The 59,976-nt window shown below is 39.0% G+C and overlaps 2 protein-coding genes across 3 annotated transcripts; both read left to right on the top strand.

Annotated features, from left to right (window-relative positions):
• Positions 1-1,626: 1,626 nt before the first annotated feature.
• On the top strand, positions 1,627-34,884 carry ube2j1 (ubiquitin-conjugating enzyme E2, J1). Its single transcript, XM_084952237.1, has 9 exons — positions 1,627-1,719; positions 1,806-2,006; positions 7,386-7,459; positions 9,686-9,817; positions 12,676-12,760; positions 17,931-18,036; positions 25,445-25,574; positions 26,124-26,234; positions 32,018-34,884. The coding sequence occupies exons 2-9, from the start codon at positions 1,976-1,978 to the stop codon at positions 32,291-32,293; spliced, it is 945 nt and encodes a 314-aa protein (XP_084808363.1). The 5' UTR covers positions 1,627-1,719; positions 1,806-1,975; the 3' UTR covers positions 32,294-34,884.
• Positions 34,885-34,991: 107 nt separating this feature from the next.
• LOC146372427 (gamma-aminobutyric acid receptor subunit rho-2-like) lies at positions 34,992-58,733 on the top strand. Of its 2 annotated transcripts, none has more exons than XM_084952235.1 (10): positions 34,992-37,238; positions 39,319-39,387; positions 40,338-40,444; positions 48,796-48,863; positions 53,642-53,865; positions 53,949-54,031; positions 55,153-55,293; positions 57,502-57,654; positions 57,829-58,037; positions 58,123-58,733. In XM_084952235.1, the coding sequence occupies exons 1-10, from the start codon at positions 37,117-37,119 to the stop codon at positions 58,435-58,437; spliced, it is 1,491 nt and encodes a 496-aa protein (XP_084808361.1). In that variant the 5' UTR covers positions 34,992-37,116; the 3' UTR covers positions 58,438-58,733. The 2 variants fall into 2 exon arrangements, with proteins under 2 accessions (XP_084808361.1, XP_084808362.1); XM_084952236.1 differs by having other exon boundaries at positions 57,829-58,025.
• Positions 58,734-59,976: the final 1,243 nt, after the last annotated feature.

A 59,976-nucleotide genomic window follows, 5' to 3' on the forward strand; every position in this document is an offset into this window, starting at 1 on the left:
ATTTCTCGAAATTACCCTGAGTACTTGGTTTTCTTATCTCACCACCTAATAAGCCCTTTCTCTTAAGATAACCCTGGTGGAAAGTCATAACACTTCTATTACTTGCTTGCAAAATGTAAAGAAACTCAAATGGTAAATGGACTGGTTCTTATCAGTGTTGGGCAAGTTACTTTGAAGAAGTAATTAATTATAATTACTAGTTACTTCTTCAAAAAAGTAACTGAGTTAGTAACTGAGTTACAAGATTCTAAAAGTAATTAATTACTTGAAAAGTAACTATTGCTTATGTTATGGCCCTAGCTGGGCCTCCTGAAACTGCCCTTGTGTGGGTGTGGTTTTTCTCTCCACCTCTTCCTCTCTTGCTACACCCCTCTGTCTCTCTCTCACTCTCCCCAGGACACAGCTGCTCTTGATTAACCTCGTTGGCCACCTGAATCCAGTCAGTAATCACCTCTGAGGCTATTTAAGCTGGGGATGAGCTGTGAGCAGGGTGGTTTTTCTCTGGTGTTCCCACATTGGGTGTCGAAGGTGTCGGGAGAGATCCTATAGTGTGGAAGCAGTGTAACTACTTCACGTGAGTAGTGTGGGCTTGTGGGCCTCGGCAGCAGTAAAGCTAGCTGCTGCTAGTGACAGGGTGAGCTTGTGGGCCCCTGGAAGTGCCTCCTCGTGGTGTGGAGTTTTTTTGTTTGGTTGTTGTGTTCCGTGTTGTTGCAACCTTTTTCCTTTTTCCAAGTGTTATTGGTAAAACGGCGTTGCCGGCTCTTTATGTTAAGATTATCTATAATAAAGACTATTTTATTTACTAAAAACACCTGTCTGTTTTCCTTTTCATTCTGTTTCCGGACCCATTTGTTACTGGTCCCCTCACTCGCACGCCTAGACCCCTTCGGGGGGGACGTAACAACTTAACTTTAAAAAATATGTTTAAAATACACAAAAGGAATATAATCTTGACACAGTGACTTCATATTATGGTAGGTTCTGCAAATCACGTACTGAATTGTTCTAAATTTATAAACAGCGAAACACTATTCTACTGAAACTGCCATCTGAAATGTCTTATAGAAGTTATAGTATATTATCTATAAACGTACCTGTCCGCTTGTTAATTACATAATCACGTGGAGGCAAGGACCTCGCAGCACAAGCATACTCCCAACCTATTGTAAGATTGTGCTGTACATTGTTATATATATAGTGTATTTTTTATTAGTAAATAACAACAAGAAGTCACAAGCAAAAGGAGAAGACACCATGGCACATGTTTAAACAAGGAAAGTTTATTCATCTAATAAAATAGACATAACATTATTTTTTTCACCCAAAAAACACATATTCAAAGCACCATATCAGCCCGATATCACACAGTACTGTCACATGAAACAGAAGCTCTGCAGAGCGGCCAATCATAATGAAGCAGGTCATTATTTGTTCTTGATTTAAGCTGTTCTTCATATTTCTAGCCACCAGATCTCGCTAAAGAGGACAGTTTTGAAAAGCTTCGAGAAGCTTCAGTACTTCGGAACGCTTCATTTGGCCATCACCAGTATTATATCTAAATATTTCACTTTCCTGTTGCTAATAAAATTCTAATTCTTTGGTAATGATTTGCTTCCAGACTAATGCCATTACCGTTTCTAACAGTGATGTGCGCACTCCTTGCGTAGCCTCAGATTTCACTTCCTGTTTACGTTCCGTAAATGACGTCACGCCGATAAGGTTAGAGAAACCGTTTCAAAACCTAAACAGCAGAGAAGTTGAAAAATATACCATCATTACTGAAACACGTTCTGTCTCACTTGCAGACTGGAGCACCGGTGCGAGAGCGGGACCTTCGGTTTGAACTGTATCGCTCAGATTTAAGAACGAAGCAAGCTACCCGGGCTGCTAAGCGAAGCTAACGCTAATATTTGAAAGCTAGGTATTTGAAAACGAAAACAATACAACTTCAAGACAGTGCCCAGTTTCTTTAAGGATGGAGAGCAAATACAACCTTAAGAGTCCAGGTAAGCCTGATCCCAAAACAACTTCTACAGATTTCAGAACCCTAGGATAAATCCTACAGCTAAAATCCAACACTTTAATGTTTCTTAATTAGCTTAACTGTTATTAGCCTCCGCCCCAATCTAAATGTTTACACTGGCACCTTTATTTGGTATTTTTTCTGAGTTCTTCCTGTTGTGTGGGATGCTTTATTTATTTTTTTTAAACTCTTCGGTATTCAGAGCAAACCATCTGTCTGTTGAAACTGTACCGGCTGGCTCTGTCCCTGCACTTTTCGTGTTGCGGAGTTCTTTGACGTTACACACGTAATTAAGGACACGTCTGCGTGTTCAGCGTTGTCGTTAGCTGCTTGTGTAATATTAGTGATCAAGGGGACGATTTAATCGGCTGATTTTGAAGGTTGACTTTAAGAAACATAGGAAGCATGCTGGTGGTGTGCAACCCACAGCAATAATACGTAATGTTTATTTAAAAAAAAGTTTTAAAACAGTATATGTATTTTTTATGACTTTCACTTTCGTAAGAAGAAGATTTAAATGAGTCACGGAAATGGGAATGAAAAATATTGTGCAGTTTGCAGTATATTGCACAAAGTCTTTAACGCCGAATATAAATCATGTCTTATGTCTGTTGTGATTATGATAGTTGCATTTTGCGTGCATGGCTCAAAGCTGTTCTGGCAGGGTCAAAACTTGGCCAGCTGTCCAAAACCTTTTCACTGATCCCTGATAATGAGTGTTTAGAGCTGAGCCTTACTTATAGTTTCTCAGTTTTCACTGGGACAGAAATGAACTGAAATCAGAAACATCTTTATTTGTGCCCACAAACAAGGAATTGGACTCCAGTGTTCCAGGTTAACTGGTTTTTACGTTAACTCTCTATGTTCCGCAGATCAAATGGTCTTCTCACTTTGCCAGTGTGTCTTGCGGTTTCACAAGATTAAAGACCTTGGCAAGAAAGGGCAACATCTCCAGCTCGTACAAATGCCTATGTGTCTCAACATTAGCTTCAGGCAACAATTAAATTATCTCAATTTTTTAAAAAAAAGAAAGAAAGTCTGCCGCTATTCTTTTTCCTCTATCTTTCTGTAACATAAATAACAAGCTGACATTTTCCTTATGACACCACCGATCAGCTTGAAGGACCCTCAGTCATGCATGCATCCTGTTCACCTGTCAGCTGTCTAACGTCTGCTGCTGATGTAGGAAACATGCCCACATTAACTGGTGTTAGACACAGTTTAGTGGGCAGCTGCGTCTTCAACATAATGTAATGTCATCACAATGGCTTGTTTCCTGAGCGCAGAGCTGCTGGAGATTGTGTTTCCCCTCAGAGTGACTGATCTGGGTTAAAAATGACAAATGAGATTTAAAACGAGGAGCGATGAACACTGAGATAACTACAGAGCACTTCATAAGCGAACTTGTTGCTTTAATGAGAATTTGTTCTGCCACCGATTTGATCAAATTGACTAAATAGCATGTGAGTATGTTCAGGAAACTCACCCAGGTTTCCTAATAGACACATAGGTAATAGGTAATAGACACAGGCAATTGATGGTTATTTTGAAAAAGAAACCCTCTTTAAATGAACAATCCCAGGTGTATCAAACATCTCCACAATGCTGAGTAAGTGTATTTGTAATGTTTTAATACATCAGCAGGTTGTGGCATGAAGTGCTAAATGCACTTATAAATGACCATTTCTGTGAAACTTTGGTTATTATGTTGATGGGTTTTCATGAATGGTAGGATGATCCATTGCAATGAATTATGGGACAGCATTGTTTCGTCTCCCTTCACAACAGATGACTGTAGAAAAGATGCATGACCTGGCTGCACTTCCTCCCATAGTACAAAGTCAAAATTTCCCACTTGTGGGAGCTGCCATATTGCACGTTTGGAGTCAAGAGTCTGTGCAGTAGTGACTCGAGGTGGAATAGCTGTGTCACCTGCTGGACGTGACCGTGAACACGCCCCCCTTCACTTTTTACGTAGCCCATCTTCTCCAGGTTATCTGCTGATGGGTTTACTGCGACTAACGACTCATTAAATTAAGGTAAATACAACCACAAAGTTTTGTTAGTATAAGCTCTAATGAAGTGTTATTTTTAGCTGGTGAACTGGTGACTCACTGGACTGACAAGCTTGAGTCAAACGCACTGTTTATATATGTACTTTTTCCTCCCTCGTCTCCTCATCGGCCGGTTATACAGAGCGATGCAGTCAACTTGCAAAGCAGTCCACGAGATGCAATCAGCTGTATTTTATGCAATAAAATGGTGTCGTCTTTGTCCCAAGCACACCCAAACAGTTTAAAACATGTGGTTGCTCCATCACACCGCAAACATAACCGGGTTTCTCACTATAGAACGATCAGGAATCCTGACATCCATCAGCGTGTACATAGAAACAAAAATCTCCACATCAGTCTTGTTTGCTTACATTTCTGTACCGTCATAAGATGGTGCTAAACATGCTCTAAATCTTTTAAACAATTAGAGCGTTAAACCTTTGACATTTTTTGAGAGCAGGTCTTTATACCTGTAGCGCTTTAGGTCTCCTTTTTTAGCTAAATGCTATAATAGTAGTGATAGCGGCAGACGAGCAATAAAAAGTGCGCACAGTCTGGAGATGCTTTTTCTTTTCATTCTCTTGTCTATGCCTTTCACGTCTTTGGTGTTAGCTTGTTATTATGTAACAGTGTCTCTTTTTATCCCTTTGGACCTGGTGTGAGTCATTCCTAGTGGCAAATAGTCAACATTTGTGTTGCATAAGATGATTTGGCATATAAGGATTATCACCTTGGGCCTGTTACTGGACTTCTGCAGAGACAGTTGTGTGGGAAAGGCTTTTCTTGTCATCTCTTCCTACTATGGGGGTAGTTGCAGTTCTGGAGGTAGAGCAGGTTATTTACTAAACGGAAGGTTGGTGGTTCAATCCCTGGCTGCTCCATTGTGCATGCCAAATCTGCTTGGGGCAAGATACTAACCCCATGTTGCTCTCTGATGCATCTATTGGAGTATGGGTCTGAATGTTGGATAGAAAGCACTTTGAGTGTTCAGTTTGAGGAGAAAAGCATCTTACAAGAACCAGTTTATTTACCATTTAAGACAGAGCCAAAAATGGAAAATGAATATGAAACTCAGCAGGCAATAAGGAGCAGTGTAGTTCCTGTCAGTGTCTCCAGGCACAGATACAACGTTAAATGAGAGAATGTCATAATGAAATCCAAGAAAAACCATGTTAATTTCACTATCATTTTCGTTGTCATTGCATTGTCAAATCTAACTATCACCACCTTTGAATTCTATCTTATCTTATCTTCCCGTCTTTAGCTTGCATGTAACAGAGCTTTATTTTTATTTATTTTTTTTTTGGGAAGAAAAATTTGAGAAAAGATAATTTTCCAGAAATTGTGTGGCGACATATCTGAATGAATGCAGTAGTAACTATAAATATAGCACTATGTTTTATGCTTTGTAGTGTTTTGGACTCAACGATATTGGCAAAAATGAAATCATCATTGATCACAATTTCTTTGAGTGCCAATGCAATGGTAGTGCAAGAGGATTTTGTTGTTGGTCAGTTATTTAAGACCCGAGCAAATGTGGAATTTATATTATAGTATTGGCCAAAAAAAAAAAAAAAGTCGCCACCAAAAAAAGGTCACACACTCTAATATTTCATTAGACCACCTTTAGCTTTGATTGCGACACGCATTCTCTGTGGCATTGTTTCAATAAGCTTCTGCAATGTCACAAGATTTATTTCTATCTAGTGCCCATCACTCTGGAACAAGGTAAATCTGGACTCACCAGACCACATGACCTTCTTCCATTGCTCCAGAGTCCAATCTTTATGCTCCCTAGCAAATTGAAGCCTTTTTTTCCGGGTTGCATCACTGATTAGTGGTTTTCTTACGGCTACACAGCGGTTCAGTCCCAATCCCTTGAGTTCCCTTTGCATTGTGTGTGTGGAAATGCTCTTACTTTCACTATTATGAGTTCTACTATTGTTTTTCTTTGATTTGATTTCACCAAATGTTTAAGTGATCGCCAATCACAATCATTCAGAATTTTTTTTCAGGCCACATTTCTTCCTCAAAGACGATGGGTCACCGCTATCCTTCCACTTTTTAATAATGCATTGGACAGTTGTTAACCCAATTTTAGTAGTTTCTGCAATCCCCTTAGATGTTTACTGTGCTTGAAGCATGACAACGATTTGACCCTTCTCAAACACACTAATATCTTTTCCACGACCCTGGGATTTGTCTTTCGACATGGTTGTTTATGAAATGAGAATCAACTCCTTGCACCAGATGGGGTCAAATAACTTGTTGTCAGCTGAAAGATAATCGCCCATGCAGTAATTCTCCAATAGGAGGCTCGTACCTATTTGCTTAGCCAGGTGGCCACATATGGGAATATATATATGTTATTGATATGTTGAACTGAGTAACGATATCCAATGATACTTAGCAAAAAATCAAGCAAGTCTATGCTTCTGGGGTTAAACACCATTTTATACATCACACCAACTGCCTTGCTTGCTATCTGGTAATGTGATAGTGTCGTTACCATTACAGTATTTGCATGCTACAGTGTTAAATAATAATGTTATACTTTTACTGGTTATAAATGAAAGTTTCTTATTTGTTTACCGTAACTACCATGTTAATAAGTAATTTCATTACAGCCAGAGTAAAAATGCTAAGCTAAAACATTATATTGCCAAAATTATTTACTCATCTGCCTTCAAACATGAACTTGAGCTGCATCCCAGTAGTAATCCAGGATTTAATACAATGTCGGTTCACCCTTTGTGGCTCTAACTGCTTCAACTCTTCTTTGGCAAATGTTTAGCTGGCTTAAGCACATTTACTCAGGGCCTTATTGATGTAATATTCTTCTGCTGCCACGGCTGTGTGTCTGTGAAAAAGGCGTTTGCTCTGTGTTGTGGTGTCCTGATGACACACAATTTCACGAGACTCAAACCTTAAATACTGATTCATAGACATTGTCCCCCATTAATGATGGACATTTCTAAGTCTAAGTCTAAGAAAACTAGCTTGTTATTTTTCATATTCTCCGCAAGTCAAAGTAAACAGTTTTTAAAGGTGAAATATAAAAGTAAAATCAGATGTAGTCATTTATACATTTGACTCCAGACAGCTGATAAATTTGCAAGAAAGAAAGATTAGGTCATTGTGTGTAGAGTTTTGAGGTGAAAAATGAATTGAATCGGTTTAGGAATAAGGGTGTAACATGACAAAACATGGTACAAGTGAAGTGGTGTAAATGCTTTCCAGATGTCCTGTAGCTTTCCATGCAGGTGGTAACCTTTTTTTCCTTTTTCTTTGTTTCTTTTGATGGGAAGCGGTGAAGAGGCTGATGAAGGAGGCTGCTGAACTGAGGGATCCCACAGAGCACTATCATGCCCAACCACTAGAAGTAAGTTTGGCATTTTTATGCTATTACTTTACTCTATAGTCTAACAATGCATGACAATGAAAATATAAGAAGGCAATGCAGCTACTTTTACGCTACTTTTACACTACTAGGTACTACTAGTTTTGATAGCCTTCAAGTTACAGTGTGTAAAATTTTCACCTATAGATATCAGTTGCAGTTTGTAGTGAGCTTGACTGCAGGTTCAGAGGTCAAAATTGGTGTGAAATCAAAGACGTGACCTGGGATTTTCAAACTGATAGAATATGGTTATCTATTAAAGTTCTCCGAATTCTCTTTGAATTTTGTGACCTCAAGGTCAGAAGTCAAGTTTTCTGAAAATCTTTTATATAAGATAACCCATACTTTTAGGCCTTTTAGATCTCACTATATATCCCTGTCTTGTCTCAGCTGGGGTCCTCATTTAGTGTCACAATCCTCAAGCTAATACAAACACAAACACACTCCAGTAAGTTCATTGGATTTAATACTTAGTTTCACTTTCATAAGTGATAGATATACGCTGGCTATGACTTCTGAAAATATTTGTCTAGTGGTCAATAGAGATGTTTAGCTCTGCAAGTCACTTTTTATTTCTTAGCATATTTTTTTCTTATTTCAAATCAGCTGATAATATCAGATAATCAGCTGTATAAAGCCCTCTTGTTCCACAGTTGCGATAGGGACCATGTCTTTAGTGATATAATAGGCTACTGTGGCTTTAAGGTGGTTTGTTTCGGGGCAGGAGGCTGGGAAGACGTCGCGGTCTGGGATACAGCACGCAGGTTCGAGCACTGTGGCGCTGTTGTAAATGGTGAAAATGATTGGTAGAGCTCGAACCTTTTGTCGGGACGCTTTTTCGTCATTCTCTACAGAATACATTATTCTGCTGCTCATCTGACACTTTGAATCCAAACCATCTCCAAATATTTGAGCCGTTGTTTTTCTTTTTACCAACCAGCTACTCTGCGATAGCTACTGTGTCCATCTGGTCGCTGCCTGCAGGTGAAGCGATGGGCAAGGGGGAGTTGTGTTCAGTGAGAAATAGAGGCGGGGCAGAGTGACGTGTAGAGACAAGCCTGGACGAGAGAGAGTGGCTCCACAAGTATAATTATAGCGAACGTAGACTATATCGATATAAACGATATTGTCACATCTTATATGTCGTATCAAAGTATATGGATTTTTTTTTTTAAAAACTTGATATTTCGCCCAGTCCTACCTTCTGTTGTCTTCTCAGACAGAAATATGTTCTTAAAATTAGGGCTGGGCCATATCATACCATTCACGGTAATACCGGTATAATGTTGGGCAATGATAAGAAAATGAAATATCGTGATAGAATATGGGTAAAACGCACATGCGCAGTGCCTTTGTTTTCATACGCACATGGCGGAAAAAGCATGGCGGCAACGGAGAATGAGAAGGGCGAAAGCGGATCGTTGAATGAAACGGATGAACCAGAATTGGTTTGTAAAAGTGCTGCAACTTCAGTGGTGTGGAACTGGTTTAGCTTTCGTCCGTCAGATACACAACAAAGCACTATTTTTGCTAGAGCATGCTAGCAGGCCGTCGTTATTACCGTGTTATTTGGAAAATACGGCACACTTAAAATCAATCCTTTGATTTTTCTGAAAATCGACAGTGCCCCTTATGATCCCGTGTGCCTTATGTATGAATTCTGGTTGTGTTTACTGACCTCAAAACGATTGTATGTGGTACACGGCGCTCGAAAATCTGTCAAACGTTTCAGTACAACTTTGCTAAGCTACGAAGCCGCACCGCTTGATGGATTGTCAGAGCATTACGGCTATCGTAGGCAGGAGCCTCGCGGAGTGATACGTACGGTGCTTCAACATAATATTACCGTCTTGTGTGTGTATAACCTCTTTTTAAGTTTTGTGGATATTATACATGGTTATGCTGAGGATATGTCGGCCAGTTTCAACTGGAAATGCCTTTTGGTTAAAATCGGCAAGGAATTTGCATTTGCACTGTTAATTTTTTATATAACTTTAATGCACATAAAAAACAGCTGCTTGTTTAAGTGAAAATACATTGATGATTTTTTCTGCACTAATAAAGTTGTGGATTTGTAAAGTATTTTGTCTAGTGTCAATTATATCGTCAGTTATGTCGTTATCGCAAATTTTCAAATATATATCGTGATAAATATTTTTGGTCATATTGCCCTGCTCTACTTAAAATGATATTTCCTTCTTTCTGCAGGACAATCTCTTTGAGTGGCACTTTTCTGTTCGTGGTCCTCCAGACTCTGATTTTGATGGTGGGGTTTACCACGGCAGGATCATACTTCCCCCAGAATACCCCATGAAACCTCCCAGCATCATCCTACTCACAGTAAGATGCAGATGAAGATCACATCTTAGCTGCATTTGATTATTCTCCTGATGCAGCAGATAATCAAAAAGCTGAAAAAGCAATTTTTAAGAACAGACAACTTTCCCAGGTCCAAGCAAAGTAACCTTATACACTGACCATGTTTGGCTTCACACATAACTGCAAGGCACATTCTCTAAAATGAACATTATCAAAAATAAATATCGTTCTAGGCTTACCAGTGAGCATATGTATGGCCCTGATTCCATTCAAGCCCAGGCTTACACTCCTGGAGGAACAAGCTAGAGCTCAATTTTCTTTTGAAACAGTCAGGGAGTTGAACGTAATAGGGGAAGAAAGTGAGCTTCCAGAACAGTTCAGGTGTTAAGATTAAGGATGTTCCTGGCCAGAAAAAAATGAGACTGACTGACTAGTCTAAAACTATGAAGTTAAATTTTAAAATCGTTTCATGGAAAATTTCAAAAACTAATAACAAAGGCATTGTAAACAATTTACCCCATTCCTCAATAATGAATCATGCCGCTTAACTTTTCGTTTCGTGCGTTATCAACATTACACGTACATTATATTCAGCATTATACAACATTATACTTTAAACAGTTAAAACAAACCTGCTGCAACAGGGAAACCCAAACCTCCCTCTCGCTGCCTCCTCCAGCTTATCCGAGGAAACTTCAAGCCTTTCCCGGGCCGGCCGATAGATGTCGTAAGATCTAGAAATTTTTAACAATTAGATTCAATTGCTAGTAAGTAAGGTTGGGTGACTGGACGAATATATTGACCATCGATGATAGACTGAGCCTTTCACCAATCGTTTTTACAAGACCAATTTATTTATTTGCCCGTGAGTAAGTTTGCTGATAATGTTGACTGAAGCTAGGGAGAAGCAGTCAACAGAAAAAATAATAGCGCCCATCAAAAAGTCTGCGCCTGCGCGAGTATATTGACTTTTGTCGGTTATTGGACTGGGGAATGTCAGTTGGAAAATTTTTACATATCGCCCAACCTTAGTAGTAAGTCTGGTACCGACTAGTGACAACAGCGACCATTAATCAGCTAGTCAACTAGTCACGCACATCTCTAGACATGTTGTGTAGCTGAAACATTAGTAGAGTCAAGATGTAAAAGGGAACGAGGGACATTCAAGCTTCTCCCTTTATTGTGTTTTTAACTTTAATGAAAACATTGAATGCATAACATTTAACATTTCATTTTTTTCTCTTATTTTGAAATCCAGCTCTAATTTTACTTATAAAACAGGGGGAATCGATTAACTCGCACACACAGTGGGGGAAATTTAATATTATCCCATGCTGAATTCCCCTCATACAAAAAAAGAATAGTTTCATATTTTAATGGTAATTTCATTTTAATGTTGAGAGATGGAATGTCAGTAAAAAAAAAAAAAAAAAAAAAAATTATAAAAAAGTTGAAAATGGAATTGATTGTCATTGAGTAAAATAAGTATTTGACCACCAACCAGAATCCTCACGTTGGTAGCAAGTCCTGTGGTCAGGAAACCCAAATCAAGGCTGGACTAGGCTGCACGACCATAAGGAAGGCGCTTATTGAAAACAGATCAAATATTTATTTCAGTCAGTTATAGATCTTTATGTAATGTGTGGATTTTTGTTTGACATTCTGTTTATTTATATGAAACAACCACAAAAATGAGACTGTCCAAATTTAAAAATTCATAAGATCAAATCATTCCTTTTCCAACTATATTCAGGCAGCTGTGCGGTACATGTTTTAATGACTGATAAAAGTTAGAATTTGTTGTGAGAAAACTGTGTTCACATGTTTTCACTGACACCAGCTACTATTTTATTGGTTCTTTATTGAACCAAATTTTTAATTTCGGAACTGAGGACGCCATCATCTACCTGCTCAATCGTGTCTACACCCATCTGGACCAGCCGGCGAGCACTGTGAGGGTCATGTTTTTTGACTTTTCTAGTGCTTTCAATACCATCAGGCTGACCCTCCTGGGTGATAAGTTAGCAGCGATGCAGGTGGATGCTTCTCTGGTGTCCTGGATTGTTGATTACCTTACAGGAAGACCACAATATGTACGTCTCCCACAGTGTGTGTCTGACAAGGCGATCCTCTATGCTGTTGCATGCTGGGGGAGCAGGCTGAGGGTAGCAGATGCCAACAGACTCAATAAACTAATCCGTAAGGCCAGTAATGTTGTGGGGATGGAGCTGGACTCCCTCAAGGTGGTGTCGGAGAGGCGGATGCTGTCCAAGATAAAGACAATGTTGGATAACACCTCCCACCCACTCCATGACATGCTGGTCAGTCACAGGAGCACGTTCAGTGAGAGACTGAGATTACCGAAAAGCACCACTGAACGACACACACATATACATATATACATACATACGTACATATATATATACGTACATATATATATATATATATATATGTATATGTGTATATATATGTATGTGTGTGTGTGTATATATGTGTGTGTATATATGTGTGTGTATATATATATGTGTGTGTATATATGTGTGTGTATATATATATGTGTGTGTATATATATATGTGTATATTGTACTATTCTTAGTTAGCGTATTGTCTGTCTTGTTAATGTTGGTTTATGTTGGTTTATAATGGAGCACTGTAACAAAAAAATAATTTCCCCCAGGGATCAATAAAGTATTCTGATTCTGATTAATTTGATGTTTGTTTGAAAGCTCTGAGATTTGCACAGTAGTAGCCTCATTTTTATTTGTTAATACTGCTCGAAACTTTTGTCAGTTTGTGTTCATAGGTTTTGAGAAATATGTGCTGTGCCTCTGTTTTCCCATACATACCAATACCACTTTCTTTTTATTCCCTTCCATTAGCCAAATGGGAGATTTGAAGTTGGGAAGAAGATTTGTCTGAGCATCTCTGGCCACCATCCCGAGACCTGGCAGCCCTCTTGGAGTAGTAAGTATAGGAGACGAGCCCAGTTCTCCATATGTATCTTATTCCCTGAGGTAATCTAAGTATTTGGAGGTTGCATTTGGAAATAAGCTCCACAAAAGAATTTGTAGAGCTGTAAAATGAGATGTGTAGGAAAAGTGCTGAAATGATCATCACTAATTAATAGCACTGATGTCTTGCATGCAATACCATCCAGGTAAGCACTGATGCACTAATGCTGTTAATTGGTACAGAAGTATTCCTGATTTCCTATTTTTGTTGTATGTTTGTCACACTTCAAAGTTTCAGATCATCAACCAATTTTAAATGTTAGACAAAGATGACACGAGTAAACACACCATGCAGTTTCTAAATGAAGGTGTTTATTATTAAGGAGGAAACAATCCAAACCTACATGGCCCTGTGTGAGAAAGTGATTACCCGCTAAACCTAATAACTGTTTGTGCCACTTTTAGCAGCAACATCTGCAATCAAGCGTTTTCAGTAACTGGCAATGATTCTTTTACAGCTCTGCCCACTCATCTTTGCTGAATTGTCATAGTTCAGCCACATTGGTTGTTTTTTTGAAAATACACCTTCTTTTTAAGGTCATGCAACAGCTCCTCAGTCAGATTCAGGTCAAAACTTTGAATGGGCCACTCCAAGGTCTTCACTGTGTCATTAAGTCATTCAGAGATGGACTAGCTGGTCTGTTTTGGATCATTGCCTTGCTGCAGAACCCAGTTGCGCTTCAGTATTTTCTCAAAGTCATCAAGGCCGAGTTACATGAACAAATTGGAGTCTAGTAGATAGATATGATAGAAACCACCACAGTGCAGTACCTGTAAAACCTACAGCATGTTCTAATCACCCTAAGAGAATATTATGGTCTACAGCACAGGTGTCGGACTCCAGGCCTCGAGGCCGGTGTCCTGCAGGTTTTAGATGTTTCCTTGATCTAACACAGCTGATTCAAATGGCTAAATTTCCTCCTCATCATGTCCTGAAGTTCTCCAGAGACCTGGTATTGAACTAATCATTTGATTGTGTTGACCCAGGGTGAGATCTAAAACCTGCAGGACACCGGCCCTCGAGGCCTGGAGTTTGACACCCCTGGTCTACAGTATCTAATGCTGCACTGAGGTCTAGCAGGACAAGCACAGAGACAAGTCCACTGTCAGAGGCCATAAGAAGATCATTTGTAACCTTCACTAAAGCTGTTTCTGTGCTGTGATGAGCTCTGACACCTGACTGAAACTCTTCAAATAAGCCATTCCTCTGCAGATGATCAGTTAGCTGTTTGACAACTACTCTTTCAAGAATTTTTGATATGAATGGAAGGTTAGAGATTGGCCTATAATTAGCTAAGACTACTGGGTCTAGAGATGGCTTTGATTGTGGCCAGTTTATGGTGAAATTATGTTCTTTCCACTTTCAGATTTTGGCCCTAACAGTGCTCACTTGAACCATCAGTAGTGCAACCAATGCCATCAGCATGTTTTAATTGAGAAAGAGCTCATTGGCTTTACTCATCATGAGACACCTTTTTGAGACAGTTGGAACTGAACCAGCTGATATTAATTTGCACTAAGTGCCAGGATTGCTTTCTAATAACTGATTGATTTTGGCTGGTGCCATGACTTTCCATGCCTTTTTGTACCTCCCTTTCTTTATGTGTTCAATACTTATTTGCCTGTGTCATTTCTCATTGTTACACATAACCTAATTTATGAACATAGCTGGTTTGATTTCATTGCAAATGTGGGTTGGATGGGTTATTACAACCTTTGGTGAGAATTTCATGTCAGTAGCACCTTTAGAAAATCTTGGAAAATTGGTGATGTGTTCACTGTTTATTTTACCCGGTGTATTTATGTATGTGTGCATATATATATATATATAGTGTACAATAAAAGTATGACTATGTTGAGTTAACCTCAAATATAATGGATGGAATTTGATAGTACGGCCCTTCTTCCCTTCCCTTATGATGATACATGTATTTGGTTTTGCTGCTGGCGGCTGCAGTTTGTCCTGATGTGGTGTAGTGCGGTGTAGTTTTTGTGTGTGTCGGTGGCATGTTGACGGCCGCTCTTATCTATCCGATCTTCACTGACGGGTCAAGATACCTCATTCTCCTGTTTCAGCGTTTACCACCAGTTCCCCTGTCATTCAGCAAAAGTCAGACATTTTTCTTCGTTTGAACTACAGCTGATTAGAGTCAGGTATAAGACTCTTTTTTTTTTTTTTTTATAGTCCTGTGGTGTATCGTCCATTTTTAAAGGCATTCAGTGACTTCTTATCCTCCACTATAAAGCTGCCCAGACTCCTTATAGTTGGAGATTTTAACATTAACATAGACGACAACTCTGACCTCTTTGCCAGAAGCTTTACTGCCATCATGGATTCCTTTCATTTCACTCAGTTTGTGTCTAGTCCCACACATACCAAAGGACACAAACTGGACCTTGTTTTTACTTTGGGTTTAAATATTGATTCTATTTGTTCTGAGGACATTTTTACTTCTGATCATCACTGTATTATTTTTAACTTGTCTTTCTCCTGCTTGCCGTGTGGTCAGCACTCACATCTTAAATTCCTCTACTGCTGAGAAATTCTCTGATTCTTTTAAGTTGTTCTTATCCCCTTATGATCTTACAACAAATCTTTTTAATAATCACTGTCTTACTGAAATTAGCTCTTGTTTCCAATTCGCTGCTTAAAGCGTTCTTGTCAATAAGCTGAGCACATGTTCTAATAAAGGATCTTTCTTTCAACCGTTCAGTTAGAGATGCGAGGGTTGCCTATTTCTCACATCTGGTTACAAAGAGCAGAGGTAATCCTCAGGTGTTATTTGATGCCATTAATTAATATTGTTACTCCTGCTCCACCTGCTGCCCCAATCTCTTCAAATAAAGGTGACAATTTTCTGTCTTGATAGAAAAATTGATAATAGAAGAATTACTATTTCTCCATCAACATTTACATTGTCTGTTCCTGCTCTAGCTCGGCCTGTTATTTTAGAGTTGAAAACTAAAGTAGACTTTTGGCCCCCAGACTCTGGAACTCTCTCCCCCTGGGTTTGAGATCTGTGCACTCGGTGCTTTCCTCTAAGAAAACTAAATTAAAACTTTTTAGACATGCATTTAGTGTCCTTAGATTGCTTGCTTGCCAAAGTCAGTATGTTAAATGCAAAGAGATCTTTTTCAGTACTGCATGAACTTTGTATGTGAAACATTTGTTTTCTAATATAAATGACAAAGCTCACTCCAGTCCTCTGCTTCTGGCCTAAACAATATTGCACTTTGGGTGCTGGTGTTGATAGATGAACTTGTGCTGAGGGTCTTGCTATAAGAGTATTTTTATACACCTCGAGAGTAAAAGCGAATAATTTATTACTACCAAGAACTCATTAGTTTGTAACTGGCGTTTGGTCCGTTTGCTGAGTTCTGCTTTCATGTTACTTCTCAGCATGGAACTTTAATCAGTGGAAACTCAGTGGGAGATGCTGCATCTTCCTCAAAGCATTTCTCTCTACTGCCTCCCTCTCTTAAGTAAGAAGAGTTTCAAATCAATAACAGAATTAAATCAAAGACAAAGGTTGCTCCTAACTTCTTTTTACCAACAAACTGTAGGTCACATGGCTAGCTATGCCTCAGAGATTTGACTTCCCCTGCTGGGTTTTTAAAGTGTTGGCTCTAAGTTGTGTCTGATCCTGTTTGCAATGACCACAGGAGGCCTGACTTGATAATTGCACAGTGCTTCCGATTGTCACAGACAGGCCAACTGTAGGGTTCCAGGTTTATGCTCACTACTCTTGGTGGCTGCTTTATTTCATATGTTATGCCTGCATATTTAATAAAGCATGCTTCAGATAATTAAACATTCCCTCTGATGTCTCTTTGGGAAATATTTAAATTTGTATTTTTTACATATGCTGATTTATTTAAATATGGTATCGTTACTCATGAATATCTTGACAAATGTTTTTCCTCAAGCTGTTTTCTGGTCTGTCTGTACTTAATACTGTTTATTTTTTAAAATGTAAGCTGAAGTGTATTGTGTGTATTGTTTATAGCCTAGCTATTTTCACAAACTTTGGTCATAGGTTATACACACAGTTAGAGATAGCAGGTCATCAGAACTGAAGTATGACAGTTTGCACCAAAGTGTCTTATTTCAATAGACTGGCTGCTACTAAAATTTGCTGCTTCTTCTTGTCTTCGTCCTAGTGTCTTTTTCAGTCACTTAATTGAAATTTCTCTCTATTTCTATCTATTTCTCTATTGATCGATAGAGCAATAGATCATCGCCGTTTACGAATAGGAACATAGAAAAGAGAGACCTAATGTTTAACAATCCATATTTAACAGCTTTACTCTGGTGCAGTTGTGGATACTATATTGTTCTTTCTTTGTGATTTTTTTTTAATTAATTTATTAATTAATTTATTTTTTTAATTTTAAATGGTGTTTTTGATGATTTTTCTTTTGTTTTTTTGGTGGTCTGCGAGCAGATAGCCGCTAAGAAGAAGGGGTTTTGGGGGGATTACAGGAGGAGAGAAGTTGCAGAGAGGTGTGTAAGACTGGTCCCAAGTCTCAGTCACATTTTGGGGGGGTTTAATAAATTTCACCAGATGTCTAGAAATGGGAGCTGCTCCATTCAAAGTGGGATGGATGCCATCTCTCCTAATAAGATCAGGTTTTCCCCAGAAAGTTTCCCAATTATCTAAAAAGCCCACGTGATTTTTTTTTGGACACCACTCAGACAGCCAGCAATTTGAGGACGAAATGCATCACTCCAGGTCCGACTGGGCAGAGGACCAGAGAAAACAACATAGTTTTTGCCAAAGTCACACACTGTTTCAATATAATTATAGTGAACTCTGACTGACACAACCTGATGTTATTGCTGCTGATATGAATGATATTTTTTTTTACCAAATCTACATTTACAAGCAAGATGTATTTAAAGAACAGAAAGTTCAGAGAATAAACATAAACTGGACAATTAACAGGTTGTCATGGCCAAGTGAGGCTAACAATGAATATCAATAGTCAATCAGCTTTATTCGCCACATGCAGGTTGCCCTGCAGTGGAATGGACCTGCCCCCCGACCTTACGTTGTGTTTTTCATTCACTTGCTATTTTCTCCTCATTGTTTACACACACTCTCTCTCTTTTTTTCTTCCAGTTCGCACTGCCCTCATAGCTATAATTGGATTCATGCCAACAAAAGGAGAGGGTGCCATTGGATCTCTCGATTATACTCCTGAAGAGAGGAGAGCCCTTGCCAAAAAGTAAGATTTAGTAGATACAAAAATCTTTTCAGTCTTTCCAGTTGAGAATGGTAATAAGGTGAGTATGGCGTATTGCATCTTCTTGTATGAAATAATGTTACAACCTCAATTAGCAGGCAAGCAGGAAGTGGATATGATCCTCATAAAATAATATTCAAACAGCCAAGTCCGTTCAAACATGTAATAGAAGCACCTGAGCCTGAGTCGACATGCCTCATTGCTAATTACTGGTCTATCACAATTTGAAAAGAACATTTCCAGGCCAGTCCTGGTATTGAAAGATGACAAGTTCATCGTTGCTGTGTGCTGCCAGTCTCCAGAGGACGCGTGAGCAGACACTCAATTTTCATATCACACTGTGTTTTCCTCAGAGAAAATGGTACAAAGCCAGCGATGGTGAAGATCAAGCTAAAATTGCTCTTCTGTTAGCAGATGAGATGAGTTCTTGATCATCCGGTTATTTCATTAGTTCATGGAGATGAAATAGATAGGAAAACACTGTGTGATGAATACAAGGCTGCTTGTCTCCATGATGGCACCTCCACCCCTTCCCAACACACACACTCACACACCTACACACCTACACACACACACACACACACACCTACACACCTACACACGCGCGCACACACACACACACACACCTACACACGCGCACACACCTACACACACAGTGGCTGAGGCAGCACTAAAATGTTCATTTATTAAATGAAAATGTAAAATATTACTATTTAAGTACTTCACATTTACACTCATTTTGATTACATATTCAGAAATGACAACATCTGATCTTTAGACACTTTGTGAAAAGACAGTCTGCATGTAAGGACAGTTTGAAAAATAGTAAGGAAACTTAAACCTTAAACTTCAACCAGCTAGTTATTAACATAATGTTTGCTAGATTTAGTCCCTGTTCAGATACTGGCATCTCTGCAAACATAATGAACAAAAACAAAAACCAATCTATCACAAATACCTAATAAAGATGGCATCTGGGTACAAGTCAGCAGCAGCTCAGATTTGCACTTTAGTCACTGATAACATAAGACAGAAAAACCCTGTATGACATCTAATGAAATAATGAACACTTCAACGTAGGGATGCCATTGTTAAAGTCTTAAGTCAAGAGATGCCTTTATAAATGTAAATGCAGAGGGTTTAGAACAAGTTACAAACCATTGGTTAAAGTCAAGTACAAGAACAGTAGAGGAATGGCATCATTAAACATCTTATTTATAGTTTAACCCTTTAAAGCCGGTCGGAGCGGACACGCTCCATTTTGCGTAACTATTTTTAAATCCCGGTAGCACTGCAACCACGTAAGCTAGCGCAATAATTTTTTTTGCATATGAAACTGGAGGAGTTGTACTTACATCTTATGCCATCAGCTTGTCCTGGGTCACAGTTTCCTTCCACACAAAGCTTTGCAAAAACTGCATAAAAAGCACTTGCAGCAACAAAAACATAATATTCCAGAAACACGCTTTGCCGATCCGATCAGCTGTTTGTAACACTTCCTACGTCCATCAGCGTGAACTATTGCATGTCCGGCATGACCTGCCCGAAACCGGAAGTGACGTCATTTTGCGGAAATGTAGTTTTTTACCATCGTGGCCTTATGAGCCTATACTTGTGTTTTTAAAAGTTATGTTTGACTTCATGACTTTCTGTGTCGTTTCTGGGATGCTGAGGACTCATATTGCACTGCTGGAAATATTTTATTTTGATGAATATGCTGTTATTTTGAAAATTTGCACTATAATATATTTTTTCGTTTTTCCTGCAGTATATGAAAATTGGTGTATCTCAAAAATAAAACTATGAAGACACTTAAAATAAATTTCCTTTGGTGGGAAACTAGTTTGTGCAACTTTTTTGTATTTACAGTTTTGAGGGATAAGCCTCTTAAATTTCTCTAACTAGAAATATATGTTAAAAAAACAAAAACGATTTTAAATTTTTTTTGTAGTTTATTGCACTTTTTTGCAATTTATGTAATTACTATGCACTTAATGCAGACATATTATTAAAATTTGGGCTATAATGGTTGTATCGATGTATAGCAACTTGAAATGCTCCAAAAAATGGCTCCACAGCATGTAAAAATATACTATAAGCTCTGGCGGACTTGGTTCTATGGTAGGTCTTAAAGAGTTAAAGAATCAAGATGGATCCTTTCATTTTCTTGTTCTATCAACTTGAGTTCACAGTACTAACTCCTCTGCCAGTATTTTCTTGAAAGTAGTGCTGGACAGTACTGCTGTGAAAGAAGTATCAAAGAATAAACAAGAGCACTCAGAGAGCGTAATTCCTCCTGAAGGGCAAGAGCTATACTAAAACTTTGTTTTATGATGTTTTTGTTAAAACATGCTGTTGTCAGCTTATTTTTATAGCACTATGATACAACTTTGCATCATTGTGATGTTGTAGGTAAAACAAAAAAAGTGTTTTGTCCAGCTTTCTACATTTCCTTTTATATACCACTGTACCATTTCATTTATAAAGCACTTTTAAAAACAACAGGGCTGACAAAAGTGTGGTACAATAACACCAAATATAAAAGACAAACAAAGGCCAGAAGGTAAAGAGCTGTAGAAGTTAAAGAATAAAGTAGTACATAAAACCAACTTAGGATTGCAAACAACATCTCACACTAGATCGAAGGCCAGAGAGTAAAAATGCGTTTTTAACAAGATTTTAAAACGGCGAGTGAAGGAGCCTGATGTGCAGTGGAAAGCTCTGTCATATCAGAGTTTGGGTTGTGTCTTTGGAACGAGGAAAAGCATGGAAAATGGTCACGGACAATGAAGGTCAAGGTCAAATGCTTAACTAGCCTAGTACTCTTGTCCCCCAAGACCTAGTTATATTGTTGTTTAAAGATGATTCATAAAAACTTGTGAGTAGTATGAAGCTTTTACAGATCACATTTGGTGTAACCATGAACCAATTTTCACCAAAATTTCATCGGCTTGAGGTCTTATTGGTCCTGCAAGATTGTTCTGAGAAGTCCTATCATTAATTAATGTTTCAATCTTCAGTATGATCAACCTATCTCTATTAATTGACTGTGTACTCCACAGGCCTTCAAACTGGCAGTAGATAAACCATTACTTAAAAAGACTTCACTTGACCCAACTGTCTGCTGCCAATCTCCAACCTTTCTTTTATTTTAAAAATTCTTGAAAGGGTAGTTGTACAACAGCTAACAGATCATCTGTAGAGCAATGGTTTATTTGAAGAGTTTCAGTCAGGTTTCCGAGCACATCACAGTACAGAAACAGCTTTAGTCAAGGTTACAAATGATCTTAAAGCCTCTGACAGTACTGCTATGCAGATGACACCCAACTTTATCTATCCATGAAGCCAGATGACACACACCAATTAGTTAAACTGCAGGAATGTCTTAAAGACACAAAAACCTGGATGGCCCTTAATTTTCTGCTTCTAAATTCAGATCAAACTGAGGTTATTGTACTCGGCCCTGAAAATCTTAGAAATATGGTATCTAACCAGATTCTTACTCTGGATGGCATTACCTTGGCCTCCAGTAACACTGTGAGGAACCTTGGAGTCATTTTTTACCAGGATATGTCCTTCAACACACATATTAAACAAATATGTAGGACTGCTTTCTTCCATTTGTACAATATCTCTAAAATTAGAAATGTCCTGTCTCAGAGTGATGCTGAAAAACTAGTTCATGCATTTATTACTTTTAGGCTGGACTACTGTAATTCATTATTATCAGGATGTCCTAAAAACTCCCTGAAAAGCTTTCAGTTAATCCAAAATACTGCATCGAGTACTGACAGGGACTAGAAAGAGAGAGCATATTTATCCTATATTGGCTCCCTGTTAAATCCTCTGTTAAAACTAAAAATCCTGCTCCTCACATACAAGGTCTTAAATAATCAGGCCCCATCTTATCTTAAAGACCTTATAGTACCATATCACCCCAGACACTATCTCTACTTTTAAGATTAGGCTTCAAACTTTCCTTTTTGCTACAGCATATAGTTAGGGCTGGATCAGGTGACCCAAGGTTAAGGTTACTTTATTTATACCCATAGGGAAATTTGCTTTACAGAAAAATAATAGCATTTGGCATCCCTTCACAAAACACACACACCTAATAAAACCTGACAAATGCACATTTTTTGTAATTAAATAAAATGAATCAAATCAAAACCATTCTTATTGAGTTCGGTGACAACAACAGGGACAAAGGTGTTTTTATAACACTTTGTCCTGCATCTTGGAACTAGAAACCTCTGTCCCAAGGAAAGAAGCTGAAATTCACTCCATAGAGGATGGGAACCATTTTTAAGAATTGATCAAGCTGGGAGGCTAAAAAGGGCTGTGACTCACCTATCAGATGACTGGACTGTCTCTGCACTGAGTGTTTCTTCTTCAGTAACCTTTTTTCACTCACTATGTTTTTAGACAACTCTCTGCATTTAATTATTACTTATTATTAATATGTGGCTCACTACCAGTGAATGTCTTTATCCTGTCTTCCGTCCCTTAACCCCAACCGGTCATTGCAGATGGCCGCCACTCCCTGAGCCTGGTTCTGCTGGAGGTTTCTTCCTGTTTAAAAGGAATTTTTTTCCTTCCCCCTGTGGCCAAAGCGCTTGCTCATACGGGATCATTTGATTGTTGTTGTTTTTTCTGTTTTCTCTTTATTATTGCAGGGTCTTTGCCTTGCAATATAACACACCTTGAGGCAACTGTTGCAGTCTGGTGCTAAATAAATAAAACTGAATTGAATGAAAAATAAGAAAATTATATCTTGAAAACTGTGAACACTTGTTTACTGACAAACAGACAAACAATGCTTGTAAGCCAGTAACAGACATAACTGCTGCTATTCTCTCAGTATATGTCTTGGAATTTACAAATAAGATCTCCCAGCTCTGTGAGCCGACATATGTGTTCTTGATCATAGACATTTATGTCTGAAAGGGTTCCAACTGTAGTTTTTGTGAAAAACTATCAACCAACCACTGTGCCTATGTGGTCCCTGCTTTGGGAGACACAGGCTTCCCATTTGCCATGTCATAGTCCAGTTATGCGAAGACTGGAGGCCAAAAAAGAACATTCGACATGCTGTGCAAAATTCCTCATGCCGAATAAGCCAAGCTTTTTCTTTGTACGTCTAAACTTGACTTGAATAGAATCTAATTACCACTTTTTTCCAGAGGAAGACTCTGATTTGGATCATTTAATACCATAATGTATCCAAATTTATCTATGCCACCTTTTGCTTGAGGAGCTTTACAGTGATAATGTGCTGTTCCTGAGAGCATGAGTCATTCCACAACTTCACAGCTGTAATATGAGGCCATTAGTTGCTTCTAGGGATGATTAGCTATTCTAAGACAATCCAATAAAAAATGACTCCAAGGTTCCTCACACTGAAACATCTTTTTCTGTACTGCTCATGTTTTTTCCATTGCATTAAGCGTCTCTGTTGATCGTGTTCCTAGTAATATCACACCAAACCTTGCTGTCAGGGCTGAGATGTTGGCCTAAAGGTGCACACAGTATTCTAAGCTCTTAACAGGGGCATGTAAATGTTAAAAAAAATTACAGCTGACGATACACACTGTGGCAGTCAACAGGATATAGAAAGTCACTGTTACAAACACACTTGCAGTCACAGTGTAATCCCGGTACTGATGTTTGAAGCAGAGTTTTGTCTGTTTGTATGGGATGATGGGAATTGATACACAGCCCTAAAAAGTATGGGCAGCTCAATGTAAAAGTCTTTAGAACTGTATAATTGGTACCGAATGGGCGAAGCACCACATGGTGTTACATTTTTCTTTGGCACATACATCAAAGAGCCACACTGCATATGCTGCTGTGAGGGTTCTGGTTTTGTTCATGTTGAGAACAGCAAATTCTCTGACCATCATCCAACAAATCTGAATCTATGTCTTTGTACCAAACGCTGCTCACTGGCTGTATAACTATACACAGCTTTTTGCTCATATTCACCAAAGTTACGTTGAAACCAAGCACACCATTGTTTTTCTTGTGACATTACCAATAACTTTGATGTGTCACATGGCCCTTTTCCTATTGAAAAAAACAAAAGTTGTATCCAAGATGGCCGACTTCTAAATGGCCACCATGGTCACCACCCATCTTGAGGAGCTTGCCCCCTCACATATACTAATGTGCCACAAACAAGACTTTAATATCACCAACCATTCCCATTTTATTACGGTGTATCCATATAAATGGCCCACCCTGTATATCCAAACCTTGGATGACAACAATTTTAGGCAAATTGAAGATGGTTTAACAGAAAATGTTATAAAACTTTAGTGATTTCAGATGTAGTGACTCAGGTTTTAAACTATTTTTGTTTTTGTGATACAACTTGTCATATTTGATTGTTCATATTTTATCTTGCAATATTGTGAACTGTGTTTATTTAGAAATTGCCGCCAGTTGTTTTGGGTTTTTTTTGCCTTTTCTTATATTAGTGTGTCCTCAGATAGTCCAGCAGGAGCATTGGGCTTCTTTTTATATGTTTACGAGCCAATATTGAGACAATTTTTAATGCATCTATCGAAAATTACACACCTGATTCATTTTGGTGGTAAGAAACACCAGTGAAAATTTCAGGCCTTTATTTTTTTATATATTCATGTTTAACATTGCAATGTGATTTCAATAGGTAAAAAAATTGTTTAAAAGTGTGTCGATGGGCCATTTTTCCAAAAACAAAATATATCTTGAATTATCTATGAAGCTAAACTTTCCCAACATGCATTATATATGTCCAAACTTTGAGCCAAACATTTTTATGCAAATTGGAAATGGTTGAGCAGACAATGTTCTACTAACTGTCTGATTTGAGGCGTGCAGAGCTGCCCCTAACTTCCATAGGCTAGACAACAGCGCCCTGACTGCTGCTGGTATCGGGATGAAATCCTTGGATGGGTCCTGGGTTTATCCAGAGGATTCAATCCCCAGTCTCATTTGGCAAAAATGGTTATTCCAGGAATTGATACTATTCACTCTTCCCCATGCTTGTGTGACCTAAATCAAACAGAACACCTCTGGGACATTATTTTGTTGTCCATCTGAAGTTGCCGCGTTGCACCTGAGACCATCCAGGAGCTCAGTTTTGCCCTGGTCCAGATCTGGGAGGAGATCCCCCAGGACACCATCCGTGATCTCATTAGGAGCATACCTTTATTTCATAGGGCATGTGTATAGGCATGTAGGGCCCATAGAGAGTACCGTTTTGTGTTCCTGCTGTAGTAGGTTGATCAGTCATGGAGTGAATTCAATTTTATTCACGATCATTATCTAGAAGGTTCCAAGTGTGAAACTCAAACAAGTCCTTGTGGCAAGATGACATCACCACATGCCACCTGTTCTCTGACAGGTCCCAGGACTTCTGCTGTGAGACCTGTGGCTGTACCATGCGCTCTGCCCTCCTGGATCTCACCCCCAATAGCAACCCTGGTGCTGAAGACCATACGGCTAAAGAACTGGCTCAGCAAATCAACTTTAAGGTACAAACTCTGGCTGTTACATGAGGCGGGTTAAATTCATAGTTCTTTTGTTTTATATTTTCTCTGTGCATGACAATTCATAACAAAGCTGATTTTGATAATAATTGTTTAACTCGTATCACAACTCTCCATAATTATATTGAGAATACTGGAACTCCACAGATTATATCCAGAGCCTTTATTTATTAGAACCACAGAGCAGATGGGCCAAAAGCACTGTTCATTGTGTTAACAGTTCATTATTGAACATTGGAATGGAAGCTAACATAATCCCACTACAAAGATTATAAAGTCAGTGCATAATTTAGCAAATACCTATTAAGATAGTTCTCACCAATGTATTGCAGTGGCTCAATAGGCATGCCCCTTATTTTTTACATTTCTTTTGTTTGAGAACTATGCAGGATGAGAATTAACATTAAATATGAGCTTGACCTTTAAAAATCAGCTCCTGGAGGAATGTAGGATGAATATATAGATTTGAGGTCTGGCCCCATTACAAAAGGCAAGGCATGGTATAGATTACATAAATTGACTGTGTTTATGCAGGCAGAGTCCAGTTTATCCAGAGAATCTAGTGAGAATGAAGGAGGAGAAAGTGAACCTTCAACCCACACCCAGGGACCCTCCTCTGCAAGCCAAGAAGCTGAAAAAGACCAGGTATTTTTTTTACCACTCTTGTTTTACACAAGACGGCACATAACCTGCAGCCAGCTCACCACCTACAGAGTTATCCATTTGTTTTATTTTATTCTGCATGCATGATACATGCATAAAGTCGGCTAGGAAATCAGATGTTTACAGAGTTGAGTCCTCTGAATTGTCTCTTCTCCCTGTTGTTAATTCCTCCCACCAGACAAGCACAGACATGTGCTTGCTAAAAATAAAACAATGATGATTTGTTTTCTTCACATGAGTTTCAGCCCCACTCTGCCCAAATGAAGAGATTTGTTTAACCAGTGTCCAGTGTCTTACTCCCTTTGAAGACTTTTTCACCCTTTAAATTGCTTTACATTATGATCCCATAATCTTCCATAACTGTTGGCAGGTGATTCCAAAAACTGCCATGACTGGGAGTCTTTGAAGGTGAAACAACAATTTACCATAGGGATTGTACAGAGGGTATCATTCTTTTAACCTGAGTAAAACTGCATTGTAACTTATATTGAACACATAACAAAGTAGATTTTCGGCATAAAACTGGCTGCAAGCACCACATTTTATTTTTTACATTACATTCATTTGCTAACTTTCATGTGTCTTCTGGAGCAGTTGATTATCCAAGGAAGTACAAAATTTTAAATCATAGTTTTAATAAATACATTTCGTCTATAATTTGCACTATTAGCACAGGTTGTGGCATCAGCACAACACAGTGCCATCTCTCCCAGTATGTCATATCACATATAAAATAATATAATATATATAAACATTTGATATAGAGTAGTAGTATAGTATAGTTGAAAAAAAATGTCAGTTTAAAATTCAGTTTCGGCTAAAATGTATTCTCATGTTTCATAGTTAAATGTATTGGCAAATATTTGCAAGAACAACTTTTGTATTTAGTCCAGTCCATTTTTAACATTTACGTAAAACAGCACATAAAGCTGTCAGGTTATAATTCATGTTTTTCACGTAATCTAGCCATGCAATTCATCCATATTCCACTTATCCATTGTGGAGGGGCTGTCCCAGCTGTTATAAGGTGAGAGGCAAGGTACTACCCTGAATAGATCACCAGTCTTTGTCAAGACCAACACAGAAAGACAGCGCACTCACATTCACACCTATAGGCAATTTAGATTCTCCCTATTAACTGCATGTCTCTGAGAAAAGGCCCGTGGCCAGATAGTGAGCTTCAACCCATTCAAACACTTCTTGCTGTGAGGTTATAGTGCTAATCACTGTGTCACTGTACTGTCCATCCAGTGTGTCATTTTAAACACTCGTGTTTAACATTGTAGAAGATGTGTCATGGTAGCTTAAAGCCTGTGATACCATGGGTTCTCTTCACAAGTTGTGATATGGGTGAGCTTTGTTGCCTAAGAGGATTGATTTTGGTGCCAGCTGCTACCCGCAGAAGCACAGAGACTGAGTGTGAAGGAGCACTGTGGAGGGTCAACTTAGATCAGTGCTGCTGCGTTAGGATAAACTAAGGAGGGACATATCAAAAATAGTACTCACCATCTGCTGCTAGAATGGGGGGGGGGGGGGTTAAAACTGCAGAATCAGACAGGCTGGCATTCCACACTGCCTCTATGCTGCTGATGATGATAAATGATCATCATCAATGCATCCAGACAAAAATATGCAAAAAAACTATTTAAACATAAAAGCAAAAATGTGGATTATTAAACAGGCCATTAATTAGTACATTAATTAAAAATTTAATAACAAATTGATTTCTTTCTGCTTTACAGAAACCTGATTAGACGAGGAGGATTATGTTAGTTTAAATGAACCCCGAGTTATACTAATTTTCCGAATCTTCGAAGCACAGGCTGAGGAGGCGGTGTGGCGGCACTCCAGCTTATTAATCAGACTCAGAGTTTTAATATATTTGAAGGCCTGTTGAAAACCAGTTTTATTTGTGATCATCTATCGTCCACCTGGGGCTTACACAGTTTCTGTTTGATTTCTCAGACTTGTTATCTGATTTAGTGCTCGTCTCAGATAAAATAATTACTGTTGGTGATTTTAACATTCATGTAGATGCTAAAAACATTTATTCTATTATTAGACTCAATTGGCTTTTATCAAAATGTAGAAGAACCCACTCTCCACTTTAATCACACTTCTAGATCTTTTTATGATATATAGCAGAGAAACTGAGTATTTAATAAAATTTCCTGAAAACCTTTTGTCTGATTTTTTTTTTCCTAATAACATTTTAATTTATAATAATGTATTACACAACAGTGGGGATAAATTCATCCACTGTTATCTTCTACAATGCCATGTGCAGCGCGGTTACTTGAACGTTAGTCCAACAGAGGTCGATTATCTTGTTAATAATTTTATTTCTTCACTGCATACGACTCTGGATACTGTAGCTCCTATGAAAAAGAGAGCCTCAAATTAAAACTACTTTCAACTCTCTGGTATAACTCTCTAACGCGCACCTTAAAGGTGATGACTTGTAGGCTGGAGAGGAAATGGCGTGTCACAAATCTGGCAGATCATCATTTAGCCTGGAGAAATAGTTTGTTGCTCTATAAGAAAGCCCTCCGTAATGCTAGAACATCTTACTATTCATCATTGATTGAAGAAAATAAGAACAACCCTAGGTTTCTCTTCAGCACTGTAGTCAGGCTGTCAAAAAGTCAGAGCTCTGTTGAATCAACCATTCCTTTAATGTTAACTAGTAATGACTTCATGAACTTCTTCACAAATAAAATTTTAACCATTAGAGAAAAAAGGACTCATAATAATCTCACAGAGATAACATTATGTACAACTACTTTCAGTACTATTGATATTCATTTAGAGTATTTTTCTCCAATTGATCTTTCTGAGTTAACTCAGGGAATTACTCCCTCCCAGCCATCATCATTTCTTTTAGATCCCATTCCTGCTCAAAAAATGTTCTAACATTAATTAGTGCTTCAGTCTTCAATGTAATCAACCTATTAATTGGCTACGTACTACAGGTCTTCAAGCTGGCAGTAGTTAAACTGTTAACTATAGCATCTTGATGCATGCTCAATCATCCAGGCAAGGAAATCCCTAAAACTTGATTCTGTTCATCTGGATGTAGCGTATTCAGTGGGAGAAACGTTTTGCCACTCATCCAGGTGACTTCTTCAGTCTCAGCTGACTGCAGGTTTCCCCAACCTTACAGTACCTTTGAACAATGACTGAAAGTAGCCCACTGTGAGCAATCTTGCAGTGATTTTTGACTACAATATGTCCTTCAACGCACATATTAAACAAATATGTAAGACTGCTTTCTTCCATTTGTGCAAGATCTCTAAAATTAGAAATATCCTCTCTCAGAGTGACGCTGAAAAACTAGCTGATGCATTTATTACTTCCAGGCTGGACGACTGTAATTCATTATTATCAGGTGTCCAAAAACTCCCTGGAACGCCTTCAGTTAATCCAAAATGCTGCAGCAAGAGTCCTGACAGGGATTAGAAACAGAGAGCATATTTCTCCTATATTGGCTTCCCTTCATTGGCTACCTGTTAAATCCAGAATTGAATTCAAAATCCTGCTCCTCACATACAAGGTCTTAAATAATCAGGCCTCATCTTATCTAAATTACCTTTATAGCACTATATCACCCCACTAGAGCACTTCGCTCTCACACTGCAGGCTTACTTGTTTTGCCTACAGTATTTGAAATTAGAATGGGAGGGAGAGCCTTCAGTTTTCAGGCCTGTCTTCTATGGAACCAGCCTCCAGTTTGGATTCGGGAGACAGACACTATCTCTAATTTAGGATTATGCTTCAAAATTTCCGTTTTGCTAAACCATGTAGTTTCAGCATGGAGGAGGAAGTGTGATGTCTGGGGCTGTTTTGCTTGATCCAGGGTTGGTGATTTATTCAGAGTGAGAGGCACCCTGAACCAAAACAGCTACCACTGCGTTCTGCAGCGCCATGTAATACCCTCTGGTATGTGCCTAGTTGATCAGGATTTCATCCCACAGCAAGATAATGACCCAAAATATAAGTCCAAGCTATGTCAGACCTACCTCAGTAAACAAGAACAAGATGGTAAGCTTAAAAACACGGAGTAGCCAGCACAGTCTCCAGACTTAAACCCTGGTTTGGGATGAACTGGACAGAACAGTGAAAGCAAAGTAACCTACAAGTGCCGCACATTTATGGGAACTTCAGCAACAGATATGAGAAGAACTTTGGAAGATATAAGAGCTGAACACACATGTGGCATTAAATATTCTTCACAAAGGGGACTACTTTGATGAGTCAAAAGTTTAGAATACATTTTGGTCTATAAATTGATTCCATGATTTCTTATTTAACTCTAATTGCTTATTTGTACTATGTTTTCATTTCAATGTGCAATGAGACTAAAACTGCGTAACTGTCAATACAAAATAAAAAAATTGGCGTGTTCAAAACTTTTCTGTTGGTGTATATTGATCTACTACAATTCTACTCAATACAGCCTAAGATTTGCTTCAAAATGCTGTTAATTTTTTTCCTTTACAAATTTATAAAATCACTACATATTTAGTTTACCATAATAGAAGATAATTTTTTGTGTTCATTGTAGCCAAACTCTAGATGTTATTGTTCTCAGTTTAATTTTTTTTTTTCTGCTAGACAGCTGAATTCTATATAGCAGTAATCAGCTTGAAGCTCATAAATTAATTTAAGCAGCAGTCATGTCCAAGCTGTCCTGCTGTTCACATTTCGTGATGATGTCCTTGTCTGATATAATCAGCATGAATCCGTTTTAATGGCATCTGCTGTCCTGTGTGATTGGCTGTCTTAAAAAGTGTGCGTACAAAATAAAGCAACTTGGCGATTAAAGTCACTAGGTTATTAACAGGAAATTACAGCACACCTAAAGCTGCTTTAGTTCTGTGTAAACTAATAACATTTCTGCTTTGGTCTTTGTCATATTTGTGTGTGTTTAGGTGCATACATGTGTAGGTGCATACATGTGTAGGTGTCTACTGTGCACTCTCCCATGTCCCTAACTGGAAAGCATTTTAAAAGCTCCTTGTAAATTTATACAGTGGCAATCACAACTACAGTCACCTCGAGGTGCTTTATATTGTAAGGTAGACCCTATAATAATACATACAGAGAGAAACCCAACAATCAGATGACCCCCTATGAGCAAGCACTTTGGTGACAGTGGGAAGGAAAAACTCCCTTTTAACAGGAATAAACCTCCGACAGAACCAGGCTCAGGGAGGGGCGGGGCCATCTGCCGCAACCGGTTGGGGTGAGAGAAAGAAGACAGGATGAATGACGGAACAGATCAACCAGGTCACCAGTCTTTGTCAAGGCCAACGCAGAAAGACAGACAACCATTCGCACTCACATTCACACCTATTGGCAATTTAGATTCACCCTATTGACTGCATGTCTCTGAGAAAAAGCCCATGGCCAGTGTATTTCAACCCATTCAAACCCTTCTTGCTGTGAGGCGATAGTGCTAACTGCTGTGTCACTGTACTGTCCTTAGTGTGTTATTTCAAACACTCATTTTTAACATTGGTCGGTCACAGCAGCAGACTACAAAGCTGCTTGACCTGAAGGACAGGCAAAATTTAGCTCCTAAAAGTGGTTCAAAGCATTTTAAAGACAGAAGAACAAAGCTTAAAAGCTTAGTAGAAAAAGTCTATAAAATAAGTGAGTTTCAGACATTTACTGAGGAAACAGCCAAACAGCCAGAAATGTAACTAATGAGATGACTAATGTCCTTGTCTTAGTGATGCTTACACTGAGATCCTCTTCCACAGGTAGAGGCTTCTCCGTCCACAAGAGCGGAAGCACTTCAGACACCTACAACCTCCACAAGTTCCGATCGTCCTCTCAGCCCCAGGCAACGTCGCGCCCAACAGACCCAAAGAGAGTCAGCAGCCAGCAGAGCAGTTTTCACACCAATTCATCAGCCTCAGGATGAAAGCCACACAGGCTCTGCAGTTCTCATTGTGGTGCTCACTCTGGCTTTGGCTGCACTCATCTTCCGCAGGATCTACCTTGCACATGAGTACAAGTTTGACTATGATTTGTGACCTTCCTCCTGAGTCAACCGCTCGTACTACCAACTCCACAGAACTTTAATTAGCTAAAGCAGAACCAGAGGTGAGGCAGTGGCTAACAGTGACTACAGCAGTCCTCCCTGCCTGTCCACAGAGGGTTCAGCCTCCACTTAGGGGGAACTTTCATTCCTCTAATCGCTAGAACACCTCCAGGGTGTCTTTAATTTAATGTGAATTTTACTTTCCAGAGCATCTTGCATTTTTGTGAATGGGAAACTTCATTGTTTGTGACCTGTTAAACCACACACACAGCATGCCCCCTTCCATAGAAATTGTCTATCTTACAGCTGCTGACTGTTTCCATTATTGAAATAACAGAGTAACGTAAAATGACAACAACATAGGATCAGGGGCAGTTGTTGTCTCATACTAATTATTTGATCAAGAAAGCATCTGCACAAATTACTTGTGCTATTATGACTTTATCATGTGTTTTATCTTCCTGCAAGGTCAGCTTGGTCACAGTGCACAGGGCTCTGTTTTAATGGTTTAAGGCTAACAACAAGCACAAAGTTAATGTGGACAATTGTTTTAATTGCACGGGGGCATTCAGACCAATCTGAATAGCAGAAGCTGCATCACCGTGTGTCCTGCTACTTTTAGGTGAGTGTGGGGATTTAATAGACTGATGTAGAAGCTTTCCGTACACTGTAAAACATCAGTAGTTCAAACAAGGACCAAGACAAATATTAAAAAACTAAATTTCATAAATTAATCTAAATACAGTACAACAGAGCTTTATGTTAAAAAGAGTGGACTATAACGCAGTCTATTCCTTTATAGGTATAGTGTCTTTTACTGATACCTGTACCGATATCCTGTGCTATAATCACTGTCATTTTTGTCTGTGTATTTATTTGAAAAGAATACAAAAAGAGTATTTAAAATGTTTAAACTGAGATTTTTTTTCTTGATTTCCCCCAAATACAATAAATTTATACTCATCTTATACAAAGTTGTCTGTGAAGATCCAATTAATACTGAATTATCAGTGCATCTAAAGATTTTGTTAGCAACTTGTGCTACTGATAAGATGATAACCCTTAGCTAAGGCATTGCATATTCCAGCAAGAAAATACTAAACCAAACAACCAAATAGTAAATATTAGAAAGGATATCTGCAGTAAAAGTTCAGGTATATAACTAAAGGCTAAAGACAGAGGAACTTGTGCTTGTATTGCACACTAGTGCACAGGATTTTGGTAACGTGCACCAGAATTGGTGAAGGCATGTGTAGAAATTAGCAACACTTGCTTTCAGTAAGTATTTTAAGTCAATCGCAATATTAATTATTCAGCACAACAATGGTAAACCACATTCTTCACAGGTTGTCATAGCACTATAGCTCCATAGTAAAAGCCTCGAGTGTTATGTTTCTTCACTGTCATCACTGGATGTTGTCTTTGTACTATTTTCATTTAAATATAGGGTTTAAATTAATTGTTACTTTTTGGGAAATGGGGTTAAAAATTGATAAATTCTTTCAAAGTGAGGTTTAGGATTATGCTTTCTTTTCCTCTAAACTTTAACCCTTTAAAGGCTAAAATAATTGTCTGAAAATTTGTAGAACAATCTGGGAAATATGATATACTATATGTTAAGGGGTCAAAGGTCTTTTAGTGGCTGAAGTGTCTAATGTCTTGTACACAGAAACATTTAAGACACATTTCCATCAGAACACTACCTGCTTTGTGCTGAAGCATTTGCTGCCACCAAAATAGAGCCTGGAGTGTAAAGCTTCCTAGTAATCCTGTGTGACTGATCCAGTATCAGCTAAATGCATATTTACTGAAGAACATGATCAGGGTAGACAGCTTTGAAATCTTATTACCATAGCAATGTTTATTGGTGATGTAATTTTAAGGATTACTTGCTCAAACAAGACAGTGTCTTCATAAACGTCTGCCAAACGTGCAACCAAGTGCTTACTTCCAACACAAGTATAACTGCCTGGACTCTTCACCTATCACACCAACATCACACTTTGTTTCCAACACAAACTCACTTTTCTGTGGATTTGTAATTCCATTTGTTTCAGTATCTTTCCTCCTTCGGTACTTCTGTCACCCCGGCTGTTTCATGGTGTTCATAGCACATGTCTTTGCATTCATTTTTTGTTTGCCTTGCATTCTCTGAAGTTATTTTCCCCAGTTTTTAGACTCAGAAATGGTCTCAAGCATTTAGTATTTACCCTTTTTGATTCAACTTAGATTTAGAATTTTATCAGTCTCATGAGACTCAGAGGAACATGGAAGCAATTTAAATGTATTCTTTGCACAGCAAAGGTGACAGCTTTCTGATACGTAGAACGTCTTGGCTGCATACAGATAGGTCAAAGGAGGTTGCAACAGTCTACAGGAACAAATTTGCCTCTGTATCTTCTTCAAGCAGCATCGGATACCTGCATATGTCCAGGTATTACATGTAGACAGTCAAGATTTTTTTTTTTTTTTTATCAGTATGCATTTTGTCAGAATTTCTTTATGACAGTGTCTTCTGTCTTTATTCCCATAGCTCGTGTACTTGGATATAAACAGAAAATAAATCAATTTCAGATGAAGGAATGTGTTTGCCATGTGCCAAGTTTTATTCTGTCTTATCCTTATTTATTACCTTATTTAGCCCCTCACAGCCCATTGTTCATCTGGGGGCTAGTTTCAGTTATTGTGCAAATGTACTGTTTATAAGGTTGGGGAAACCTGCAGTAGCTGAAACTGAAGAAATCACTTGGATGAAAAGTTGCTCCCACTGAAAACACTACGTCCAGATGAACAGAATCAACCTTTTGGGATTTTCTTACCTGAATGATCGAGCATGTATCAAGTCAAACTCTGATGATCAAGTTGACCTCTTGCAGTTGTGTGCAGGGCCTGGATCCCAGAATGTCTGGCAATCAATAGATGCTCTCTCATTGTTTCACTGCCTGTTAAACTTGTTACAGTTTCCTTTGGGCATATTATCTTGCTTTTCAGGCTCTACATGCTCAAATTGCAAGATTTTGATAAAAACGAATCAGGGCCTTCAGGACAAAAAAGTTGTTTGATCAATGCAACATGTCTAAATGCTTCATTCGGAACACGTCAACACCAAGGTTGTTTTTTCATTCGATAGCCATACCCTACATTTAAGAATTAAAATGGCATTATTTTATGAACACTATTTTTACACAGAAAAAATTAAAGCCAGATGACTATCAAAGTGTACAGTAAAGCCACCCACATGGCGATACGACCTTTTAAAAGCTCACCCAATATCCACTTTTTGAAGTTTTCCACAGTGAATGATCAAAGGACATATCAGATATCTAGTTTTTAGTCTTCTAAAGACATTGAATTGATGCTGTTTTTGTAGTGAAGCTATGATGCATGCAATGATGATGGTCAAAGTATGTTATAGATTAAAATCAGAAAGAACCAATCAGCTAAGTAAAGAGAAATGACAGGCCTTGATTACTTTCAGAAAATCTACTTTTCTTTCAGCTTTATTTGATAGACACAGGGAAGAAACGACAGAGAGAGAAGGGGAAGACATGCGGCAAAGGGTCGGACTTGAACCGGGACCGGCCGCTCTCATCCGTATGGCACGTGGTCGCCCCCTGAGCTAGAGTGCAATTTTTATTTTTTTTTTATTTTTTTATTTTTTTAAGGGGAAAAAAAATCACACTGAGGAACTGCGACCGCAGTTCTTTAGGTTTCGTGAAAACGTTTCACCTCTCATCGGAGAAGCTTCTTCCACAATGGTATCCTGCAAACTCAGCTCTCTTTGCCCGAGAGATGTCCAGTGTTGAATCATTTCTTTCAGTATTACATACAGTATTTCTTTCACAGTGTTGCATCCCCTTCCTCGAGCCTTCATACAACCTTATCAAACCTTGTCATATAAAGATGTAAAAGTAATTACAGAGACTGTGTTCAAATTTCTGTCAACATATGAAAATTAAAAATACAGATACCAATGTTAGAATAAACAGCTGTACTATCCTGATTTTATTCAATGTGTTTTTGGATCTAACTCCTGCTATCATGGACTTTTGTAGGCTTTTCTTTTTCACATTTGAACAACATGAAAAGTTGTTTAAGGAGGACAGCCTCCATTTTTACTGTGCTTGTTTTTATTGCCTAATTGTAAAATCTACTCTTGCCAGTAGCAGCAGCAGCAGTAGTGAACCCGGGCGGGCTTAAAGAAAATCATCATCTGTTTCTCCAAACACTTGATAGGATAATGCATTCTAATCATTTAAGAGCACATCGTCCTCAACACCCACAAAGACTGCTCGAAAATTTGGTGCTGAGTTGACGTCAGATTATCTGGGAAGAAATTTACTGTAGAGAATCATGTCCTGACTGACAGTAGAGGATTTTGGCGAAACCTCTGATTTTATAATGTATATATCTCCTATTCTAAACTGAAAATGATATCGCAAATGCCGGAACGTCATACATACAGCTGACTGGAATTAATACAACGATCACTCCCAGCTCGTCAGGCGTTCATTATGTTTATGTGCTTGTTTATATATTTGATTATTTCATGTGACGCTACATGTGGTCCTGAAGCTGCGCGCTCCTATCCACGAAAAGCACCTCTGGAGTTTGATGACCAATCACAGCGCTTTTCAGTCTTCACCATCAGTCTCTCTCTGCGAAGCAACTGGCGCACTCCTTCACCACAGTCTCTTGACTCTCAAGCTCGATTGTCTTCCTGCTTTAGACAGAAACATGGTACGGCTCACGGAGGGTGCTGCGCGTGGAAGGAAAACGTTGCTAATCGACTCTCAGCTGGACTTCTAACTCATCATGCCGCGTTACACCAGGGTCCTGCTTCTAGTTTTGTGTGTGAGTCTGATCGGGGAATGCCGGAAACACAGAAGTAGGAAAAAACGGTGGTCGGCACCGGCCGGGACTCATAAGCCAGCAAAGTAAGTTCTCTGTTTCGTTTTATTTTAAAGTAAAAAAAAGAAAAGAAAGAAAAACAAAACAACAACAACAACAACAACAAAAACCCCAAATGAAATGAAACAGCAATGTGACGTAAATCTTTTAGCACGTCAAGATAATTCACTCGTGGTTCATCCATCATATTAAAACATTAGTGTGGCACTGAACAGCATATTTAAGTCTTTAGTCTTTCTTTCTACGAACACATAGAATCACAGCATTCAAGTGTAAATTCCCCGTGGCTAAATACATTTTACCAATTTGCAGTCCAGTTCATTTTTGAGTGGTAACTAACTGTGTTTATGCAACCAAGCCGTGCGTAAAAAGCAGCCATAGAACAGCAATCCGCTGTCCTCGAGCTTCGTGAAATCATCTACAGCAAAGAAAACCATCCTTGGAGATACAGCGTGTTATACAGATGTTAGTTTAGTTATCAGGACTTCTGTGAAGGGAGCAGGGACGAGTCCGTAGGGGGCAAGAATTTTAGGAATTATCATTCTGCCTGTTATTTGGCTGCTATCGTTCGCTGATTGTCAGCTCTCTACCCTTTCCCAGGAGCACTCCATGACTCTATATCCTGGATTTAATCTCTTTGGCTAACAAGCTGTGCAAGTTACTGATGCTGATCCTGTAACGTCTGATTACAGACTCGCGTTTCCTTTAGTTTCTTCCGTAATAATTCAGTTTTCCTTTTCATTTTTGATCTGTTGCTGATTATTCCTGATTTCACATGTGTCATGGTTCCTGTTTCCCCCCAGTTTTTGTGTGTTCTTGATTCAGTTCTGAGTTATGATGTTATGATTTCCTTCCAGCTTCTCATGTTTTAGTCTTCCCCTATGTTTAGTATTATTCCCCATTGTTCATAGTTGACTTATGGATATTTTTAGTTTTTTAGTCTCAGCTAGTTCCCCCTCATGTCCAGTTTGTCTTAATCACGTCTTTGTATTTTTTCCTTCCAAGCATCCCTCTTGTATATCAGCATTCTCTCTGGCTGTTTACATGTCAAGTCTATGTTCTGCACTTCCTGTCTTAATTTACCACCAGTCCCTGGTCTTGTGTGCCTTGTGCTCAGCTTAGTTTTTGTCTTGTTTCTCAGATTTAGCTCACTTGTGTTTTCTTGTGTGTTCCAGCTCCAGTTAATTATGTCACATGTGTACTTAATCCCCCAGTTTCCCTCAGTTTCTGGTTGTGTCATAAACCGTCATGCTATGTGTCTCCCCTGTGTCTCCCCTCTGTCCCTTTTGCCCATCCAGTAGTTTCTCAGGGTATTTTAATACTCGTTTTTTAATTTTATTTTTGCTGTACCTCTAACTGGGCTCTTACAGTGTTTGTGGATCATAATTATTTGGACACTTGCTAACTGCTTTTCTTCCTTTATTTTATATGTAAATAGAGTTGGTTGCAACTCATAAGGGTCACCACAATAGCTCATCCATTCAATCTTTTCCTGTACACATATCTCGCATCGCTCCTCTCCATATGTCTAAAGCAATTCAGTGTCAGTCTTGACAAACATGCAGTGTATATACCAAAATCTGTTTCGTTCCTCTGTGCGACAGAGCTGCATTGTTGTTCATAAATTAATAAAACCTATCAATGAGGCACCCTGATGTTCTGGGTGAGTGCCCTAAAATACTCACTGAAATGGAGTATTTTGCAGCAAAACGAAGCAGTGTACCTTTTATCTAGAGAGACAGAAAGAAAACTCAACTACTTTATTAAGAATGTGTGGCTATGGGTATTCTAGAAGTGTTTTGATCCATTCATACCACAAGTGACAGCAACTTAGTATAGTGTGTTATTTTGTCACCAAAATTCAGAAATGTGCATCAATCAACCTTTGCATTGCATTTAACTGTGTGACTTTAACTTGCAACAACTCACCTCCCACAAGATTTAAGAGTAAAATGTCTTTATTAATTGAGCTATTTATATGTATTAGATTTATTGTGTTATATTTTGTAACTTTGCAATATATTGTGTGATTTAAGTTAGTTGACTTTTATTAATGCACATAGTTCCTAAAGATTTGTCATTTGAATATAAATATGTGTCTTATAGGGAACTTGCTGGAACACCTGACACTGTTGTTATTGTAAGGCCAGGCTCCGAGAACAGGATGGAGGACAGGTGTGTAACACATTTGTCTTTTATGCCCGACATTCCAATGTTGCAATTAATTGTTCACATTTGTTTTTAACTGTGACCACAATCTTTCCATAATAATAATTATAATTATAAATGTATTCATCACACTCAATCACAATTACATTTGTAAATTTCAAGAAAAAATATTTGCAAATTAATTATGGGTCATAAAAGCAAAGTTTGAAAAGATAGTAGCCAAGATTTATTTATTTATTTTATTTTATTTATTGTTGTTTGGATAGTGTAATGGTTGTTTGTTCCTAACAGAATTATCATTGTGACCATTAATAAAACAACAGCAGTCTTTCTAGTTTAAGGGTGACAACGTATATAAATAAATTGAATTGAAATTGAATTGAATTGAACGTCCGCATTAGTAAACAGCACACGACTTTTAGAGTCTCATGTGGTACTACTTCTTGATTTCATCTTTACTTTCTTTTTCCTTTCTTTAGTCAGAGTTAGGAAAGCTGATGGTTTGGCCTAGTATAGACAAATGATCACATTAGGAAGTTGAGGTTTCTAGGCAACCAGGGTGACAGGTTCAGCTCACACATGTAGGCAGAGGTCATTTAATTTTAAATCATAAAAGTAATAAGTAATAATAAGCTGGTTACACAACTGAACTATTGACTTATTTTGTCACAGAGCAGTCTCCTTCTAATTTAGCCCAAATGTTCAGCTGTGAATCATCAGCCTGTTGGGTTCATAGAAAATCTGGTATGTGTTTTGCAATGAGTGAGGATTGTGGATGTTGTTCACCACTGCTAAATTGAAAGATCAATATGAAGGGATCATTTACTGACGAATATGAGGAGTAAGAATGATTTGAGTCATGGGCACCTGACAGTTTTTGCTTTTAACAAAGGTTCACTACTTCTTAATCCTATCTTTTAGTTCCCCTTTTTTCTCTGTCTGGTTTTTGTCATCAGTCCTCTATCAAAGAAAGTTGTGGATGGAACTAAAAGCCGGAAGGTAAAGACCAGCCACCTCCTGCGCATTGATGAACACGATTTCACCATGAGGCCCGCATTCGCAGGTAAGCTCCAATAGCTGCTAATTTCCATCATGATAAGAGTAATGTGTTCTTGATTTCTTTAAAGACATGTGTTTTCTGAGAAATCTAGAAAACCAACTGGATACGTCAGCTCAGCGCTTCACTAACATAGTCTCCCAGTCTATTTCTCCAAATTTTGTTCAACCTAAAGTCAATGTTGATACCACTCTGACTCTTTCCTTCTTGACTGACCCTTATAACCCTTAGTTTAAAAAAGAAAAAAGAAAGAACATTCCATGATCAGTTGTGCTCTTTAACACGTGACTCCTGTGAGACTCTCGTGCAATCATTTAAATGAGGAAGAAGTCAAAGCGTGCACCAGCTGTTGCAGTCCCTTCTGGCTTTAAAAGTAGCGACTGCAGTGTAACTAATGAAAGAAGTGTTTAGTGTTTGAACTGCTTCTAAAATGTATATCAGAGTGTGACAGTACACAAGGTTTATCGTCAGCAGTGTATAAGGAGAGCTAATAAGGTTTCTGTGCTTATAATTAAAGCACCTGCACTGCTCCCATTGGACTGTGGTGAGACACATTTAATAGATGAACAGTAGCAGACAGTTTGGTGAAATATTTGGAATATTTCATATTACATCAATCTGCAATGTATTTATGTAGCTCCACCTTCATGGCTGTCTAAAAAACAGGGCAGATACACTTGTATGGATCGGTTCTATTTCTAGTATTGAGACGGTGTGATTTTTATGTCACCAATGTCACTCTGAGGAACTCTGCAGTGGGATTTCTTTCTGGTTTTACTGTGTGTTACATTTTCATTGTCTGTGAACTGCCAAGGTTTGCATAAATGTCATCATTAGACACTGAGCATGAGGTTTGGAGTGGACATCTACGTGCATGACAATTTCTTTAGGAATGTGCGGCCCCATCAGCGGGGACTTTATGTTCCACAGGCAATGCAATGCACTTAATATGCATGTGTTGCAAAGACTTCAAAGAAGTATAACAGGAATGATTATTCCTCCAGCTGTCTGTGTCTATGTTCGCAGCAGAGTAAAATCACTGCTTAATGCACAGGCCTAGTTGTCTAATCTAAGCACAGTCAACCAACAGTGGATTTACAGTTGTTAATCCACACAGAGTTCAGCATGGAATGGACAAAGTGTTTTCTCTCTCTATTCTGGTGAACGGACAAGATAATAATTCAAGCTCTCAAAACTAAGGCTGACTAGGAAAAATTACAGCTGTAATCTTAGATATGTGACTCTATAAAAAGCAGTTGATTAGTATTTAAAAATGAACTCGTGCTTCAGAATCAATCACATTACGTATGTAGGGAGACGCTCCTTAAAATCCACACTGCACCATTTGAATAGATAGAAACAAAGGAAAGATTGATGGAGGGGTTTGGTTTTTTGGTTTGGTTTTGGTCAATTTAGCACACAAAAGAACTAGATAAATAGCAGCCCCACATGTGCTGAGGCACAGGATTAGCAGTGGGTCAATAATAGTGGGACACCCACACTAGGGCTTAAATACCTGGGACTCTCCAACAATTGCCCTTAAATCTGAAGAAGCTTTTTGGATACGAGGTGAAATATCTTCAAGAAACTTAAAGAAGTCCAGTTGCTTTTCTTTCCAAGGTCCTTAAAGCTCCATAGGCCATAAAGCAAAAGTATTTTTCCCTATGACATGAGCTGAAATTTACTGATGATAATGGAGAAATGGAAACGAAAGGCTCATCCCAAGAAACAAACTTGTAAAAGCAATATGCGTTACTACTAATAAAATCTGTTTAATAATTTTACTCTTGAATGAGCAAATTTTAGTTTACTAGTTGACTAGACTTTCCTTATCTTTACAAAAAAGATTACACAGTTGTATGACTCCAATCTAACAGCAACAGCAACCAAAAACGTATATATGTTTATGTATTTTTAAAATTTTAAACAACAGTTAAACTAACAGGAAATGCAAACCCTGGTTCCCTGGGTGAAAACCTGTCACGCCAACACTGTGGCACATTTTGTACATACTCTGTTTTGTGATATCAAACATGTATTTGTGACAAATATACCAAAAAATAAGAAATCAAACACATTTCCACAGCACGAATGTAGCATGATGAATCCATAGTGATGATGCACTTTTGATTTGTTGGCAAATCCACACATAGGACACTTCATGCAACTGTCTCATCAGTCTATAAATGTTTGGAAGAAGAACGGATACCTGCTTTACATTCTCTGTAATTTATTGAACATGAAAACTTGTATTCCTCCTCTGGATAGACCACCGCTGTTTCCTTGTCACTCTGTTTGGCTCAAAATGGACTTTGACTGTAGCCAGAAATTAGGCAATCCTGCTCCAAAAGTATTGCTAGCTGAGGCTTTTTCTCTGCAGGCATCTAGTGTTATGTCAGCTGAAGGGGCGTGTCTTCAGGAGGAGTTATAGTGAGTCCGGAACGTGACATGTGACATATGATGTGAGTAAGAGAGGGGAGAACACTGACAGCTGGAGCTGGGCACGAGTTACTATCCCTTCTTCCAGGTAGCAGCTTTGCTGTGCAACCAGTTATGTAAGGCTGACTCTCTCACTGCTGCAGAGATTAACAACACCACAGCAGCCAATGTGACTTTAATACAGAAACGACAGACTGCTGTGTGAATTTGTTTCTATCTGTTATGAGCCTGCTAGGATACTCTTCCATATCCCTCTAAATCCCAGACTGGCCTTAAATATAATCATTTCATCAGCTAAACAACACAGGGGAACAAACATGAGAATGCTGTGTTCTGCCTAACTCAACCTTTCATGTGAAATTACCAGTTATTACTAATGGCTTTAACGGGATAGTCCAGCCTGTTATTTTAGGATTGTGTAAGGGAATGCACTGAAAGCAAGTTTGCAGATCATAAGAGTGACTGCATCACATCTGATGTCACATTTCTATTGAAATCAAAAAAGCACACTTAGTTTGTGTCATCAGAAACAAACAGTTAGACACTTACCCATTCATGAGACAATATGCTATAGTTATGAAAGCCAAAAGTTCTTGTCTGTTATGGAATTTCAGCTGCTCAACACTTTGGGGCCCTCACTGGCTTCTTTCTTGTAATTTCAAAATGTACCCAATAATTTCAGTGGGAACTGTAGGTAGGCATGCGATTTTGCTATGGGGCCATGTTGTTGGATGTCCAGTTTGTCATCATCTTACTGATATAAGCATGGAAAAAAATGCCTGTGCATAGTTCAGTTTTATTGTTGCCTTTACAGATGTGCAAGTTACCAAATGTGCATTAGTGCACCATAGACCTTACCCCTCAGGATTCGGTGTCCATCGTTTTCAACATGTCTTCTTTTAGGTCAGACCAGAGTCTGGCCAAAAGGAAGACATTTTCAGGACAGTGTTCAACTTTGAGATCTTGTTTTTTCCTGCTGGAGTTTAAACTTGCATTTGTGGATGCAGTGACAAACTGTGTTCATAAGCAATAGTTTATAGAAGAGTTTCTGAGTCAATATAGATCTATGTCTCTTCTTAAAGGTGTTGTCAAGGCTCCACTGTGTGGTGTTGAGAGTAGGGCCCAAATGCAGGATTCACAAAGCAAGATTTAAAATTCAAAAGGAGCTTTACTGCTGAGAGCTTCAAAGTAAACATAACATAAGGCAGGAACAAATAATCTGACGAGAGACACCTAACCGGAGGCACACAGCGAGAGACACAGCTTGAGGGTGGACGTGACAAATAACAGAAGCAAACTGAGGCTTTAAATAAACAAGAGGTGATTATGTCAGAGTGCCAACACCTGCAAACACAGCTGAATTGAATCTGACTAATTAAACAAGGGGAAGCAAAACCAAATATAATGCACACAAGATGAGGGACTGTCAAAATAAAACTAACACTGCAACCAAGACTACGACATACAAACTGGACACAGTTTAACAGGGACCATGGAGACAAGACAGAAAGATACAGGGACATTATGGGGGAACAAGAAAGGTAAATAAAAAAGGAGAGACAAGACTGACATGTCACAGGAGACAGTGACGACAAAACAAAAAGACGAAGCTGGGACAGACTGGACACGACAGATATATAACATAATAAAATAAGAAACCAAAATCTTAAAACAGAACTCAGATGCACTACAAAATATTATACTCAAAACTAAATATTACAAAATTTGACCATAAGTCATCTTTTAAATCCAAAAGAAAGAAGAATGAGTCTACAACAAAAACTTAAAACACTGGATCAGCGACCCTGGACCATGACAGCAGTGCTACCTGCTAGCCAATTATTTCAGCTTGACCTTTATGCACAGACTTTTCTTGATTCTCTAAATATTTGTACTATAGATGATGAAATCTAGTTTTTTTTTTTTTGCAGTTTGTCAATGAGAAATACTATTATTTACTGGTTAAACTTTTTGTATAGGCCTTGTTCAGTCTTTTGAATTATGATGAACTATTACTATTAATTACTTACTTATTAAGGTCAAGGTGAACTTAATAAGGTTTTTTTTTTAGGTAGCATGTTTCCTGGGCTTGTAATCATTGAAATATGTTAACAGCAAATTTAAAATTTGTTTGCAGGATTTCAAATGTCAGTGACAATCTGGTTATTTTTTCATTTTATTATTTCAGTTGAATATAGAGTTAATTATTAGAAAATCATTTGTACCTCTTTTTATTTACAGTTTGCACAGGGTTCTAGCTTTTTGGATAATGTTTCAAAAGCAATGTGATTTTAATAGATGTCTTCACTATTATTAATTTGTAAATAGCTTTTTAGGTGTGCTTATTCCTCTGTGCACAGGCATGCGCCTGCACATTTTCTATCCTTGGGCAATAAAGACTAAAGACAATAATGAAAGTACTTTAGGTTCTACTTATTCTCATTGTCTTATTTCCAGTGTTGTAATATACTATTTACAGAGGTGGGAAGTAATGAAGTATTTGAACTGTACTGTAATTTTTACTTTTGCTCCCTGAATTTTTTAAGAAGTATCTGTAATTTCTACTCCTTACATTTTCAAAACAGACTTGTTACCTTTGGTTTAATGTGTTATTTTAACTTTAAACATCACAGTGATTTGAGCCTAAACAGTAACACAGGAGACAGTCCCATTCATGTATTAATCACCAAGGGTGAAAGGAATGTGCCATAGTCAGAGGTTAAAGTGGGCCAGTGTTTATTTATTCATTTATTATCATTGTTATTATTTTTATTTTATTTTTTGGCACAATACCAGAACAACTGCATGTTTCCATAAACTGCAGTTGCAGTACCAGCTAGTCCTATAGAAGAAGAGTGGCAGGTAATTTCAAATGGGTCATTGCATTTTTTCATGTTGAGAAGGTAGACTGTGCTATTGAAAGGTTGCATGAAAATACTTTGCAGGTTACTGCACAATAAACAGGTTAGTTTGCTGTACTGTGACAGATTCAAAGTAAAGAATAGTGTGTCGACTGGTGCACAGCAGTTGTGGTGCTCATGGTCAGTTAGGTACATAAAGACTAGCAGTGATTAAGTTGAAGTTAAACTGATGATGTTGAGATTCATTCAGTAAATTCAGAATCAGAATACTATGCTAATTCCTAAGGAAATTATGTGGGTTACTGTTGCTCCAAGATAACAACAGTAACAGACTGAACTAATGAAATAATACAATATATTACAGTAAGAAATATAAGAAATAGCTCTAATATATATACAAATAGCTCAATTATAAATATCCAGAATATTACAGAGATTAAATATATGACAGACATTTACTCTAAACTGTAAAACTTTGTTATTTGTTATTTTACTGTAGAGCATATGCAAAAGAGTGTGTAACTATTGCACTGTGTACTGTGCATTAAATGGAAGAGTTGTACAGAGATATTCACATGCAGGAATGATTTCCTGTGATGTTGAGTGGTGCATTATGGGTAATCTAAGTCTCCCACTGAACATGCTCCTGTGACTGGCCAGCACATCATGGAGTGGGTCGGAGGTATTGTCCAACATTGTCTTTGTCTTGGACAACATCTGCGTCTCCGAGTCCAGCTCCGTCCCCACAACATTACTGGTCTTGTCGTCAGTTTATTGAGTCTGTTGGCATCTGCAACCCTCAACCTGCTGCTCCAGCATGCAACAGCATAGAGGATGGCAGCGGCCACAACAGACTGATAGAAAATCCTGAGCACTGTCCAAAAGATGTTCAAAGTCCTCAGAGACGACTCTGGCCCTTCCTGTAGAGTGCTGTGGTGTTTTTAACCCAGTCCAGGTCATTATCTATGTGTACTCTGAAGTATTTATAGTCCTCCACAATGTCTACATCAATCCCCTGGATTAAAACAAGGGTCACAGGTTTCCTGGTCCTCCTAAAGTCCGCAGTCAAGTCTTTGGTCATTGTCACACTGAGCTGCAGATGATTCTGCTCGTGCCATCTTCAGAAAACTTCTGAAGATGGCAGGTCTCTGTGCAGTGGCTGAAGTCTGTGGTGTAGTGGGTGAAGAGGAAGGGGGAGAGGATGGTCCCTTGTGGTGCCCTTGTGTTGCTGATAACCTTGTCAGAAACACAATGTTGAAGATGCACACATTGTGGTTTTCCTGTTAGATAATCAACAATCCAGGACACAAGAGACACATCCACCTACATCACTGTCAGCTTATCACCCAGAAGGGTTAGTCTGATGGCATTGAATGCACTGGAAAAGTCGAAAAACATGACCCTCACAGTGCTCGCTGGCTGGTCCAGATGGGTGTAGACACGACTGAGTAGGCAGATGATGGTGTCCTCAGCTCCTCTGAAGTGAAGGGGATCCTGATGTGGTCTGACTATAGGTCGCTGGTCAAGGATGAGTCTTTCCAAGGTCTTCATGACGTGGGAAGTCAGTGCCACAGGCCTGTAATCCTGGGGCCACTGGAACGTGGCGTCTTTGGTACAGGGACGAGGCATGACATCTTCCACAGCACTGGGACCCTCTGCAGACTCATACTCAACATGAACAGTTTATGAAAGACTCCACAAAGCCTTGAGGACATGAGGACTCACCCCGTCTGGTCCAGCAAACTTGCCTGAGTGGAGTCTCCTCATTTGCCTCTGAACCTGGTCGTTAGTGAAAGTGATGGGGGGGAGGGGTGTCAGGACTTTTACAGGAGGCAACGGTGCAGTGTTGAGAGGGAGGGAGAGACAGTGGTGTGGCTGTGGATTGCACGCTGACTACAGGTAAGTCAGTAGGGGGCTGAGCATTCACTGCAGTGTTGAATCTGTTGAAAAGCACATTCAACTCGTTGGCTCTGTCCTCACCACCCCCAGCTCCCCTGCTGTTGGATGGCTTGAATCCAGTGATTGTCTTTGTAACAAACCCACAGCAGACCCGGGTGCACCTTCATGCTTTGCAGCATCGTTTATTTGCTGGTTGCTGTATACACACAGTTGACTGCAGCTCTCTCTCGCTGCCAGCCACACACACTGACAGCAACAACAGTACTGCAGGGCCCAGTACCATATTTAAGTCAGTGGGGCGTGATTGCGGATGCCGTGCAGGTACGTCCACCTTCCCTGCATGACACCGCAGGCCATGCCCCACCACAGTCTTCATGCCACTCCACACCTCTCTCATGCTGTTCTGCTGTTCTGTTATTCAACCTTACCAGCTGTAGAGTGTATAATATAAAGCATAAACAGTGTACTGTCCGTGTAGAGGATGGAAATCAGCCAGGACACCTCATGAAACATCTGCTCATATCTTGTTCAGTTCAGTTGTGTAAATCCTCAAAGAGCACTGAACATCCCTGTCCCTTTCACAGCTGGGGTTCCGTTCTGCCAAGACGAGCCATCAGAGTCTAACCACTAAATACATCTGTCTAACTTCTGTTCATCAATAAATCAATTCATTCTTTTAATTACATGTTCTTATTGAACAGATTTTTAAAAATCTGCTTTAACCTCTTCCCTGTTCATTTTCCTGTTTATAGGCAAAATCAGCCACTACAACACAGGCAACAGAAAACAGAGCTATGTTTTTATTTTGTTCCACTTAACTGATTCAAGCTGAGGACCTGTATTAGAATTAAAATTTAGACTGAAATAAAGTTGGTATTCTTTTATACTAATGTTATTTTATCATGGCATTAATATAGCACAGGATTCAGTTAGTTTTGCATAAAAATAGGTGGTAAAAATGTTCTTCAAGGAGCTACTTTACTTTCTTACTCTGAGTACATTTCAGAGCCGATAGTTTTTCATACTTGAGTAAAGAAGTTGAATTAGTACTTCAACTTTTTACTGGAGTATTTTTAACACTAGTATCTGCACTTCTACTTAAGTACAGAATGTATGTACTTTTGGCACCACTTCAGATTTGTTTGTTTATATCTGAAGGTCCAGCTGTCCCTGTTGGGGTGGACGTTCAGGTGGAGAGTTTGGACAGCATATCAGAGGTAGACATGGTAAGTATTTTAAATGCATTAAATGTAAATTTGCATTACACAAAATGTAGCTTAACAAGTATTTGGATAAAGTACCTGTAAGGCTGAATGTTTAATTGACACTGAAGTTTAAGAGACATGCAAAATTGACTGTGTTATCAGACATGTGACCCCATTCATTTAGAATACTGGAATAGTGATTATGGAAACTGCTAGTTCTTGTAGTGCACCCAGCATCTCGTCACCTAAATTTGTGGCACAAACACAAAACAGTGCCAGTGACTTGGACATCAAAATTTCCAGAGCTGGTAGGAGACTGCTGTAGTAATGTCCAGATGTCTGGAGCTATATAAATAAGTGGTTTCATTACTGCAATGAAGGAAGTGTGAAACACAACAGGTTATGGCAATAATCCCAACAGTTCACTTGATACCTCAATTAGACACACAGCATAAGTATCATGTGCAGCCAGGGGCAAATTTTCAACCATGCCATAATCTTGTTAAGTAGTTCTTAATGCCTAAAAATGAAACTAATCACACAACATGACACAAATTTCCCAGGACACAAACCAAACTGCCCCATCTCACCAACTTAACGTGTTACAATATGGACTTTAAACAGAGGGTCATTATCTGTGAGCACCCAAGCTTAACATGACTTGTGTGTCAAGCCTTGGAATTGGGGCAGATTTTATCTGCCAGTGCTTAATAAATATAGCATTGTCCAAGTCTAATTTATGAGAGACCATGGCTAAAATATGCTAAGTGTAGGGTAGAACAGGGCTGGCATTTTTACTCTTACATAAACTGCTGATCAGTAAAACATCCTTCAATAACTACTCCTTCATTAGGCTCAAGGTGCTGGCTCAAAATTGGTGTTTTACATTTTTGTAATTAATTGGAATAAAAATTAATTAGGTGACACTAACACTTTGTGACAACCAACCTCGCTTTGGGGTTGGTTGTCCCCAGAGTTATCAATGACATATCAGTAAAAATTGTGATTTAATAAAAAATTAGAAACTTTTTTTTTTCTGATATCATCTGAGAGCCCAGCTTTGGCACACACATTGACACATCAAAGCCATTCTTCCTTGGACCAGCTACTGATATAAGGCTCAACACAAACCAAGCAGAAGCACTCCTGATCATCAGAGAACTGCTCTCTTCCTGGTCTTGTTCTGCTTTACTTCAATAGGGGCTCCACTTGTGGAGGGCTGGGAAGAATTTGTGGACAAATTTCTGTTCTGTTCAGTGGAGGTGGGAGGAGCCAGGCACTGCTGTAACCCAGATAAGGTTGGAAGACAAACTTTGGGCAAACTCAAATTCCTGAAGATATCTCTATTTATTGGGTAGATGCCACTTACCCTGAATGATACTGGATGTTGGTAGGGGTTGCAGCTATTGGGAAGGAAATGGCCACAATCCTCAGAATAACATTTGGCAGCATCCAGGCATCACGGGCAGAGTTGACATACTTTTTAAAAGATCCATATTTTGACCCGTCCATGGGATTGAGTTTACGTGAGCAATTTGGAGGGAATAAAGGATATGATGCCCCCCCCTTCTGCTTCATTCCACAAGTTATTCAATTCAAATCTGTATTTCAACATGATCTGCTCCTGGTTGTCAAAGAACATGCCAGCATTCTCCCTGTTGAAACTTGTAGTGCGTGCCAAGCTTGTGGTCTGTGGTGATCAAATGGCAAGAGTAGGGCAGTGTTTGAGCAAGCGACTAAACCAGTCTGCATCGGCTTGACTGGTTTTACTCCAGGGCTTTGAGATTGTGACTTTCTGTGCCACTGCAATGTTGTATACACACTTATGGACTTTTTGTTGGTGCAAAGTCATATTAAATATCAGAGGCCTTAATGATGGAGCTTTCCAGTAGATTTTCTTGATTAGTGCTGACAAACTGACAATTGTTTATGTGGCAACTTGCACATATGAAATGGTTTCATTCACTTCTTCTCGGTAGATGTTTTTGGTAGTAACAGGTCAGTGTTCTGTAGTTCAATTCAATATTATTTATATAGCACCAAACTGATCCTAACCATGGCTTTACCTTATTATTAAGTGTCTAATACTGCCAAAGCTCTTAATAACAAAAACCGAAAACACACACAACAACACATGAAATTACTCTGAATACCTCCTCAACTCGGTCTATTTGTGTTTTACAAAATGATCGCTGTAAAATGGACAGCTCGTAATGGTTAAATATGTGATATCAACAAAGTTTCACAGTGCCTTCTAGTGTGGCTGTCATGGTCCTGGGTCGAGCGACCCAGTGTTCGAGTTTTATGTATCTTTTGTATTCATTTGTGCCTAGCTTAGTTCACCTAGTTAATTTCTAGATTGCAGTTTAGTTTTTGTTCCTTAGTTGTTTATGTCATCTCCCCCTGTACTAAGTCTCCCTGGTTCATGCGTCATGTCTGCGTGGTTATGTTTAGTTCATGTCATGTCTAATCTCCATGTTTCCTGTTTTACTTTGAAAGTCTGTATTCATTGTCAGTGTATTCAGTTTCACTTCTCCTGTCCTGTCGTTAGGTTCATGTGTGTCAGCTGTGCTCCCATGTGTGGCCACTTCCCCTGATCATCCCTCATGTGTATTTAGTCTCTGTGTTTCATACAGTCTGTGTCGTGTCGTCTGTGTTCCCGCCCTCCATGTTGTCACAGCCAGTCTTTTGTATTCATAGTTATGGTTTCCTGTGTCTTCATAGTTTATCCTGGTATCACTTTCCCAGTTTAGTTATAGTTTAGTTTTGTCACTGCGCTTCTGCCTTGTTTGCACTCCTTGTCTTCAGCCACAATAAAGGCTCGCTTTTCGTTCGAACTCAGTTTCGTGTCCACGCCTGTGTCTGCACCTGAGTCCTCCACACACACCACCGCACGGTCTGTCCCCTCAGATTGTGACAGTGGCGGTAATAAACAACGTGCCAACTAGCCCAAATCTGTCCTACACACTGAAAACAGTCTGAAGTACACAAGGCAAAAACTGTTTGTCAGGATTTTATTTCAGCTGTATCTTTGGAGGTGTGTGAGCTTAAACTGCTGTGCAGAAAGTATTGTTAGTATTTGCAAAGAGAACATGGACAACTGTGTGTAAGAAATGGAAACTGGATTTTTTTTTTAAACTGACCATATTGCACATTTCTGCAAATTAGTTACTCACTGCTAATTGTGCCAGTTTTCAATGCTAAAAAGGCACGTCTTAATTTTTGAGCTTGATATTGCAGCAGTTACTGCTGTGTGGAAGAGGCATTGCAAAGGTTTAAGAGTGCATGCTTAGAAGAGTTAAACATTTCTCCAATTTATTTGGAATGTCAGATGAAGATGTTATAAAAGAAAATGGATTACCAAACTTCCTGATTTTAAATTTTCTCATTTAACTTAGAGATGACCTCCAACCAAAACAATACCAGCAGCAGTAAAACTTGTCCTGGTGGTAAATTTCATAGTTTGTGACCTTATGCTAAGTAATGCGGCTCTTGGCATGTGATTTTGAACTAAAACTGACTGCGCTTGTGTGTCACTTCACAATTTTAACAAACTGAGTCATTTTAGTCTCTGGGTCAGGGACAAGTTACTGCCCCAAGTGGAGTTTAAGCATCTCAGAGTCTTATTCATGGGTCAGGGAAGAAGGAAGTCATGGATTGGGACTATGGCTACTGTGATGCAGATGCTGCATTGGTCCGTTGTGATAAAGAGCATAATAACAAAGATTTACCAGTCAGTCTGCACTCTGATCCCTCAGCTGTGATCATACCTGGGTACTACCTGGGTACTACCTGGGTGAGGTGTTTTGGGCATGTCCTACTAGAATAAGGGCACGGGACAGACCCAGGACATGCTGAAGGAATTCAATTTCTCAGCTAGCCTGGGAATGCCTCTGTGTTCCCACAGATGAGCGGGAGGAGGTGACTGGGGAGAGGGAGGTCTGGGTGTCCTTGCAACCCAGCCTGGATGAGTGGAAGAAAATGAAGAATGCAAGCCATTCAGTATGCTTTAATGACAGACATAAAGACAGAAAACATGCTCTGTAATACTCCAGCAGTGGCTGTCTAACACTCACTGTTATTAGGTAGCATTAGACACTAAATTATACCAGACTGTAGCAACAAAAACCCTCAGCACAGTATTCAGTGACATGTGAAAATGTGCTATTTTGTTTCTGTTAAATCCAATTTTTAATAAATAAAAGACAGAAAATTCAATTTATTCTTACAAAGCAGTTTTGACCCAGTATACCAGTATATGGGTTATTAAAACCATGAACTGGAAATATGCAAGAATACATACTTTAGATCTTTAAAGGTGGAATCATCTCTGATTAGTAGACATAAGTTATTAATCATGTGAAAGTCTCAGACATGCCCCTAAACTGGTCTTATGCAACATCAAAGGTACTTGTTCACTTGGTGCCAAGAGTACATGTTGCTACAGTCATTAGTCATTATAAATCTGTTGTTATATAATTGTAATACTACGAGAACAGGACAAAAGATTATCTGTGGTGCGGAGGGGGCATGCACGGGCGTAACCATTCCTGCCTGCAGAGCAACGTAGAGGATGAAGGAGAAAAAAAAAGAGGGCATTCTAGGACCAAATGAAGCCTGTGGACTGTACTTGGTTAACATATGTTCAGCATTTTGGCTTACTGTACATTTATCTGTAAACAACTTCAATAATCCAGCAGCCACTAGCTGCAGTGATGTAATCCCAGGAAAAATTAAATAAATTAGGGATAGCAAGACCCTTTCATGCCAATGCTGTCTTCTTTCTCCCATTATCTCAGGACTTCACCATGACTCTGTACCTGAGGCACTACTGGAAAGATGAAAGGCTGGCATTCCCAAGCGCTACAAACAAAAGCATGACCTTTGACGGTCGCCTGGTGAAGAAAATATGGGTACCTGATGTGTTCTTTGTCCATTCCAAGAGGTCCTTCATCCACGACACCACTACTGACAACATCATGTTAAGGGTCTTCCCAGATGGTCATGTTCTGTACAGTCTGAGGTGAAGACACGAAACAAATGCCTTGCAAGAAAGGGCCACCTGTCTAGAGTTACTAAGGTTTATATTCTGCTTTAATTCCACAGAGTAACAGTTACTGCAGCTTGCAACATGGATTTTAGTCGTTTCCCTCTGGACTCACAGACATGTACACTGGAGCTGGAGAGTTGTAAGTATTCTTAGACCATGAGACTCCTTCTTGTGCTGCTATGCAGTGGGGGAAATAATAATTTTATCCCCCTGCTAAATTTCTAAGTTCACTCACAAAGAAATTAACAGTTTGAGAATGTCAACCAAAAATCCAAACCAAAGGTGGAGACTGGCTAGGCACCTCCATGATGTTAATTTGCTTCTTCTTTAGCCACTCCTTTGTTGCCTTGTGGTGTGGTTTAGGTGACTGTCATGCTAGAAGGACGGTGTCATCCAAGATTTGCGGTGTCAATGCGGTGAAGTCGTCATCTACCTTAGCAGAAAAAAGTCACGCAACATGATGTTTCCACATCTGTGTTTAACTGTGGGAAGACTTTGGGTCATTCCCAGCATTTCTCTTTGCAAACACGGCTGATACCAAAGAACTCGATTTTGGTTTTATCTGACCACAGCGCTTTCTCCCAGGCCTTCTCTGAATCTTTTAGATGTTCATGGCCAAATTAAGGTGGGTCTACGCAGATGCCTTCCTGAGCGGGGAGACCTTTTAGGTGCTGTAAAATTTCAGTCCATTACAGTGTAGTGTGTTATACTAATGGTATTCTCGCTGACTGTGATCCCAACTGCCTTCAGATCGTTAACAGACTCCTCTCATGTAGTTTTAAGCCGATCCACCACCTTTCTCATAATCGTCTTCACCCCATAAAGTAAAATTTTGCATTGAGCTCCACTCTTCCATTTTCGAATAATTGCATCAACAAGTGTCACCTTCTCACCAAGTTTCTTGCTGATGGTCTTGTAGCCCTCTATAACACAGCCTTGTTCTTCATATCCTTTGACAGCTCTTTGGTCTTGTCAGCTTTTTGGTTGATATTCGGTCTTTCTTCATTAAAAAGACAACCATAAAAATTAGAGACTGTTTATTTTTGTGTAAATGAGCAAACCTACAACAAAAAGGGGCTTTGGTTACTAAATTATGAATTGATTATTAGTATTAGTATTAGTTTAGTTCTTATTTGAAACTCAGCCATCAGCAGAATACAAGCTTTTATTGAATTTATGAATTTGCTCTATTTTCTTATCCAGGTCCAGCTATGTTCATTCAGATGACTGCTGTTTCCATTCCTACTTTCTGTCCTGCAGATGCTTACACAGATGAGGACCTGATGCTTTATTGGAAAAGTGGCGATGAGTCCCTGAGCACAGATGACAGGATTTCTCTGTCTCAGTTCCTGATTCAGAAGTTTCACACTACCTCCAGGCTGGCTTTCTACAGCAGCACAGGTTGAGAAAGAAAACAAACCCAGATTTCACTTACACATACATATTTTGTGTAATACTAGATTGGTCACTATTACAACTGCTCCGCAAAAACCAAAGATTTAGGGGAAATAATCTGAAGTTGTTGTAAACTACCATATATGAAAATCCTGTTTTAGCATCAACATTATGATTATCTGGGAGAGATTCTAGAGTTAATTTCATGTTTAATCAGTAAACTAAGCCAAACGTTGGGAGAGGTTTACATATTTCCTCTGATGTCTGCTGATGGCTCAGCCAGATCCAGCTGTTACAGTCAGAAGTCATCCTGCTGACTATGCTGAACCTCAGTGGGGCAAGTTAAAAAAAAAATCCCAAAACATGTTCATAGAGTGGAGGGAAAAAACGCTTTGATTCCCTGCTAAATTTGTCAGTTTGAAGACTTACAAAGATATCAAAAAATCTCTTATTTTTATGGTAGTTTCATTTAATGAAGAGCCAGAATATCAACGAAAAGATAAATAAACAGTGTAACACAATGCAAACATAACAAAGTTATAAATTAATTTGGATGTCTCTGAGTAAAATACATAGGTAAGTAATAAGTAGATCCCCTATAACCCAGCCAGATTTCTGGTTCCCACAGGTAGGCTGTGTGCCCATGTGGCAAACAGATTAGAGTTCTGCAGTGGCTATCCATCAGTACATTAGTACAAGTGCATTTGCCTTGTCAAACCTAAAAATAGAAAATTATATGTTAAAACTTACCAAAGTAGAGCAATTTTCATCTCAGACAGTTCTGTCAAAAAGTCCTAGTCTATCAATTAATATGTACATCTGGCCCTTACATTACTGCCATCTTGTGGCTACAGTCAGATATTGCAGCTGGAAGCTGTGCATATTTCATCTCATAGCAAAGTGTGTCTCTGTCTCTTAGAGCATGTCCATCTCCCAGTAACAATGACTGGAGCTGGGTAGGCTGAGAGGCCAGCAGCTTTATTCTGGTGGTTTGCACATGTGCATTGTGGATAAATCTCTGGTCTTTGAGTGTAAACTGATGAGAGAGGAGCACGTGAGGCTCAGCTTTTAGTTCAATTAAGTTTTATTTCTATAGTCCAAAATCCCAACAGCAGTCACCTCAAGGAACTTAAGACTTTTGCTGCTCTTAGATCAATTTCAATGTGTTATTTAAACTCAGCTAGCATTAGCAAGTAAATAAGATTCAGTGGTTTAGCAGCAGAATAGATACGTTTGCAGTTGCTAACCACCTTCATTCAATTCAATTCAGTTCAATTCAATTTCATTTATACAGCACCAAATCACAATAGCAGTCGCCTCAAGGCGCTTTGCATTGTAAGGTAGACCCTTCAATAATACATATAGAGAAAAACCCAACAATCATATGACCCCCTATGAGCAAGCACTTTGGTGACAGTGGGAAGGAAAAACTCCCTTTTAACAGGAAGAAACCTCTGGCAGAACCAGGCTCAGGGAGGGGCGGGGCCATCTGCTGCAACTAGTTCTGGAGAGGGAAGGAAGACAGGAAAAAAGACATGCTGTGCAAGAGAGCCAGAGACTAATAACAAGCATGATTCAATGCAGAAAGGTCTATTAACACATAGTGAGTGAGAAAGGTGACTGAAGAAGAAATACTCAGTGCATCATGGGAATCCCCCAGCATCCTACACCTATTGCAGCATAACTAAGGGAGGATTCAGGGTCACCTGATCCATCCCTAACTATATGCTTTAGCAAAAAGGAAAGTTTGAAGCCTAATCTTAAAAGTAGAGATAGTGTCTGTCTCCTGAATCCAAACTGGAAGCTGGTTCCATAGAAGAGGAGCCTGAAAACTGAAGGCTCTGAGTCACATTCTACTTCTAAATAACCACCTTGCCTAACATGTATGATGTAGAGAAGATTGGCTGTGATAAAGTTGCTAATAATCATCTCTGCTTGCCTTTCTGTAAAAGCCACCACACAACATTGCAATCAATCAATTAATTACAGAAACTCCTCTTTTCAACTTGTTATGTTTATAAAGCACATGTGAAGAAGCAATTTCTTCCATTCCAATCTAAGGAAAGACCAAATAGCTTTCAAGAGCTTTTAATGAATTGATTGTTAATTTCCTCATGTTCTGTCATTTTACCTTGTTTTTTTCTGTTTTACCTCTAACACATAAAGCGAAAAGTATATTGTGTTTTACTTATTCCTCACTTATTCTATCTCCAGGTTGGTACAACCGTCTGTACATCAACTTCACGCTGCGGCGTCACATCTTCTTTTTTCTACTGCAGACCTACTTCCCTGCTACTCTAATGGTGATGCTGTCCTGGGTGTCCTTCTGGATTGACCGCAGGGCTGTCCCTGCCAGAGTCTCATTAGGTAAGAGGATCTGCATCATTATAACTCTTGCCTGCTAAAACTAAATATGTTTCCTAAGGACATCAGATGTGAAAATGTGAAAATGGAAATCAGTTAGCTCTTTTTGGCCATTAAAATGACCCTCTGTCGTAGTTCATTGACTGCTGCGCTAACAAGACCTTGTATGCTCTTCAGGTATAACTACGGTGCTCACCATGTCCACCATCATTACTGGAGTGAATGCTTCCATGCCCAGGGTCTCCTACATCAAAGCTGTGGACATTTACCTCTGGGTCAGTTTTGTCTTCGTCTTCCTGTCTGTGCTAGAATACGCTGCCGTAAACTACCTGACAACTTTGAGGGATGGGAAAGACCGCAAACTCAGAGAAAAAGTTAAGGAACAGGTACAGGCACCTTTTTCAAAACTCACACATCTCAAATAGTGATCAAACCTTTTTAATTATGATTCCTTTTGTCTATTTCACCTAGTCCCAGACACTCCCTTGCACATGTGGCATGTCCCATACCAAGACCATGATGCTAGATGGGACATACAGTGAGGAAGATGCCAACAGTCTGGCGGGATACACAAGAGCCTCGATGGTTGCCGAGGACATATCAGATAAACAGGAACAGATGGTAGTGCATCTGTCTTTGGACAACGAGTCCACTGGCACCAAGAAGAAGGGCATCCGTGGCTTCCGGATCATTCAGAACACCCACGCCATTGACACATACTCTCGTATGATTTTCCCAGGCGCATATATCCTCTTCAACCTGATCTACTGGTGTGTGTACTGTTGAGTATTTTAGCTCAAATTGTAGTAGTGAAAGAAAATTACTGTGAAACCGTTCTGTTGGACGTAAGCCTGAGGTTTACCTGTTCGAGTTTGCCAGGATGACCTATCAAAGACATCTGGGAGTGAATACTACATCTACCCATTTCATTGTTGGACTGGACATTCGATATAGCTTATTTTTTAATTTTTATTAATTAATCCTTTATTTATCCAGGTAAAAATCTCACTGAGATTCAAAACTCATTTCCAAGAGAGACCTGGCATCATGGCAGCACAAGACCTTCTGTTCCTGCCTCACAAGCTAATATGTACCCAAGTCACGCTGAGAGAAAACTCATGGGGCTGGTTGCACATTCACTCTAATACAGCGGTCCCCAACCCCCGAGCCACGGACCGGTTCCGTGAACCATTTGGTACCGGGCCGCAAGAGTTGAGGCTCGGGTATGAAATTTATGGTCTTCAGGGCTTTTATCGGTTTTTATTGTTATTTTTTATAGTTAACTCGGTTTCCCTGGGTCTTTTCCCGTGTGTTATGAATAAATCTTTTTTTTTTTTTTGGTACCGGTGCTGGTTTTATTTTGTTGTATTTATCCGCAACACCTTAAAGGCCGGTCCGTGAAAATATTGTCAGACATAAACCGGTCCGTGGCGCAAAAAAGGTCGGGGACCGCTGCTCTAATAAACAGGTTAATCTTGAGCCTAAAAAGCTTGCTACAGCACCCCAAGGGTAACAGTGGTGATACTTTTGGCTCTTTCACAAAGATGTCAGTTTGCTGGATACATTCTTGTTTGCATCTTGTTCTGTGTTTTATGGTAACTTCAGCAGAAAGTTTCATCTACAATCTCTCACCACTGAATTTTGTCCTTGTTGGTCTTTCAGTAATATACAGGTTCAGCTTAATAAATAGAACTTAGCTCAGTTTAAAAGTTTACAAATAATCTAAGTGGTTTATTCCACCTCAAATGTTCATTTGGACTTTTTAAAACCGGCTGTTTTCACAGCAGATATTTTGGCTTGTCAAAGATCAAGTACAGGTGTAACACATACCATGAAAAACAATTTTCATTCCATTTAGGTGAGCAAATTTCAGACCTCTGCCATTCACGCTAACTCAACTACCTGATGGAACTGCACTATCTGCAGTTAAGGTACTTTCACTTGTGATTATCAGATATGTCAGATTGTCTGACATGAGTGAAGTTTGATGGACTGATATTCTATTCAATTTTATTTTGTTCACTCAGTCTAACATGTGTAACTTAGTTGTTTACTATTAGTAGCAACGGCCTATCCCTTTGTTTCCAAGTCAACATGATAACTGGGGTAACTCTTGCTAAGAACTCTTGGAATATATAATAATATGGTTGTTTTCTGTTTCTATTAAATTCAATTCTACTGTATTTATATAATCCCAAATTACAAAAACAGTTGCCCCAAGGCATGTTATGTTGTTGGGTATAGACCCTGCAAAAAATCTGTTTTCTATTTTTTTCAATTTGTCAAGGTTTTTCACATTATTTTTCACAGTTTGATCTGTAAAAC

This window comes from Perissodus microlepis, chromosome 15, assembly GCF_051167445.1.
Source record: "Perissodus microlepis isolate ML-2025 ecotype Zambia chromosome 15, ASM5116744v1, whole genome shotgun sequence".
Classification (NCBI taxonomy): Eukaryota; Metazoa; Chordata; class Actinopteri; order Cichliformes; family Cichlidae; genus Perissodus; species Perissodus microlepis.

What these genes read in the sequence shown, in the direction of transcription:
- LOC146372427 (XM_084952235.1), top strand. Translation starts at nt 37,117, where the DNA reads ATGCCGCGTTACACCAGGGTCCTGCTTCTAGTTTTGTGTGTGAGTCTG. An exon ending in GAGAACAGGATGGAGGACAG is followed by an intron (nt 39,388 to 40,337) that starts GTGTGTAACACA and finishes TTTTGTCATCAG; the next exon opens with TCCTCTATCAAAGAAAGTTG. An exon ending in CATGTTCTGTACAGTCTGAG is followed by an intron (nt 53,866 to 53,948) that starts GTGAAGACACGA and finishes TTAATTCCACAG; the next exon opens with AGTAACAGTTACTGCAGCTT.
- ube2j1 (XM_084952237.1), top strand. Translation starts at nt 1,976, where the DNA reads ATGGAGAGCAAATACAACCTTAAGAGTCCAG. An exon ending in CTGGCAGCCCTCTTGGAGTA is followed by an intron (nt 12,761 to 17,930) that starts GTAAGTATAGGA and finishes TTTTTCTTCCAG; the next exon opens with TTCGCACTGCCCTCATAGCT. An exon ending in AGGAGAGCCCTTGCCAAAAA is followed by an intron (nt 18,037 to 25,444) that starts GTAAGATTTAGT and finishes GTTCTCTGACAG; the next exon opens with GTCCCAGGACTTCTGCTGTG.